Source organism: Homo sapiens, chromosome 16 (genome assembly GCF_000001405.40).
Source record: "Homo sapiens chromosome 16, GRCh38.p14 Primary Assembly".
Classification (NCBI taxonomy): domain Eukaryota; kingdom Metazoa; phylum Chordata; class Mammalia; order Primates; family Hominidae; genus Homo; species Homo sapiens.
The window spans coordinates 26,302,445-26,374,533 of record NC_000016.10 but is presented as its reverse complement, the minus strand read 5'-3'; the positions used below and the strand labels follow the sequence as shown (position 1 = coordinate 26,374,533).

At 41.6% G+C, this 72,089-nt stretch overlaps 1 long non-coding RNA gene across 2 annotated transcripts; it reads right to left on the bottom strand.

Moving 5' to 3' along the window:
- Positions 1–33,788: 33,788 nt before the first annotated feature.
- On the bottom strand, positions 33,789–56,401 carry LOC102723536 (uncharacterized). Of its 2 annotated transcripts, none has more exons than NR_188595.1 (4): positions 56,276–56,401; positions 52,131–52,334; positions 50,271–50,497; positions 33,789–33,943 (listed from the first exon to the last, which is right to left on the bottom strand). It is a non-coding gene; the product is annotated as an uncharacterized LOC102723536 (long non-coding RNA). The 2 variants fall into 2 exon arrangements; NR_188594.1 differs by lacking the exon at positions 33,789–33,943 and adding an exon at positions 40,106–40,242.
- Between the last annotated feature and the right edge of the window lie 15,688 nt (positions 56,402–72,089).

The following is a 72,089-nucleotide window of genomic DNA, read 5'->3' as shown; positions in this document are numbered from 1 at the left end:
ATCCATCTGCCTGCTTACTTACCCATTCCATCCATCCACCCATCCACTCACCCATCATCCATACATTCACCCTTCCATCCATACATACACCCCCACCAGTCCTTTCATTCATTCATCCATTCACTCACCTATCTAAGCATCCACCCATCCATCACCCATTCGTTCATCCACCCATCCACCTGCCCACTCATAAATCCATCCACCCACCCAGCCAATCATCCATCCATCTTATCTATCCACCCATCCACCTATTCACTCATCTACCCCCCCCCCATTCACCCATCTACCCATTCGTCTATCCACCCATTTATTCATCGGTCATCCATTTGTCTACCCACCTATCCACCCACCTACTCACTCATCTGCCTATCCACCCATCCACCCACCCATCCACTCACACTCATCCATCCATCCATCCATCCATCCATCCATTCATCTACCCCTCCACTGATTCTTCCATCCACCCATTCACCCATCCATCCAACTATTCATTCATTCATCCATTCACCCATTCAGTCATCCACCTATCTCTTCATCCACCCATTTACCCACCCATATACCCATTCACTCATACACTCATCCACCCACCTACTCACTCTCCCATCCATCTATCCACCCATCTTCCCATCCATCCATCTACTCAACCATCCACCCATCCATCACCCATATACCTATCCACTCATCCATCTATCGATTCATCTACCCATCTATCCACTCATCCATTCACCCATCTGTTCACCCACTCACTCACCCATCAATCCATTCACACATATACCCATACATCCACATATCTACCAATGCATTCACTTCTTTCCGTCTTTACTTCCGTCATCCTAGTCAAAGCCAGCATCGTTTTTTATCCTTCACTGCTGTAATATTCTTCTAATTGGTTCCCCTGTTTTCATTCTTGCCTGCCCTTCCTGCAATCAGTTTTACCTAAAAGCCAGAATGATCCTTTAAAAATATAAGCCAATTCTTGTCACTTCCTGCCTAAAATCTTTCTATGACTCCCACTCCTCTTAGCTTATATCCCAAATTTCTTATTTAACACAACGTTCGGAGTGATCTGACCCCTTCTTTCCTCTCAGATTCTTTTAGATCACAATCTTTCCATCCCACTCTACTTAACCACTTGAGAATTGTCTCAAGACCTCTATCACACCAAGACCTCTTTTGCCTAAGGTATTTCCCTTGCTGCTTAGATTTCTGCTTCCTTTGAGCAACATGGCCTTGTTAGACACTTATAAAGGCCAACTCCCGACTCACCAAGCCAGCATTGGGCACAGCCTCTTGGGATGTCTTGGTGAGCCATGTCTTAGCTGGGTAACATTCTCAATTCTGATCATGTACAAATCTTCATTTTTTTCTCTTCCCCTTTGCCCAACTTGATGAACTTCTACCCGACACAATTTATTGAGATCACAGCACTACTTGGTGCAAGTTTAAGTTACAATAATACTTTGAGGCTTAGCGCTTAATAGACCAGGTCAATCTATAGGATATGTAAATTGGTAGGAGTTCCCAATATAAATAATAATGTGGTGTCCAAGAAGAGCAGCAGGAGCTTGCTTCTACACCAAGGGCAACTGGATTTTCTTCTAAGGGTAGTACGTTTTGACTTGACCTGTCTGAAGCCAATGTCTTGAATTCTGTCTCCTCAGACAATATTTCTTCCACTTGCTGATTTCAGAATTCCATTGCAAATTCTCAGCTTCATGATCTGCTTTTCATTTTATTGCCTTGAACGTAACAAGTGTTCTCAACTCCTCCTAATCTTATTAAACTGCTGTTTTCGCAAAGTAACTGGGTGATTTTCAGTCTATACACGTTGAGATTTAGCACAGCATGCAAGCAGCTGAGCTGATGTCAACTTCTGAATTGTAAGCAGCCAGATACACCCAACCTCCCCTGCCCCTGGTCAGCCAAAGCTTTCACTTGTCCAGGTTTGATGACTTTGATATCTCCGAAGGCAGAGGGTACACTCTGCCTCTCTGACTCTTGGGAATAAATAGCAAGGTCAGAGGTGACTGATGGGTGACAGAGGAGAAGAGCTCTCTCCTGATTCTATCATGTGATGAAGAGAACTGGGAGTTAGGAAAAACTTGGTCCTACCTACAGCTTTTTTTTTTTTTTTTTTTTTTTTTTTTTTTTTTTTTTTTTGAGACGGAGTCTCACTCTGTCGCCCAGGCTGGAGTGCAGTGGCGGGATCTCGGCTCACTGCAAGCTCCGCCTCCCGGGTTCACGCCATTCTCCTGCCTCAGCCTCCCAAGTAGCTGGGACTACAGGCGCCCGCCACTACGCCCGGCTAATTTTTTGTATTTTTAGTAGAGACGGGGTTTCACCGTTTTAGCCGGGATGGTCTCGATCTCCTGACCTCGTGATCCGCCCGCCTCGGCCTCCCAAAGTGCTGGGATTACAGGCGTGAGCCACCGCGCCCGGCCCTACCTACAGCTTTGACTGCCTTCCCATGAGCGATATTGACCAAGTCACTGTATGTCACTGGGCCTCACCTTGGATCCTAGTTCCTTATTTTTGAAGAGAAGTTGAACCAGTAGTTCTAAGTCATTATTTACACTATGGCCTGCCAATCGCCCAGTAAACCCAGAGGCTATGACAAGTCTTGCAGACTAGCCAAATAGCCTATTTCTCTAATTTTTAAAATAAAACTCAAAGGGACAGAATTGATCTCTCTAAAAAACTGTCTACAAGATGTCAGATTATACAAACAAAAAAAGCTATTTATTTTTTCTCTCTCTCTCCTTTCCTCATCTTTTCCCCTCTTTCCTCTCCTCTCCTCTCTCTCTCCCCACTTCCTGTCTTTTGTCTCCTTCCTCCCTCCCCTCCCCCACTTCTTTCCTTATTTAACTCCTGGCCTTCCTTCCTTTCTTAACTTCCTTCCTTGCTTCCTTCCTTCCTTCCTTTCTTCCTTTCTTCTTTTCTTCCCTCCCTATTTAACTTCCTTCCTTCCTTTGACTCCCTTCCTTCATTTCTCCCTTATTTAACTCACTTCCTTCCCTCCCTCCCTTTCTTCTTCCTTCCTTCCTTCCTGCCTTCCCTCCTTCCTTCCTCCCTCCTTCCCTTCCCTTCCCTTCCCTCCTCATTTTATCTTTCCTTTTTCTGTTATGTGATAACTGCAACCCAGCCTCATCTTTCTCCTGGAGTCTGCTTGTCTTCGATTTCTTATTGTTATTGGGAGGTTGGATAGCATCACTATCCATCAGGGTTCTCCAGAGAAAGAGACCATTTGTCTCTGTGCGTGTGTGTGTGCACCACATGTGTGTATGTCTATATTAAGATATTTATTTTAAGAAATTGGCTCACATGATTGTGGGGGCTGGCAAGTCTGAATTTGTAGGGCAGGCTGGCAGGCTGGAAACTCAGGCAGGAGTTGATATTGAAGTCTTGATGCAGAATTTCTTGTATTGGAAACCTTGAGTTTTGCTCTTAAGGCTTTCAACAGATGAAGTAAAGCCCACCTATATTGTTGAGGGAAATCTCCTTTATTTAAAGCCTATTGATTATAGGTGTTAACCATATCTGCAAAATACCTCCAAAGCAACTCCTAGAATATTGTTTGATTAAATAACTGGGTACTCTAGACTTGCCAAGTTAACACAAAAAAATTACCATCACATCATCCAATCACTTTCACATACACAGTGCTTGAGATCTTCAGGCCTCAATCAAAATTCTGTACATTCACTCTGACCTGGGTCTTCACTGAGTCCTCCTTTCTCTCTGGTACAAGGGACTGGAAGGCAGAGGCTATAACTGTAGCAAGGATTATCCAGCTCAGGGCAGCTCAGGAGCCTTTCTAGGGTTCAGAAAGCTATGGCTGTAAGAGCATTCCTGGAGGGTAGAGTTGGGCTGAGGATGGAAGCACAGCCCAGTCCTGCAGGCTGGGCTCCTGCATCAGCAGGAAAGAGGCTACTCTGGAAGGAGATTTTCCTTCTTAAACCCAATTCATGTTGTCAGCAAGAAGGCAAAGGGATGGCTGGTGCTTATAACTGGAGATAAAGATGACACAGGGAATGATGATGGTATGGGTTTCATCAAGAGGGCACTTACTGTGATGGTTAATACTGAGTGTCAACTTGATTGGATTGAAGGATGCAAAGTATTGATCCTGGGTGTGTCTGTGAGGGTGTTGCCAAAGGAGAATAACATTTGAGTAAGTGGGCTGGGAAAGGCAGACCCACCCTTAATCTGGGTGGGTACCATCTAATCAGTTGCCAGAGTGGCCAGAATATAAAGCAGGTAGAAAAATGTGAAAAGACTAGACTGGCTTAGCCTTCCAGACTGCATCTTTCTCCTGTGCTGGATGATTCCTACCCTCGAACATCGGACTCCAAGTTCTTCAGCTTTGGGACTCTCACTGGCTTCCTTGCTCCTCAGCTTGCAGATGGCCTGTTGTGGGACCTTGTGATCATGTGAGTCAATACTCCTTAATAAACTCCCTTCATATATATATCTATCCTCTTAGTTCTGTCCCTCTAGAGGACCCTGACTAATACACTTACCATAATCATTATAATAAGAGAAAACTTGGATGACCTTAGACTTGAAGCAGGCTGAGACCTCAACAGGGAGAAACAGAGAGAAGAATTGGTTGGAAAAAAGGTTCTATAACTATGAGGCAGCCCAGCTATACTCCACAGTAATGGTGGTAATAGTAGTAGTAACAGTAACAGCTAACAGTTTTGGTTCTATGTTCTAGCACTGTTCTAAGTACTATACAAACATTAATTCATTTGATGCTCACAGCAATGTTATGAGGTAGTTACCATTACCATCACATTTTAAAATGTTAATTAATTTATTATTATTATTATTTTTAAAGACAGGCTCTCAACTCTGTTGCCCAGGTTGGAGTGTAGTGGCACGATCATGGCTCATTGCAGCCTTGAACTCCTGGGCTTCAGCAATTCTCCTGCTTTGACCTCCCAAGTAGCTGGGATACAGGTATGAGTCACCATGCCTGGCTAATTGTTAATTTTAATTTTAATTTTTAGAGACAGCATCTCACTATGTTGCTCAGGCTATTCCAGAACACTTGGCCTCAAGCAATGAACCCTCCTGGGTTCCTCCACATTTTATGTACAGGAAAGCTTAGGCACAGAGATATTAAGTAACTTATTTGAAGTTCCACCGCTAGTAAGTGGCAGAGCTAGGATTCAAACCCAGGAAGTCTGACTTCAGACTCTATGTTTAAAATCACCATGCAACACTGTAAGAACACAAGATCTAAAATGTGGGGCAAATCTGGGCCTGGCTCTGGCCAGAGATTATACTCAATCACAAATATTCATTGAGCAGTAATTACATCTCAAGTGTTTTTCTAGGCAGTAGCAATGTAGTGGTGAACAGGATGTGACAATGGACTCTAGTCATAATGATGGAACTTGGCAACTGGAAGTCCTAGAACAAATGTCAAGTTTATTGATCATTAGTAGCATATAGATCTAAATTAATCTAGAGATCTTGGCATGTCCCCACAATGTGAGGCCTGTGGGACGGTAGGAGTCATTTTCTTTTGTCAAACTCAAGAAAGGTGAGTAATTCAGATTTGTAGATTATTGCTTGGATGTTGATGTTCACAAAGATGATGTCCTAACATGGTTGAGGAATGAACTCTGGAGCCGAAATTTCTGGGTTCAAACCCAGGCTCTGATGCTTATGACACATGTGACAGTGGGCAAGTTGTTCTACCTTTGTGTACCTCACTTCTCTTGACTGCAAAACAAGGGTAATAAGAGAAAACATTCCTCCTATGATTGTATTTAATATGTCAATATTTACGAAGTACTTAGAATTGGACCTGGTCGATTGTAAATGCTGTAAGAGTGCTTGTGAAATAAATTCCTCTAGCTTTTATTCCCATCAAAAATCAAGTTGATTATCTCTTTATGAATAACTATTTCTTTTTTCAGACTCCACTACTTCTGTGAATGGCACTGCTTCGGCCTCCCAAGTAGCTTGGACTATAGGTATGAGCCACCATGCCTGGCTATTTTATTTTTATTTTTAGAGACAGCATCTCGCTACGTTGCCCAGGCTATTCCCAAAGGCCGAACACAATCTTTGCCCAGTTGACCAGATTCACATGGAACTCATGCTGAGCCTCTCCCGGCACTGCCTTGGGGAGACTTTGACAGGCTCTCGAGAGACACCCTCTAGGTTCCCAAGGCTTCTCTCTCTAATGCCATCAATTTCTTTTCACCACTTGCAGCCTGAAACCATTTGATGGTTCCTTATCAATAATCCTTCAGTTTAGAATTTTATTTATTTAAAATTTTAACTTTTATTTTAGATTTTGGGGTACACATGCAGGTTTGTTACATGGGTACATGGCATGACACTGAGGTTTGGGGTATAAATTGTCCCATCACCCAGGTAGTAAACATAGTACCCAATAGGTAGTTTTTCAGCCCTTGCCCCCATCTCTCCCGCCCCTCCTCTAGTAGTCCCCAGTATCTGTTGTTCCCGTCTTTACGTCCAGTGTACTCAATCTTTAGCTCCCACTTGTGAGAGCATGAGGTATTTGGTTTTCTGTTTCTGTGTTAATTCGTTCAGGATTATGGCCTCCAGCTGCATTCATGTTGCTTTAAGGAGATGATTTTGTTCTTTTTTATGGCTGTGTAGTATTCTGTGGTTTATATGTGCCACATTTTCTTTATCCAATCTACCACTGACAGCCACCTGGCTTGATTTTATGCCTTTACTATTATGAATAGTGCTGTAATGAACATATGAGCACAAGTGTCTTTTTGGTAGAATGATTTATTTTCCAATGGGTATATACCCAATGGTGAGATTGCTGGGTTGAATAGTAGCTCTGTTTTAAGTTCTTTGAGAAATCACCAAACTGCTTTCCACAGTGGTCTAGCTACTTCTTCAGACTCTTGTCCCACACTTCTTTGAAAGGTATTCCAAACTCTAGTCTTCCTGAACTGCATAATTTCCCCATTCCCCATCTCTGTGCCTTTGCTGCATTATCATTTATGTCTAGGGTGCATCTTCTCACTATCTGATCAAATGGGGTCCTTCTCCAAGGGCCAGCATGCCATCACTTCCAGCATGAAGTCCTCTCTGATTTGCCACACATCAGCAGGGGTTTGCTCTCTCCTCTGAACCTCCAGGTTGAGATTTGTACACACCATACAATGAGGATCATTTTGCGCCTTTTACTCAAGTTAGCAGGGAGTTGGTGGATCACAGGAATTAATGGCAGAGAGTCTGGACCCAGACCATTCTGGCTTTGGCCTCTAACTTTTTTACTTACCAGGGTTGAAACCAGAGATAACTTTCAGCTTCCAGCCTCAGCTCTTCTTTTCTTTCTCTTTCTTTTCTTTTCTTTTGTTTTCTTTTTTTTTTTTTTTTCATTCTGTTGCCTAGGCTGGAGTGCAGTAGCATGATCTTGGCTCACTGAAACCTCTGCCTCCTGGGTGCAAGCGATTCTCATGCCTCAGCCTCCCCAGTAGCTGAGATTACAAGTGTGTGCCACCATGCCCAGCTAATTTTTTTGTATTTTTAGTAAAGACAAGGTTTCATTATGTTGGCCAGGCTGATCTCAAACTCCTGACCTCAGGTCATCTGCCTGCCTCGGCCTCCCAGCCTCAGCTTTTCTGATGTCCACAATGGAAATAGTTGTGGCTGCCCTTAGAACCTCATGATTGGTCCCCAGCTCTCACCCTTGTTCATTCCTACAGTGTGCTCAGTGATCCTTTGCAAACTTAACTTAATGTTACTCCTTTGCTTTAAAATAATCTGGTAAATTTTCACTGTCCTTAGAATAAAATCCAAAGTTCTTCCCTTGGCTTCTTGACTTCTCTGATCTAATTTCCCACCCTCCTCCCTCTCCCTCTGCTTTGGGCTGCTGGCCTCCACATGCTCAGAGCCTTTTCACTGGCTGTGTTCTCAACCTGGAACACTCTTCTTCAGGCATCCCCATGACTCACTCTCTTATTCCATTCATTCATTGGTGAGGCTTCCCCAGACCTACCTGCTATAAAATGGCTTCCCCATTCCTCTCCGTTTACTTTGCCTTGTAAGTGATCACCTCCAGGTGTATTATAGACTTCTTTCTTTCTTTATTGGTTGTCTTTCTCCTCGCTACCACCCTCAGGGATGATAAACTCCACAAAGGTAGAGGACTGCTGCGTTGTTCCTTATTTGATTCCAGGCACCGAAAAAAAAACATTCTTGACATATTCTGGGCACTTGGTTAATAGTTATTAAATGAATGAGTGAGGTTTAGCACAGTGCCAAGCTCCTGGTGAGTGTTCAATGTGCAATAGCCGTTAGTATTTAACTCTTAGTGCTTGAGCTCATATCTGTCTTCCCCACTGGTGTGTGTGCTCTTCAAGGGCAGTGGCCATGTCTTATTCATCTCTGTATCCCCCATAGAACCCAGCACAGGGTAGGAGCCAACCCATGCATGTTAATGTCAAAGACTTCTGCCGACATCAGAGGGCAAAACTGAAAAAAAAAAAAAAAAAGAATAGAGCAAAAGCAGCCCCTTGCCTCGGTGTGCAGGCATTTGATGGATTCAGAACATTTCATCACCCTGTTATCTCTGGCAGCGAAGACACAGAGCCCTGACAGAGTGGAGAAAGAAGAGCTTCAAGGACTGCTGCTGGGGTCAGGCTGCCATCCTCCTAGGGGCTGTGCATCTCCTAGGAGGAGCAAACTCGGGTCCCTGCCTCTGCCTGCCTCCTCACCTCCCATTCCTTCCTCCAGCAGTTCTATGTTCCCAGCACTCAGCCTCCCCTGCTGTCTCAGTCCCTGGAGGGGCAGAGACACCCTCTCCTTCCTACGTAAGCATTAGTCATTCTCCAGGAGAGCGCTATGACAAGATCCCATCTCCGCAGTGCCCAGGGAATCCGACACCTGTGAGCCATGTGTATTTTCTTCCAACTCTTGGTCATGCTGTGAATGTTATTAAAATGCCCTATTTATCAGAGTGATAAATGCCCTATTTATCAGAGTGATAAAATGCCCTATTTATCAGAGTGATATTGTTTGGCTTAAGCCAAACAATATATAGGATTTAAAATACAGGCTGGGAATTTAATTTTCATGGGAGCAGTGGTGAACAACTAAAGGAGGGTAATTTATGATTCTCCTGAGGGGAAGCAGAAGGCTAGCCAAGTACTTGGAGGCGATTCTTTCCTCTCTCCCTGCCCCTGCCCAGACCCTCCCTCCCAGGCCTCTGTCTGCTCTGGGTCGTCCTTGGAGCAATGCAATTCCCTGAATGGGTGGAGAGCACACAGCTGGTAGTGGTGTCGTTGTGTGTGTGATGGAGAAAGGGGTGATGATCCTGCCAGCACCAAACACCTGGAACATCCCCAGGTGTGTTTACTTAAAGAGAGAGAGAGCATCAGATAATAGGGAAGAGTAGAGGCAGTAGTTTAAAAAGAAAACAGTGGCCAGGTGCAGTGGCTTACACCTGTCATCCTAGCATTTTGGGAGGCAGAGGCAGGAGGATCATTTGAGGCCAAGAGTTCAAGACCAGCCTAGGCAGTATAGCAAGACTTCCTCTCTATAAAAAGTTTTTCATAAATTACCTGACATGGTGGCACATGCGTGTAGTTCAGCTACCTGGGATGCTGAAGTGGGAGGATCACTTGAGCCCAGGAGTTTGAGGTTGCAGTGAGCTATGATCATGCCAGTCTACTCCAGCTTGGGCAGCAGATCCTGTCCCAAAAAGAAATAATAAATAAGTAATTACTATGTATTATGCATCAGGCTTTATTCTAAGTAATTCTTCTGTTACTTTATTTGATTTTCACCACTACCCTGAGGCAGGTGCCAGTATTCTTCTCCTTTTATAGATAAGAAAACTGTGGCTCAGAGAGGTTAAGAATTTACTCCAGGTCACACAGATGTAGGTGGCAGGTGGATCTGACTAAAGGCAGTTTGATCAGCCAAACCTCACACTGGAGAAGAGTGGTTGGATCCTGCAACTGCTGCAAGCATCATCTTGCACTTGAACAGTTGCTTTCTGCAATGTAGTTCCCTGTAATGCCCAGAATAATGATAACAATCACCCATATTTACTGGTACTTAGCAGGCGTTTGCTGAACACTTCTCTGTTGTCTTGTTTATTCCACACAACAGCCTCAGGAGGTAAGTTCTACTATTATCCCCACATTTCAGATACAAAGACTGAGGATGAGAAACAAGAAGGGATGTGCTAAGCATTGCAGTGGAACCAGAAGACAAAGCCAAGGAGTCTGGCTGCACAGAACACGCATCTAACCTTTATATATTCTGTCTCTTACACACACTCAGACACAAGATGCCACTCCAATGCAAGAGGCTGAGCTTGTTCCTTAACACAATTCCATGATTTCTCCAGGAGAAGCACATGTACCGCAGGTGTACACAATGCATTAGGTGACAATGGAGGAACCATCTTAGTTTTCACAAGCATGTATTATTTTTAGTGTGCATTTAGGAAGATGTCAGCTCATTATTGCACTTGCTGTGTGAACATGTGAAAATCATGTGTCTTCTCAAAGCTGCAGCCTCTTCAGTTTCACCTGTGAAATGAGAAAACAGGATGCATCACGTATAGGAAAGTAACTAAATTCCTTGAGGTGTAGGAGGTCCTCTGGGTGTGTGAAAGGCAGAGACTGAGGGAAGAAGAAAGGAAAAATGGATGTGGGAAGGAAGGAAAGCACTTGGGAGGAAGAGAGGAAGGATGGTAGAGGAGGAGAAAGAGAAAGAAGAAGGAAGGAAAGAAGGGACAAGGAAGGGAAAGAAGGAAAGGAGGAGGGAAAAGGGAGAGATAAAGGAAAAAAGGAAGGAAGGAAAGAAGGAAGGAAGGAAGGAAGGAAGGAAGGAAAGAGGAGGGAGAGAAGAAAAGAGAGGCTACAAACTGATGTGAATCAGCATATCTGGACATTTAAAAAATCCCTTTACTCTAACCCCAGCACTTTGGGAGGCCAAGGCAGGCAGATTACAAGGTCAGGAGATCGAGACCATCCTGGCTAGCATGGTGAAACCCTGTCTCTACTAAAAATACAAAAACTTAGCAGGGTGTGGTGGCGTGGGCCTGTAGTCCCAGCTACTCAGGAGGCTGAGGCAGGAGAATCACTTGAATCCGGGAGGTGTAGGTTGCAGTGAGCCGCGATTGCACCACTGCACTCCAACCTGGGCGACAGAGCGAGACTCTGTCTCAAAAAAAAAAAAAAAAATCCCTTTAGCTTGGCAACCCTTTAAATGGCAACTTTCTCTGCACCAGGCACATCACTCAATCCTCACGATGTAGCTAACATTATCTCCACCTTGCAGATGAAGAAACTGAGGCACAGAAAGGTGAGATGCCTGCCAAGGATTGCTTCCCTGGTAGCTTGCACAGCCCAGGCTGTAGCACGGGCAGCGAGGCCCCGGGTCTCTGCCATTAACCAAGAGCTGCCACAGTGAGGGACAAGAGTGGGCAGCTGCAGCAACACTGGAGCTGATTCTATTCCTGCATGGTGGCTGAGCTGCCCCCACACCCCAGATTCAATCAGTGTTGCCTGTGTAAGGACCGTCTTCACATGGGAGGCTGGCATTAAGCAGAAGGTGAAACAGATAAGTACTGGCTATTTCTCATGTGCAGGTGCCCAGCTGTGGTCTTACTCTCTCCATGTAGAGTGTCTGCAATTGCGTTCCACACACCAATGAGGTGGCACATGAAGGAGACAGCTCTGTTTTTTTGTTTGTTTTGTTTTGTGTTTTTTTTTTTTTCTTTTTTGAGTCTCACTCTGTTGCCCAGGCTGGAGTGCAGTGGGGTGAGCTTGGCTCACTGCCACCTCCACCTCCGGGGTTCAAGTGATTCTCCTGCCTCAGCCTCCTGAGTAGCTGGGATTACAGGTGCCCGCCACCATGCCTGGCTAATTTTTGTATTTTAGTAGAGACAGGGTTAAGCCATGTTGGCCAGCCTGGTCTCGAACCCCTGACCTCAAGTGATCTGCCTGTGTTGGCCTCCCAAAGTGCTAGGATTATGGACGTGAGCCACCACGGCTGGCTGAGAGAGCTCTGTTTTTAAAGTTATCTGTTGCTTAATGCGCATTAGGAAAGGACAATGTTATTGTAGTCTGCAGGATGCTATTAATAAAGTTATGGATAAATAATATTCACATTAAAAAAGAAGTGGTTCAATTTAAAGGGGAAAATTAATTAACTAGTAGCCCCAGAAGTACAAGTATATGAAGGCAAGACAAGAATGATGGCAGTTAGGAAATTGCATTGTTTCATCTAATTCTCACTACAACCCTGCATTTGAGTTTATGAATCCCGTTTTATAGGTGAGAAACAGTAAGTTTTAGATCAATCAAAAAGCTTGCCCAAGAATGCAAAATGGTGCAGCCACTAAGAGCAGTATGGATGTTCCTCAAAAAGTTAAACAGAACTATCGTATGATCCAGCAATCCCACTTCCTGGGTATTTATCCAAAAGAACTGAAGTCAGGATCTTGAAGAAATACCTGCACTCCAGTGTCCACTGCAGCATTATTCACAACATCCAAGATGCAGAAACAACCTAAATATTTAGCAGTGCATGAGGGAATAAAGAAAATGTGGTCCTCACATACAGCAGAATCCAATTCAGCTATGAAACAGAAGGAAATTCTGCCTTCCAAGACAACATGGATGAAACTTCAGGAACTGGGACATTATGCTTAGTGACATATGCCAGTCACAGAAGAACAGACACTGCATGAGTTCATATTTAGGATATATCTATATCTAAAACAGTCAATTACATAGAGCCAGAGTAGAATGGTGGCTATCAGAAATGAGGAGGAAGAGAAATGAGTTACTAACCAAGGGACACAGTTCCAGTCAAGCAAGATGAATCAGCTCTAGAAATGCTCCAGATGAATTTCAAAGAGGTTAAGTAACTGGCTAGGAATTATTCAGCCAATAGGCAGTGGTGCTAGAATTCACACCTGGGGCTGTCTGACTTCTGGGATCACAATCCCACCACTCCACAAGGTTATGAGAATGATAGAAATTTATGAAATTGTGATATTTTACAACATTGCACCTATGATCAACAATAACATATTGTACACTTAATTTTGTAAGAGGGTAGATCTCAAGTTAAGTGTTCTTATGACTATATATATATATTTTTTAGTTAGCTTGCCCTAGGTCTAAAATGTAAAATGAGGCTTGGTGTGGTGGCTCACGCCTGTATTCCCAGCACTTTGGGAGGCCGAGGCTGGTGGATCACTTGAGGTCGGGAGTTTGAGACCAGCCTGGCCAACATGGTGAAACCCTGCCTCTACTAAAATACAAAAATTAGCTGGGTGTGGTGGCAGGCAACTGTAATCTCGGCTACTCAGGAGGCTGAGGCAGGAGAATCACTTGAACCCAGGGGCAGGAGGTTGCAGTGAGCTGAGATTGCACCACTGCATTCCAGCTTGGATGGCAGAGCAAGACTCCGTCTGAAAAATAAATAAATAAATAAATAAATAAATAAATAAATAAAATAAAATGTAAAATGAGCAAATTGGAGCTCTCAGTGAAAGTGATTGACCAGTGTGGAGTTCTTTGTTCATCATTTCAATAGTTTATTCCTCTTGCTGCCCTTAACCTTGAGACTCATAGCAAACGCCACCATCACCCACCCATCTCGTTCCATCTCTGCCTTCCCTGTCTGTCAAAGTGCTCACTGAAACTTAGTGGAGTCACTAAAGCTGATGGAAGTGTATTTATTTAAATTGTCAAGATAAATTAACTTTCAGAGCCCCATTGGAGGACTCCTGCAAGCCTGGGCCATGGGTTGGGAGCCATGAATATGCAAATGCACGCAGCCATTGAATTCAGTGGCTGCAAACATATTTGGAGGCAGCTGTTCATTTAATAATCTGGGACAACCACAGGAATAGACAACCGGTCGCTCTGGCCCATTTGCGTGGGTAAAGTGATAATTTTATAACACAACTGCAGCAGTTAGGTTTCCCCAGACAATGCCAGGGGGGCACCATTTGGGAGCAATCTCGGGTGTTGTCAGCCGAAGCCTACTGCAGCCTCACCCAGCTGTCAGACATAACAACCTGTTTCCTATAGATGCAGCCTTGTGAAGTGGTGGGGAGGCTGACCCCAGGAGTCCGACAGACCCAGGTGTGGATTCCAGTATCACTTCCTGCTGTATAAACCCTAGCTCGTTGCTTAACTTCACTGAACCTCATTCATTCATTCATTCTTGAATGAGGAAACTGATGATACCTTCTTTTAACGGGTGGTTGTGAAGATTAAAAGTGATAATATATCTAAAACCTTTAGAACTCTGTCTGGTACCATGGTTTTCAAACTTCTCTGGGTAATAGAATCACTGGGGAACTTCTAAAAAATTACTGATGTCTAGGCTGTACCTCTAGAGATTCTAATTGGAGCATGAATCTTTTAAAACACCCCAGGTGATGGCAATATATAGCCAAGGATGAAAACGACTCTTCAAGCACAAAAGAGATGCTCTATAGACAGAAGTTAGTGTAATCATTTCCTTAGTCTCAGCACTCATGGGGGTAAGTATAAAACTCTTTCTCACTTACAAGGAGGCTTGGAATTCACCTGCAATGCAAATTTAATCCCCATTCCTGATATAGTCAAAGTCTACTCTTCCTAGAAGAGGAGAAAAGTGAGATGTAGTGGGATGCAGGAAGCATTGCTTCCAAGGGAACTGGGTGAGGATGGGTTCAAGAAAAACCATGGAACACATAGACAAAGTGGTCAAAGGGTATTCCCCATATATATGCTCATCCCCTTACCCCACACACACCAAGTAATGGTGTGGACCAGTTACCCTAACAATTTCACCCAATGCTGTAACCCAGCTGTTCTTCCCGGAGGGGCATGGGACAGGAATATGACCCCTGGGCATCTATGTGAGAAGCAGGCTGCAGCTTCCTGATCTAACTACCTGCGGCCTTGGTGCTTGTCCTCTGCACCTTTTATTGCAATTCCCCGACAAGACTGAAATCCATCCCACAACCAAGACCTTCTCACCTGGGTCATTGGCCACATACCCAGTCCCATCTTCTTCTGATTTTGACATCTTCTTTGTCACCTTGGCTAGAACACTCTGTTCTAAGCCATAGGCACACATTGGTGTAACAACCAAGAGCCAATCAGCTCTATTTTGCTGGCAGAAACCACTTTCCATCTTAGAGAACAAAATGCCAGATACTCACTCTCCTAGACTTCCTTGCTGCTAATGGTGGCCCAGTGATGGCCAGTGTGACACAGGCAAAAAAATCTTCTGGAAGGCTTTGGAAAAAGATGCTTCTCTTTGACGGCAAGAGAGAAAGAATGAAGAAAGCCCTGTGATTTCTGCCTTTGGTCCTGACCTTGAATGCTGTTGTGTAAGGACGTGGTGCTTGGAAATTCTGGGGCACACTGCAGTGCTCCCTAATACCTGGGTTTCTTGGTCCAGGCAATACACCTATGCTACATTCACTATCTTCCTTTGTGGTAGATGAAGCTCTCTGACCAAGTTCCAGATCTTCAACAGAAGCAGTGCTCTCCACACCCAGGCCTGGCCCATGAAACCTTCCTGTTGGGAATATTGCCCTTTTTTTAACCTCTCTACTGGGTAGAGAAGACTCCAGACTTAGAATAGGGTAGAAGCAAGATGGAAAAACCTGTATCTCTGAGTGACAGACAGGAAAAGAGCTCCTGCCTCAACTTTCTCCCATCAACTCTTGTTGGACTATGATGAGCAAAAGAGAAATATTGTTTAAAGCACATATTTTACTGCCACTAAAATTTTAGGGTTGTTTGTTAGAGCAACTACATTACCTTAACTGATAGAGCGCCACTATGGTCATTTTGGCATCCAGTGGGAGATAAATCTGACTCACTGAGAATGACAGACTTGAAGACAGAAGGACTTTGTGATCTGATGGATATTCTGAGCTCCTCCACCGATCTGAGAACTCCTACCCCTAGAGGTAATAAGAAATCTCCCTGATTCCAAGCCACATTCCTCTGAGGCTGGGCAAGGGCCAAAGGTGAGCCTGGCCAACTGGATCTGAGAGTTTGAGAGTGAGAGACCATAGGCCAGTTCAAGGGGACTTTATTAAAAAGGAAGTGAGGTGGGCTTTGCAATAGTTTGGGGTGTGTTGGTCAGAGAGGGGAGGCCCTCTTTCTTTAAAATAATGCTATAAAATCAAGGCAACCATGCACTCTCAATCATTCATCCTGGGGCTGGTGACCCTTAGGCTCAGCCTCCACGGGTATTGTGGCTCATCTGGTTGGGAACCAGCACGGGCTCTACCCGAACTTTCCCCTCAACTTGGTTTCCATTTGTCACCTGCCTTGGAGCCCACAGCACAACAGAGGAAGGAGAAAGGTTCAGTTGCTCTCAGAGCCCCAGACCCAGATGATGCTGAAGTCGGGCTTCACTGCTGTGGCCTCAGATCTGACAGTGAGGACACTTCAAGTCCGAATGTCAGTGATGTCCTAGGAAATTATTTGCTGGGGCTTGTGGCTGCACTGGATACACTTGCAATAATGAAAAGTTAATTTGAGGTCCAGAAAGTGGTGAAGTCACTGAGCAATACCGCTTTATTTCACAGAGTCCAACTGCCAAGTATCTCTTTACATTTTTTTAGTGTGAAATAATGGAAGTTTTATTTACTAAGGAAAAAAGAAAATCCAACCATGATAACTCTCTTTTTAAATGTGCAATGAGTTTATTTTTATTATTTTTCTTCTCAATTTTTATTTTAGGCTCAAGGGGTACATGTGCAGGTGTGTTATATGGGTAAATTGTGTTTTGCAAGGGTTTGGTGAACAGATAGTTTTGTCGCCCGGGTAATCGTAATACCCAGTAGGTAGTTTTTCAGTCCTCATCCTCTTCCCACCCTCCACGGTCAAGTAGGCCCTGGTGTCCATTTTTCCCTTTTTTGTGTCCATCTGTACTCAGTGTTTAGCTCATGCTTGTAAGTGAGAAAATGCAATATTTGTTTTTCCGTTCCTGTGTTAATTTAGTTAGGATAATGGCCTCCAGCTCCATCTGTGTTGCTGCAGAGGACACGATCTCATTCTTTTTTATGGCTGTGTAGTATTCTACGGTGTGTACGTACCACCTTTTCTTTCTCCTGTCCACAGTTGAAGGGCATTTAGGTTCATTCCATGTCTTTGCTATTGTGAATAGTGCTGCGATGAATATCCAAGAGCACTTATCTTTAGGGTAAAACAATTTATATTCCTTAGAGTATATACCCAGTAATGAGATTGCTGAGTTGAATTGTACTTCTATTTTAAGTTCTTTCAGAAATCTCTAGACCACTTTCCACAGTGGCTGAACTAATTTACATTTCCGCCAGCAGTGTGTAAGCATTCCCTTTTCTCCACAACCTTGCCAGCATCTGTTATGCTTTTATTTTTTAATAACAGCCATTCTGACTCTTGCAAGATGGTATCTCATTGTGGTTTTGATTTGCGTTTCCTCAATGATTAGTAATATTGAGCATTTTTGTATGAGTTTGTTGAACTGCAAAGTCTTTGAAGCTGTAATAGGGATCCCAGAAAGTCTTCTACCTTACTGTATAATAATAGTGGACCCAAAGCAGGGCATTGGTGATGTGACAGTTAAGAATGATGATAATGAATTATTGCACATGGCTCATGACCTGGCCATGTGACTGCTCCTTGCTTTGAAACACTAAAACCCAAATTCTTTATCCTCTAATCTATAGGCAACAATAGTGCCTAGCAGAAGCTGGCTCTCTGTGGGTGGAATTTGGGATTCTTAGCTAATGCCTAGGGAAGTCTACAAGAAGCTCTTTGGAACCTCTGGAGCAATAATATGGAATTATGAAGTCACATGTGAACATTCAGTTGGACTATTGGGTTAGAAAGCACAGGGGCATGGATACTGGGCTGGATTCCCTCAAAGAATATCTCTTGAAATCTTTTTCTTTGGAGAAAGAGAAGACCTACACATGCTTAATGCTGTTACTGCAGAGGAGTGAACTGTCTGTCCCCTAAATTTATATGTTGAAGCCCTAACCTTAATGTGATTATAATTGGAAGTTGGGCCTTTATGAAAGTAAGTAAGGTCAAATGAGGCCACAGGATGGGGCCCTGATCTGATAGGATTAGTGTCCTTGTAAGACAGGATGCAAGAAAGCTCACTCTCCCTCTCTTTTCACCATGAGAAGACACAGCAGGAAGGTGGCTGCCCAAAACCTAGGAAGAAAGTTCTCACCAGGAGCCAAATTGACTGGCAACTGGATCTGGGACTTCTAGGACCTAGATAAATATATTGAGATGGAGTCTTGCTCTGTCACCTGGGCTGGAGTGCAATGGCACGATCTTGGCTCACTGCAACCTCCACCTCCCGGGTTCAAGCGATTCTCTTGCCTCAGACTCCCCAGTAGCTGGGATAAGTGTGCACCACCACGCCCAGCTAATTTTTTGTATTTTTAGTAGAGACAGGGTTTCACTATGTTGGCCAAGCTGGTCTCAAACTCCTGACCTCAGGTGATCCACCCACCTCTGCTTACCAAAGTGCTGGGATTACAGGTGTGAGCCACCGCACCCAGCCAAATTTCTTTTGTTTAAGCCACCCAGCCTATGAGTATTTTATTGTAGCAACCCAACTAGACTAAGATGGCAACATGTCAGGATATTCAGACTTACTTAACGAAAGATCAGGAGGACTGAAAGAACTATGTCCAGTGGGCAGCTGATAAACTCCTGAGTTGACTGTGCAAAGCTTAATTCCCTGGGCTGAGGTTCTAATAAGGGTTGGCATTTTCCTCCACACTTTTTATTCTGCTGTGTGGAAAAGATGGATAACCCTTCCGAGGAAGTTTAACTGGTGTCTCCAAGTCTCTGATGTTTTCTTCTACCCACTGAGACCAAAGTTAGTGGAATCTTTGTATCTTCTCTATCAGACAGCCAAGAATCCCTTCTACCTTTATGTGGGAATGCAAGTTCTGCAGAACCAACAAACAAAAACCAAAATCCAATGTAGGTCTGCTCTGCTACATTGTGGCAAAAGAAAATCAAAGGAGTACTAGATAGACTTCGGGAGGCTGAGGTGGGAGGATCACTTGAGCTCAGGACTTCAAGGCTGTAGTGAGCTGTGATTGCGCCACTGTACTCCATACACTCCAGCCTGGGCAACAGAGCAAGACCCGTCTAAAAACAAAACAAAACAAAACAAAACAACACAACACACACACACACACACACAAAACTAGATGGTAGATGGAAGTTTCTTTTTCAGGGATATATTCAAATACTTTTATCTGCCATTTACTGAAGAGACTCCAGCTCACAAACCTGGAAAGCAATGCATGTTGGCAATTGAGACTTATATTATCTGTGAACAAACATCTGAGGAAATCATCATGAAAGAGCTCCTCCTTTTCTAAAGAGGGAAGACAAGACCACATGACAAACCTGTGCAAAGGCCTAAATCTCATTAAGTAACAGCTATCACTCCCAGCTACAATTGCAATTGTGTTTCTATTTACTTTTTTTTTTTTTTTTTGAGACAGGGTTTTACTCTGTGGCTCAGGCTGGAGTGTAGTGGCACAATCATAGCTCAATGCAGCCTTGACCTCCTGGGCTCAAGTGATCCTCCTGCCTGAGCCTCCCAAGTACCTGGGACTATAGGTTCAGGCCACCAGGCCCAGCTAAGCAATTGTGTTTCTAATGACAAGAGATACTCCTTGCCATTCAATATTACCTACATGAGACAGACTGAATTATTGCCTTAACTTCATCTGTTGCATCTCCTGCTTCCTCATTTTAAGCCAGATGTCAACTTAGCCCATACTACACCAAAATCCAGTCTGAAGTGGAAGTCAGAGAACAGAAGTCTGCCATCCATGCTGGTGTAGGGTTTTCTGTCTACCTGCACACCCAGCATATAATATGACCTTGCATGTTTTGTTTTGTTTTGTTTTGTTTTGTTTTGTTTTTATTTTTTTTAGATGAAGTTTCGCTCTTGTTACCCAGGCTGGAGTGCAGTAGTGTGATCTTGGCTCACTGCAACCTCTGCCTCCCAGGTTCATGCGATTCTCCTGCCTTAGCCTCCCAAGTAGCTGGGATTACAGGCGCCTACCACCACGCCCAGCTAATTTTTTTGTATTTTTAGTAGAGACACGTTTTCACCATGTTGGCCACGCTGGTCTTGAACTCCTGACCTCAGGTGATCTGACCGCCAAGGCCTAGCAAAGTGCTGGGATTATAGGCATAAGCCACCGTGCCCGGCCACATGTTTTCTTATTTTTAATAAACACCATACTTAAGGAACAGAAATGAATAAGCCTTCTTCTTATCAGTTGGTTTTCCTGTTATATGTAGCCAAATATGATATAACCTCAATTAGTATAAATAATACGGACATTTCCTGTTCCTTCGAATGAGATCCCATGTCCAACTCAACCAATCTCAGCTACTACTAACTTTATCCATCATATTCTAGGCTCTGTAGAATATAAACCTATCTGACTAGAATAAACACTCCATGAGAAAGAGAACCTTGTCTGTCTTCCTAATATCATACCCATGCATTTAGAATAATGCTGGGCATACTGTGGGTGCGTACTGGTGTTTATTGAATGAAAGGTGTTCCTAGCATTCTTCTATCTGAATTGTTATTTCCTTGACTCAGAGTTTCCATTCCTTTATCATCTACCTCACCACCTGCTTCCCTAGTTAGACTCCTGAGAGAAATGGAGAGACTGAGGCAATGGCAGGGAAGAGAGGGCTTACTGACTCAGGAGTCAGAGCAACTGAGGGTCCACCCACCAGCTATGTGGCCTTGGGTCATTTGCTTAATTCTTTTGAGGCTCTTTCATTAAATGACCATGATGATGATGTCAGTGGACAGTGTGGAATTCTGCCCAGATTCCTTCATCAGGACTGACACACTCATCACCCAGGTGCTGAGAATATTGGCTGTTGACCTCTCACCTCCATGTCCCTCACTGAGTACTGTCCTTTGTAGCAGGGAGCTGCCTCGTGCAAGGTTATGTCCCTTCATGGGGTAGCCCCCAGCCAATAAGCAACTGATGTGCCTAGACACAGGAGCAGAACCGTTGTGTCTGTCTGCAAGAACTCAGAAGGTCACCCCACTCTGGATCTCCCTGCAGGAGCTTCATTGTAGCCACTTTGCAGGTCAGCTTCTCTACCTCTCCAGTCCTGCCTCCCTCACTTCCTTACTTTCTTTGATCTCCAGAGACTAATCCTCAGGAATCCTTCTGCATGCAATTCTCCATTTCAGGGTCTGTTTCCTGGAAACGTTATCTAAAACAATACTGGTGATGGGGAGCATAATAGTAAGAGCTTATTCAACAGGGCTGTGTGAAAATGGAATGAGATCGTGAGTGTTGAGAGTGCATGTTGTTGCTGCTGTCTAACATGTGCTAGTTAAATCCAATCTGAAGTGTCCCTCTAGCAGGAAAAAAAGAATGAATCTCCTCCAGAGACATTGGGTATGATTTATATCTTCTTATGATGTTGTCCAAGGGGAGGTTCATTAGTATCTCTGTTCTGATTGTTCTGGTCCTGGACCCCCAGGGGGAAGTACTCGATGGAGTGGGGCTGTTCCCTATATTATGTTCCGAGTCCTTGGCATTCTGTATGCTGTGAAAGTTTCACTCTCTCTGGGCTGTTTCATCAGAATCCATCCCCAGAAGCTATAAACAACCCCATCACCTCCTTTCTCAGCTTCCAAGAGCACTAATCCTCTATCTAGTGCTTTATCAGTCTATTGAGAAATGGCCACAGAAACCTGCCAATCTAAACAGAATATAGTGTGGGAAATCGTATTAGACCTCCCTGTAATTCACCAAACATCACAGGCAGTAAAATTCTAATACCATGCTGATTCTTTTATTGTAATGAGAATACAAATGGATGCAACGTCAATCCACCCTTATTGCAATATTAAAATTCTGCTAAAATACTACACTGAACTCACACTTTGGGGGAAATCCCATGATAACCTACTCAAAACTGTCCTAGAATCAGCTTGAGATTGTTCAGGATTTTTCGCCGGGTGATACTGAAAGAGGATGTGCCCTTTTAAGAAAAATCACTCCCATTGGGATCTTGAAATAGAGGTACTTAGAAAATTCACTAAAGGAAGCGTGCCTGATGGGATAGAATTGCAGATAGAGGGCTTGAGATAAGGCACGTGCCAGGCGATTTTGGTCTATATTTATTATTCTTCCCGGACAGCATCTTCAGGCCTACCTGTCAAGGAGGGCTCAGGCATGGTTCTGGCAAAAAAAACACAATTAGAGACAAACCCTGGGTAGAGGGCAGGCAGATAGTGACAGGAAATTTCGACCACACTTCTAGGAAAAGCAGAGCAGTGGACAGGTGCCCAGGTGAGTGACACTGATGTGATTCCAGGTGAACCTACATTTCATGGAAGAACCTGAGCTAATAATCAGCAGGAGATAAAAGCGTGTGACAGTGCCCACATGAAACCATGCCTATTTCTTACTCTCTCCAGATGCCTGGTTTTGATTAAGAAGCAACGTTCCCGGCCAGGTCTGGTGGCTCACTCCTATAATCCCAGCACTTTGGGAGGCCTAGGCAGGCAGGAGTTTGAGACCAGCCTGACCAACATGGTGAAACCCTGTCTCTACTAAAAATACAAAAATTAGCTGGGTGCGGTTGTGCACACCTGTAATCCCAGCTACTCAGTAGGCTGAGGCAGGAGAATCGCTTGAACCCGGGAGGCGGAGGTTGTAGTGAGCCAAGATGGGACCACTGCACTCCAGCCTGGGTGACAGAGTGAGACTCCATCTCAAAACAAAACAAAACAAAACAACAAACAAAAACAACAACAAAACAAACAAACAAAAAAGAAAGCAACGTTCCCAACCACAGGAAATAAATTATATCTCTAAGCCAATCAAGGTCAAGGCAATCTGTGGCTGTGGCTGGTGGGTTGTTCCAGGGTAAGCTTGTTTCTAGTCTGCTGGGGCCTTCTGGGAAAGACATTCCTTCATGGAAACAGAGAGGTAAATTCTATGACCCTGCCATTCCACTCCTAAGTTATATATTCACCAAAACATACACACCAGGAAGTCACATCAGCACTATTCAGGATCTACAAAACTTAGAAGCAACTCAAATAATTATCAGCAATTGGATAAATAAATCTTGTTAGATATGTGGAAAGGATCACTATATAGCAATGAGAAAGAACAAACTATAGATAGTCTCAGCTATGTGGATAAATCTCAGGAAACAGAAGAAGACAGTTGCCTAAAAGGAAGAGTTGTGTGATTCCATTTATAAAAAGTTAACAACAACAAAAAAGGAAGCCATCGTATCTATGGTGTTTGAAGTTAGGTTAGTGATTTCTCTCGGGGGCAGTGAGATTGGAATGTGGCCAAGGGTGCTTCTGGTGATGTTCTGTATCATGGTTTGTGTGCTTTGTTTCATGCCTCAGTTTACTCTGTGAAAAGTCATCTAATGTGCATTTTTGATGTGTGTACTCTTTGTACATGTGTTATACATCATCGAACATTTATATTTAAAGTTAAAAGTGGATTGAGTAGAGAGCTCTATTGCTTCCTGCTTTGATGCTGTCTGGTAAAGAGGCAATGGCTGGAGCAGTGGCAGCTATTTTATAACCATAAAAAAAAACACATAAGGAGGAAAACTCAATATTCCAAGAAGGGTGGACTGAAGACTATAATAGCTCCTGTCCTTGGCATGTCTGAGCTGTGGAATTCTCCTCAACACTGCCTACCTCTGGACCTTGCTTTAAGAAGAGAGTACATTTACCGATGGCTCAAGCCACATTGTTGCGTCTTCTGTCTCTTGCAGCCCGCAGCAGCCTCATTGACTCTGAGAATGGAAAGTGTATGATATAAACCCTGTGGGGAAAAGGGGACTGGAGGCATCTGAGAAACAGTTGACGTATTTGCTTTGTAGTCTGAGCTCTAAATCCAGTTGGCGCTGAGCTTGGAAGCTTAGTGAAGGGAATGCTGAGACATAGTGTCATATCCATCAGACTGAGTATTTGTTCTCTAGAAGCAACTCTCATTCCAGACCAACCTCCTGGTGGAAGACTATTGCTGGTCTTCTTGTCTTTGTCAGAACTTGCTCAGGGACTGGATAACTGACAAATGGGGAGAGAAGGACATTAGCCAAAATGGTTGCAAGGGACTTAGAGAAATGGACCCCCACACAGGCTGCCTTCCTTCTTGCTTTTGATGTGAGGATTCATTCCTTTTTCCATATTGAAAGCAAGAGTGTGTTTTTGGAAAACACCAGGTCTCTTTGTTCTTCATCTGGATGCCCGGAAAACCCTACCCACCGTTTGTGAGTTCATTGCTTGGCAGAAGTTCCCACATGAAGACCTCATCAGAAAAGCTCGCAAAAATAGGTCACCGTCTCTTCCTAAGCCTTTCAGCAAAGGAAGCTACTTTCTCTGCTGATCTGCCAATGAAGCCTTTGGAGTGTCAGAGAGGAGGAAAACCCTGCAGACATGGCTGAGTCCTGATGTCACAGCCCCAGTGGGCTACAGAGACTTTCTCCCTCCACCTCCCTCATAGAGCGCAGGGCGGACAAGATGTCAGGGAAACTCTCACAGGTTCCTGTTTAAATCCCATGTGACAATGTCCCATGGCCATTGGCCTGGAATTCAGCTCTGACAATAGCCCAGAGGCAGAGGAGAGAAATGCATTTGTAAGAAAGTGTGAGGACCACTGTCCTTGTGAAGATAGTGGCTATACAGTTACCTGATGTCAGGTCCTCTTCACTCTGCTCATCCTTGCCTGGGCATAACCTCCTCTTACCCAGAGCTGGAATCAAAGGAGGCACTGTCACACCAGACTTGGAAACCCTGAGAAGTCAGATGCTCCTTCCTTCCTCCCAGGATGGCCTCACACCCATCAGAAGGCACAGCACTGAGGATCACATGGATGATGACGGTCACCATTTATGGAGCACATAACTATAGGACAGTCATTGTGAGAAGCCTTCTCGTTATGGCATGCATCTCACAATCATCATTTTATAGCCTCCTTTTTATAGATAACATTCAATGTGGTGGCCTAACTTTCCAAAAGCCACATAATAAGTAGCAGAGCTGGCCTAGTGGACTTTTCCTGCCCCTCTGCATCTGCAGGTATAAGGAGAACAAAGATTGTGGCAGCAATAACATTGGGAGTATTGACCTGCTCCCGGGCCTTTATCTATGAAGGATTGGGCAAGTTCCTTCCTCTTTGAAGCACTGTCTCTACCTGGGAGATAAGGGCTCTAAATAAGACTCTTATTTGGATGTTTTGTAGTTCAAACTTCTGGAAACCATTAATGCTGGAATAATGAAAAGTATTCTCAGAGCCACACAGAAGGGAGGGCAGACAGTGTCAATTTAGGGAGGTAGATAAAAAAGTCAATCAGAAGCTTAGGGTCAAGGAAGAAACTTGCATGTATTAGGTGTGTTATGGTCCAAATTGTGTCCCCTCCAAAATTTATATGCTAAGTCCTAAATATGAATATGTGCCTTCATTTGCAGGGAGAGCCATTGAATAGGTAACTAAGGTAAAATGAGGCCACATGAGTGGGTCCTGATCCAGTATGACTGTTGCTCTTTTAAGAAGAGATTAGGGGCCGGGCGCGGTGGCTCACGCCTGTAATCCCAGCCCTTTGGGAGGCCGAGGCGGGCGGATCACAAGGTCAGGAGATCAAGACCATCCTGGCTAACACGGTGAAACCCCGTCTCTACTAAAAATACAAAAAAATTAGCTGGGCGTGGTGGTGGGTGCCTGTAGTCCCAGCTACTCAGGAGGCTGAGGCAGGAGAATGGCGTGAACCCAGGAGGCAGAGCTTGCAGTGAGCCGAGATCTCGCCACTGCACTCCAGTCTGGGCAACAGAGCGAGACTCCGTCTTAAAAAAAAAAAAAAAAAAAGAGAGAGAGATTAGGATGCACAGAACACAGACTAAGGAATGAGCCTGTGAGGACACAGCAAGAAGGTGGCCATCTGCAAGCCAAAGAGAGAGGCCTCAGAAAAACACCAACCCTGCCAACTCCTTGATCTTGGACTTCCGCTTCCAGTACTGTGAGAAAATAAATCTCTGTTGTTTAAGCCAGGGGTCTCCAATTCCCCGGCCATGAACTGGTACTGTCCATAGCCTTTTAGGAACTGGGCGCAGGCAAGTGAGCGAAGCTTCATCTGTATTTACAGCCACTCCCCATTGCTTGAATTACTGCCTGAGCTCCGCCCCCTGTGAGATCAGCGGTGGCATTAGATTCTCATAGGAGTGTGAACCTGGTTGTGAACTGCGCATGCGAGGGATCTAGGTTGCACACTCCTTATGAGAATCTAGTGCCTGATGATCTGTCACTGTCTTCCGTCACCCGCAAATGGGACCATCTAGTCTAGATGCAGGAAAACAAGCTCAGGGCTACCACTGATTCTACATTATGGTCAGTTGTATGTTTCATTGTATATTACAATGTAATAACAATAGAAATAAAGTGCATAATAAATGTAATGTGCTTGATTTATCCCAAAACCATTCACTACCTTCCACCCCAACAGCCTCATCCATGGAAAAAATGTCTTACTCAAAACTGGTCCCTGGCACCAAAAATTTGGAGACCACTGTTTTAAGCCACCCAAACTGCCATATGAGTTACGGCAGCTCTAGCAAATAAACACAAGATACTACTAGATGTCAGGCAATAGTAGACTCCTGAGATCTTGCATCTTGTACCTGCTCAGTATTGGCCACCTTCATCTTGTGTCAAAATCCCCCTGGATATTAACATACATATGTTCAAGTTCTACCCCAAAGAATACTGTTGCAATTGGTCTGGAGGTGATTTCCTGGTGATTCTAATGAGCAGCCAGGATTGAGAATTATCTTTCCAGATCTTTGAGTCATTGGCCTTTCTTTTCCTTCGGGTCTGGGCTCAAAGGTCATGTCCACAGGGAAGCCCCCAGGAACACCCCATCCAAGGTAGCCACTCTTATGACCTCACACTGTTTTGGTTTCCTCAGAGAATTAAACCGCCCTGTCAACTAATCTTTGATTTATGTTTGTTCATTTTTTTCACCTCATTTCTTTTTGTTGTTTGTTTGCTTTTGTTTTTTTTTTTTTTTTTTGTTTAAGAGACAGGGTCTCAGTCTGTCACCCAGGCTAGAGTGCAGTGGTGGCTCAATCATAGCTCACTGGAGCCTCTGACCCCAGCGATCCTCCTACCTCAGCTCCCAAGTGGCTGAGACTACAGGAACATGCCACCACACCTGGCTAATCTTTTTTATTTTTATTTTTTTGTAGGACAGAATCTTGCGATGTTGCTCAGGCTGGACTCAAACTCCTGGCCTCAGGTCATCCTCTTACCTTAAGCTTCCCAGTAGCTGGGACAACAGGCACCAGCCATAAATTTAAAAAAAATTTTTTTGTAGAGACAGGGTCTCTTGCTCTTGCTCAGACTGGACTCAAAGTCCTGGCCTCAAGCGATCCTACTACCTTAAGCTCCCTAGGAGCTGGGACGACAGGCATAAGACACCACATCCAACTAATTAAAATTTAAAAAAATTTTTTTTGTAGAGGCAGGGTCTTGCTATGTTGCTCAGGCTGCTTTTGAACTCCTGGCCTCAAGTAATCCTCTCACCCCAGCTTCCCAAAGCATTGGAATTACAGGTATGAACCACCACACCTGCTCTAATCTTTGATTTATAGGTTTATTTGTTTATTCTTTCTCTATCTAAAACTATAAACTTCACGAGATTGGGGACCTGGGGTTTCCCTTTTAAGGCTGACCATAGTTCTATGGGCTACATATTATAATCTCTATTTGTGGATGAGAAAACTCAGGTGCAGAGAAGATAGTAACTCATCTGCCCCGCTCCAACATGCAGGTCAGAAGTGGTATAATTTGGGTTTGAGCTCAGGTTTAACTGAATTCATAGCCACCCTACCGGCCATTTACACATTAATTATTTCTTTGCCACATTATACTTTATTTACCATTTTTTCGTCACAGGATCTCATTTACTCTCACAATGGAACTCCATTATAAAAACTATCATAAACCCCATTTTAAAGATGAGAAAACTGGAGCCTAGGAGAGTGGGGGGATTCATGCGTGATTACACAGCCCCAAGGGTGCAGTTTCTTCCATCCACAAATTCTATTATTTTCTCCATTCCGATTCTGTTTTGTGTCCCTCCTTCACCTATTTATCAAATGTCCTCTCCTTTCTGCAAAGGAGTAAGGGGACTTGGCCCATCAATGTGACAAAGCAGCAGCTCTCCTAGTCAGACCCGCCAGGAGGAGGATCAACCCACCAAGGACTATCCCAGCGCAACTGTTCCCAGCCGCAAGCTGTGCCTGGCTTCTCCCTGGCAGCTCTGCCAAGCCAAGGCTGCCTGTTGGCACATCAGCACTGAATTAGAAAAATGATAAGGTTAGAACACTCTAGGAGAAGGGAACAGGGATTAGAGTCCCAGCTTTGCATGGCTGTGAAGGAGTCAGTGGGAATCAAGTGGCAAAGAACTGAAGGACACAGGGGGACAAGAACTGGCATTTACTGGGCACCTGCGGTGTGCCAGGCACTAGTCACACATGAGTTCACTTAATCTTTAAGTGGCCTTGTGAGGAATTAGCTGGAAATATAGGAGTCATCATTGACAGCTTTCTCTCCTCTCTGCTCAAATTCAGTTCAATGAATTGCTTAATATCACTTCTCACGGTGTTCTCTGCCCCTGCTATGGACAGGCTTCCATCATTTTTTGCACAAATTGCCTTGTAACCAGTCTGTCAACATCCTCTCTGGTTCCTCTCCAATATAGTGTCCATACTGCAGCCAGAATAGTCTCCTTTTTTTTTTTTTTTTTTGAGATGGGTCTTGCTCTGTCGCCTGGGCTGGCTGGAGTACAGTGGTGCCATCCTAGCTCACTGCATCCTCCAACTCATGGGCTCAAGTGATCCTCTCACCTTAGCCTTCTAAGTAGCTGAGACCACAGGTGTGCACCATGATGCCCACATAATTTTTAAAATTTTGTAGAGTAGGGGTCTCACTGTGTTGTCCAGGCTGGTCTTCAATTCCTGGGCTCAAGTCATCCTCCCTCCTTGGCCCCCTGAAGTGCTGAGATTAGAGGAATGAGCCACCATGCCTGGCCCAGAGCGATCTTTTTGAAATGCCAATAGGATGGAGTCTTCCCTCTGCTTACAACTTTTGACAGCTGTCTATTTTTCTTGAGATGAAGACCAAATCCTTAACAAGGTGTCCTAGTATAAATTACTGGAGGATCCGCATTCTGCCTACCTTTCCATCCCTTCCTTCTCTGCATGCCAGTCCTCCTGGCTCTCTTTCAGCTTCTGCAACACACCATGTTCCCTCCAGTCTCCAGGCCTTTACGCAAGCTGTTCCCTCTGCCTGGTACACTCTCACCACCCTCCTCCAACGTATTTATGCCTGCTCACCCCTCAGCTCTCAGCTCCACTGTCACTCTCTCGGAGTCCTAGACAAGGACATGGCTCTTGCTCACGGTCCTGCTTCTTGTCTTCCCAGCACCTATATCAGCCTGAATCATGCATCCATTAAGGTGATTCAGTATGTTTTTGTTTTTGTCATTGTTCATAAGGATAGAGATGTTGCCTGATTTGGGTCCCTTCCTAGGCTGAAAACTCGCACAGTGCTGAGCACAGAGTAGATCCTCAGTTCATGCCACGTATTATCAGGTGCATGTCTTTATTTTACTGGAGAGAAAACTGGGACTCAGAAAGGTTTGGTTACTTGCCTAAGCTTGTCCAGCAGAGCTGGGACACAAATCCCCTGACTACCTGAGGCAGAGCCTTGCTTGACTTTCAAATATGTCAACTGAGGAGGGGTCTCAGAGAGGAGAAAGGAGTTTCTGGGGAGCATTTCAGCTCCGGGAGAGACAAATAGGTTGTGCTACACTCAGCCCCATCTCCACTCCATCACCTGCTAGTTAAGGAGTCAGGCTCCTCAGAGCTGCCCACAACCGTGGGAGAGAGACAGATGGTCCCTAAAGACCCATCTCATTATCCCAGGAGTCAAATTGGAAACCCATTAAAGAATAACTGGCCCATCAATAAACCCCACATGAATTCTGCAACTGCTCAGGGGAGTGAAACTGACCAAAGCCATGCTAATGCGGCCTCTTAGCACCTTCCCATCCAGGACTAATGGTAATTCTCGGAAAGTAAATACAGCCCTTCCTGAGCCCCCAGAAGCCATTTGCTATAATGTGGTGTAACCATCTTAAGTAAGTGCCTGGTAAATTCATGAACCTGTTAAGCAGAGTTCATTGTGCCTTTCCACTCACAGGTGGAATGCAGTGGTCATCAGTGGGAAGTATTTCAAGGACAGGTGGCAGATAAAACCAGACACAAGCAATCAGCAGCTGCAGTTACCTGCACACCTGCGCATGAATCTGCATCTGCAGAAGGTCTGTGTTCTGTAGACACGTGTCCCTGTGTGTGTGTGTGTGTGTGTGTGTGTGTGTGTGTGCATGTAAGCATTGTGAGAGCAGATGTAGATTCATGGAGCATGCATGCCTGTGAACACTTACTGCTTGTGGATTTGCACACTTTTACAATTATCCTCGGACCCGCAGATCTGCTTGGGCTGGCCAGCATGACAGACTGTTCACATTGTAAGAAATGGCTCATAGTAGTTGCATTAGTTCATTCTCACGCTGTTATGAAGAAATACCCGAGACTGGGTAATTTGTAAAGAAAAGACGTTTAATTGACTCAAAGTTCCACATAGCTGGGGAGGCCTCAGGAAATTTACAATCATGGTGGAATGCACCTTTTCACAGGTCGGCAGGAGAGAGAGTGAATGCCAGCAGGGGAAATACCAGACACTTATAAAACCATCAGATCTCATGAGAACTCACTCACTATCACAAGAACAGCATAGGGGAAACCGCCCCCATGATTCAATTACCTCCAACCAGATCTCTCCCAAGACATGTGGGGATTATGGGGATTACAATTCAAGATGAGATTTGGGTGGGGACACAGCCAAACCATAACAGTAGTCATTCAGCATGTATCTGTTGTTTTAATGGAGAATAAAGCCTATCTAATTATCATAATCGTAACAGTAAGAATAATTATAATAAATAGAGAGAACAAAGCATTTCCAGATGACCTAAAGGAGTAGAGACATTCTCCATTGCAGCCATTAGCTAGCTGTAAGTGGTTGGAGAGGGCGCTATCCTTCTCTAATCCTCGTTTCTCACCTGTCAACAGAGGGCTACCATAGGCAGAGCCAGCAGGAAGTTGAGGTAGTTTATCCCTCCAGGTCTCTCTTTTCTTGAAAAAGGCAAGGCCATTCCTTGAGAAGGATGTGAGCTGGAAGTTCATTATAGAGGGATTTGAGGAAGAGTGGATAAATTTTGGAGGATTTGCCAAGATAAATGAAGAAAAGAGATGGCCAAGTTTAAATAACACAATTACTGAGATGCCGTGGGTGCCTGGGTGAGATTTTACCCTCTGAATTTTAGGGGGTGGCAGAACACTATTCTGCATTCTCCGATGTATTTGTAGGTCTACAAAAGAGACAAGGAGCCTGGGAATCTGAAGATGCTGGTAAGAGGGTGGCTGAGTAATTGACCTTGGAACCTAGACCGAATGCAGTCGGAAGCCAGGTCAGAAGGTAGAAAGGCTGGAAGACAGAGGGGAGGGAGGGGCCTAGAAGTCTTCAACCAGCTGATAAAGCAGATAATTCTTTATTATCTGCTTTAGCATGGAGAAGTGAGAAAGCTATTTGGACCAAAGGTTATGGTCAGGGAAACCAGAGACTACTGCTTCAGGGGTGGGACCAATGCGGACGATGATAGGAAAGTTCATGATGAGATTCAGGTGGAGGCGAATCTTCACTAAAGAAGGGAGGCAGGTAGGGACTGACAGTCTAGGGCAGTGAATGGTTCTTTTTTTTTCAGACGGAGTCTCGCTGTGTCACCCAGGCTGCAGTGCAGTGGCGTGATCTCAGCTCACTTCAACCTCCACCTCCCAGGTTCAAGCGATTCTCCTGCCTCAGCCTCCTGAGCAGTTGGGACTACAGGCATGAGCCACCTTGCCCAGCTAATTTTTTTGTATTTTAAGTAGAGACGGAGTTTCACTGTGTTAGCCAGGATGGTCTTGATTTGATGACCTCGTGATCTGCCCGCCTCAGCCTCCCAAAGTGCTGGGATTACAGGCATGAGCCACTGCACCAGGCCATGAATGTTTCTTTTTTTAGGCGAGGTGGGGATCCCACAACTCTTTGATAATCTTGTAAAAAATATAGACCTGTTCCCTGTGGAAATGCCAGTCACGCTCTTTCACACAAGATGCACCCTGAATCTCCTGGACTCACTGAGTCTCTAATTTGGTGTCTATTGGATGGTTGGTTGGTGCCACCTTGGTGAAGATGTGGCTTGAAGGAGAGAGGAAGGCTGTGAAAGCTGGGGTCGAAGTCAGTGATGAGATTGTGAAGCAACAGGAATGCAGAGGATGCTACAGCCAGGGGTCAGGTCCTCAGGATTCGGAGTGTAACTCTGACAATTTCATTTTCTTGCTAGAATTGCAAAGGACATGAGGCACTCTTGGGCCTGATTCATTTCCCACTGCCAACCTGTGGTCTGTGGGACATGGATGAACAGAGGAAAGACACAAGGATGCTCCCAAGATCCCTTTCCTACAGATGCTGCCTCCTGCTCTGTGAGCCAGCATCATGGTCTCAGTTTTTTGAGCATGACTTATTTCCATTTTTTATTTCTGTTACATCTATTCCAAGATCTGCTTCCAGCTGTCTGTCTGCCACCTCAAAGCGCTTTGGGTGTGTCCTTATACAACTTTGAGCTGCGGGGCTCCTGACCTGCTCCTCTTCCCCAGGGTCTCTGAGCATCTTGTCTTTAGGAGCTCCTTTTTATTCACCTCCACCTGGGGTCCTAGGTGTCTATTTCCCACAGGAACCCTGTGCCTGCACTCACAGCTTCAGATCCTTCTGCCCTTCCCCTGGGTCACTGTTCACTCACCCCTCACCAGAGCATATTCAGACATACCTCAGAATCTAGAGAACCTGATGGTGGCTCATTATTTCTCTCTTTGGTTTCAGCAGTGCCAAGTGGCTGCTCAGTGGGGCCTGACCAGCAGCCTCAGAAAAGGAAGGAGCTTAGCCATTCACCCATGCCTGACAGGAGAAGAACACAGGGCACTAATTTACCCCCTACCTGGCCACAGAAAGCAGGTAAACAAGCCTCTACCACTAAAGGGACAGCATCAGTGTCTGCCACTCATCAGCTGAACTTTCCCTGATGTCCTGATGATAGATGCTCAGTCTGAGAGCTGGGAAGAGCCAAGAAAACAGAAAAGAAAGGAAACCCAGGGAGTCTTATGGGCACCACTGAGCCAGGATGGGGGAGCGTGTTTAGAAGAATCTGAAGAACTTATTAGCCCAAATGCAAAGATGAAGAGTTTCTTGGGTTTCTTGTTCTTGTCCTAAAACGACGTTGAGGATTCAACTTATGGTTCTTACTTTGACCACTCAGGACGGGTTGTTCTGTATGATAATTTCCTATTGATTGGTTTCCTTACGGGAATGCATCTGTTCACTGTTGCATCTCCAGTGTCCAAGTCCAAGCTTGGAGTATAGTGGGTGCTCAGTGAGTGTTTGTTGAGTGAATAATGAATGAAGCAAATGATGAATGCCATAATCCATAATTCACATTTCGATAATACATTCAGGAAGAATTCAATGTTATGGATCACTTTATTTAAAATCTGTAAATGGCTAGAGTTTAGTTGTAAAAGAATAATCAACATTGTTTTCAATTATAACTCATGTATTCAGCATCTATTATATGCCAGGTTCAAGGCATTGAGTTGAACAATGAGTAGAACAAAGTTTGGAGTATAGCAATGCTGTGAAATGCAGAAATAGTGGACCACTCACAAAGTTATCTCAGGAACTTCCTCGGACCTATGGGAAAAGAGCACAGATGTGATGGGCCTTTCTAGAAGGCAAGGTAAATTTTACAGCGGAACTATTTTCAGAGTCGAGTTTACTGGAAAAGATTAATTCTAAAGCCCTGTTCTGTTTCCACAGCCCAGGAGGGTGACATGGAAAAATAGTCAGAACGGTGTGGCCTGTTCTTCCATCCTCAGCAGACCCGAACCTCTGTTTACCCATGTAGTCACAGCCTATAGGGAAATAGACATATATTCTCACACCTGCACAGAAGCATGCACTTTCACAAATGCATTCATTTAGCTCTTCACTCATGCACACACTTGCACAGACCTCAAAGGTGTATATACGCAAGTACTTACACATGCCCAGATATATTCATATACTGGGAAACATGCTCATATAATGATTTTTCTATTTTTCTTCTTCTTTTTTTTTTTTTTTTTTTTGAGACAGAGTCTCGCTCTGTAGCCCAGGCTGGAGTGCGGTGGTGCCATCTCAGCTCACTGCAACCTCCACCTCCTGGATCCTGGTTCAAGCAATTCTCCTGCCTCAGCCTCCCAAGTAGCTGGGATTACAGGAACACGCCACCATGCCTAGCTAATTTTTGTATTTTTAGTAGAGATGGGGTTTCACCATGTTGGCCAGGCTGATCTTGAACTCCTGACTTCGTGATCCGCCCACCTCGGCCTCCCAAAGTGCTGGGATAACAGGTGTGAGCCACTGCACTCAGCCAAAGATGTATTTATTAAGACTCACTTGGACATGCAAAGATGTGTAGGCACCTAGACACTCATCTCTAGGTGAAAATTTCATGATCTTCATACCACGTTTACACACATATATGCTCACATATGGTATACAAACATACACTCTCGTAATTACCCACTTGGTCACATAAACACATACTTCATATATGGATGCATACACTTACTCGTGCTTACTTTCTTATTCACACACAGATATGCTTTACACCTACATAGAGGCTCACATACTGTCAGAGACAGACTTGTGTGACTCCTTGACTTACATTCGTACACATGAAACACCTTCAGCTTAGGCCAGAGGAGTAGTCAAGAGCTTTTGCCGCCTCTCATTTCTAAATTCTGGAGAGAGGATGAGACCAAAAGGATGTCTTTAAGGGACAGATAGAGGGAATGGATGTGATAATCACCCTCCCTGAATTCCCTAGGGAAGTGTGAAGTATTATTCCACGGCACATATCAAAGCAAATGCTGCAACATGGGTCTGATTGAAGTTCACGAATTCTAGAACCCGGTTAGATGAAAAATTATGCCATTGTTTACCATGTTGACTTGAAGTCTTGGGCCTTTTTCTTCCCAGAGGAATGTTTACTTTTATGTTTTTTTCCCACTCTACCTTGAATGCAGAAGTTGACACTAAGTGGAGATAAAAGGCAGCTCTATAAAAAAACACTAGGGCCATTTCTGCCACCTTGCTGGGAAGAACAATTCAGTGAAGGTAGACCCAATCAGGGTGATGAGACCAGGGGAATCACTACCACTCTTTCCATTTCCATAGCAAGACGCAGTGGAAGAATCAATGTGGTATTCTTCCTCGAAAATCCCTTTTGTTGTTCCTTGCTGGGGGTCATCAGGAACTGCTGAGACAGAGGCTGAAATGAGCAGACCTGAGTGGAGGAGTCCGCAGCACACACAGCAGCAAAAGGGGAATTAATTCAAGATCAAGCCTCAAGCTGACACCAGCTAGGAAGACACCAGGGCAAGAGGTTTTAGAAAAATTGACCCAGCACAGGGCCAAGGCACAGTACAGAAATGGGTGACACCAGAGGGGAGGGGAGAGGGCTTGGAATCATAAGAGAGGGACCGAGATTCACAGTCTGGTAGATGTGGAATGAAATCCTTACCCAGGTCATTCTTGCTGTGAAAACCCAGTCAATTTTCTTAACATCACTCATAACATGGATGGAATCACGTTTGCTATGAGAAGTCAATGAAATCCGTATGGGAAAACACCAGATTCATTCATTCATTCAACAGATTAATAATCGTTGATAATAACTCATATTTCTTGGGTGCTTACTATGCACCAGGTGCTATTCAAAAATGGATTATCACATCCATTCCCTCTATCTGTCCCTTAAAGACATCCTTTTGGTCTCATCCTGTCTCCAGAATTTAGAAATGAGAGGCGGCAAAAGCTCGTGACTACTCCTCTGGCCTAAGCTGAAGGTGTTTCATGTGTACGAATGTAAGTCAAGGAGTCACACAAGTCTGTCTCTGACAGTATGTGAGCCTCTATGTAGGTGTAAAGCATATCTGTGTGTGAATAAGAAAGTAAGCACGAGTAAGTGTATGCATCCATATATGAAGTATGTGTTTATGTGACCAAGTGGGTAAGTACGAGAGTGTATGTTTGTATACCATATGTGAGCATATATGTGTGTAAACATGGTATGAAGATCATGAAATTTTCACCTAGAGATGAGTGTCTAGGTGCCTACACATCTTTGCATGTCCAAGTGAGTCTTAATAAATACATCTTTGGCTGAGTGCAGTGGCTCACACCTGTTATCCCAGCACTTTGGGAGGCCGAGGTGGGCGGATCACGAAGTCAGGAGTTCAAGATCAGCCTGGCCAACATGGTGAAACCCCGTCTCTACTAAAAATACAAAAATTAGGTAGGCATGGTGGCGTGTCCCTATAATCCCAGCTACTTGGGAGCTGAGGCAGGAGAATTGCTTGAACCAGGATCCAGGAGGTGGAGGTTGCAGTGAGCTGAGATGGCACCAGCGCACTCCAGCCTGGGCTACAGAGCGAGACTCTGTCTCAAAAAAAAAAAATGCATTCACTCCTTCAATCCTTAGAACAATTGTATGAGATAAGAATTATGATTACTATTACCATTTTATAAGTGAGGGCTTGGAGAGGTTCGGCAACAGGAGAAAGGTCACGTAGCTTAGCCAGGATGTGAACCCAGGTCAACTGGCTACAAAGGCCATATTTTCAGCCACTAGGCTTACTAAGGACCAGAACAGCTCTAGGCACGGGAGATGCTGTGGTGAATCAGATCATCAGAACCCCCTGTTCTGGTGGTGCTTACATTACAGTAGAGAAGAGAGATGGGAAATAAATAAATGAAGACCATAATTTCAGATAATGGAGATGGCCATGAAGAAAATAAAACAGGCTGATGTTGTTAGTGACAAGAAGGGCTAACCTGATAGGGCTTCAGGGCCACCTTCTCCGAGTAAACAAAATTTGAGTTGAGTTGAGATTCAATGACTCCAAGGAGCCAACCAGATGATAATATAAGAACGAAAGGGCCCCAGACCAATGGAACAGCAGGCACCAAGGCCCTGGGGTGAAATGAGCTGGAAGACATCAAGAAACAGAAAGAGGCTGAACTGTATTGAGCAGAGGGAGCTGCTATAAGTTACAAAACAGGTGAGAAAACAGTGATCACATCACGTACGTGAGGATAAAAAATTGGATCTCTCTGAATGCAAAGAAAATACCCCTTGAATAGTTTTTAAAGGAGAATAGAATGATCTAATTTTACTTTTAAAAGATCACTCTGTCAAATGTGTTAAAAATAGATAGAACTCCTGCCTGGCAGAGATTAAGCAGTCAACAAATAGAAGAGCTCCCTCCCTACTCTAAGAGATGCCTGGGGGAAAGACAAGAAAGCTAACGTCCAGAAGAAATGTCCTTTCTCTTCCAAAAATCTTGGATGCTACAGGCTGCTGTAGGGAAAACAGGCTTTGAAACTGTTTTGTTTGACCCTCTGCTACCAGATGGGGTACCTCTCAGAGACAGGAGCTATATTCTATTTGCCAAGTCCCATCCTCTTTTCAGAAGCCTCTTTCCTTGTCCATCCTGGATTTATGTGGTGCTTATCTTATAATGTCACCTGAACCAGGAAGTTTTTTCAAAGCAATATTTGCTAAACATTCAAGTGGACCAAGCAAGTTGGTATGAGGCAAAGATGGTAACCATATATTCCCTGGTCATTAAGGTGTCTCTAATCAAACATTTTTTTTCCTTAGGTTGGCTGCTAAGATATTATTCCCTAGTTCTGATATCTGATTATTGCTTTCTTTCCACTCTGGACTGTGAAGACTGACTCACTCTTTTGGTTGCCAAAGACAATGATGACATAAACACATTTCTTGTCTTTAAAGAAAGAGAGGCATTGGATTGAGCAGGAAACAATGTACTACAGCAGGGATAGAACGCATGCTATCCATGGTCAGCCCCAAAATGCTGGACGTTCTTTTCCATGTGCAGCCGCCTCATCTCATTTCCTTTTCTCTCATTTTTGAGTAGCTTCCCATGGAAGCAGAACCAGACTTGGTAAAGGTCAGAGCTTAACCATGCGCTTGTGAACCTGCACAGAGATCTTGGTTCCCCAAACAAGTGTTGCTCAAAATGTCTTTGGGTCTCTGACTTCATAACGTCAATGCAGTAAGGGCTTAAAAGCCCATCACTAGCTGAAGTCTTGACTGGTAAGGTAGTCCATAGATGGCACAATTGCAAACCTGGATGTTGTCCCAAGCTTCAAAGGGATACATGAAAGTCGAAAAAACAGGGGCAGAAAAGTGAGTGCAGGACTCCTGGTCAATAAGGCAAAACAAAACTTTATGCAAAACCTTCTCTATGCTGTAAAGTGTAAAGTTACTAAATAAACAATTTTAATTCAATAAAATAGAATCTGAGGTCAAAGTTAAAAAGGGTGCCCCTCAGGTAATCTAGAGATGATAAGAGGCTTCCCAGGCTCAGTAAAGAACAGAATTTGACCCTCTGGGGCTGGGGTTGTAATGTTCTTGGAAAGAAACTGTCTTCAAGTCTGTGGCCCCTTATAAGGCTACAAGAAGGAATGAAGATTCCTGGGTAAAGTAAGGCACCAGGAAACACATGCTGAGTCTGTAAACAGGGAGGAGAAACTTCCCTTCCAGCTCTGGGACAGAGCCCAGAAGTGAATGTCTGCCTGAATCGCTGATGGAAAGTAGTGACTCATAAAATATTAGAACCCTGGAACTGCATGAGGTGTATGTAGTAGATGAGCCTGAGTTGTACCTCCTGACACGGGGTAGAAACTTCGAGCCACGGAATTAATGTAAAAGCTAGCCAGGAAGTGAGGAACCTCTGCAGAGACAACCATAAAACCAGACAATAGGAGTCCTCCTAAACCTAGGCACGTGCACGACTGCTGTTAATACCAACTCCTGCTGAAAGCAAGCACACAGGCAAAAATTACCCCAAAAAATTCTATTAAAGACCATGAAAAGACTAGGAGAATTTACTACCAAAGAGATGCTTGCTGAGAGAACCTCTAAAGGCTATAACCCAGCAAGAAGAAAATTGAATCCAGAAGGAAGGAGGAGGATGAAAGAAGCAATAGGGAGAAAAGAAACAGAAAGAAAAAGAAAGTAATAAACACGTTCTCTTCTTGGCCAGACAATGTACAAGTTACTAGGTTGGTGCAAAAGTAATTGTGTTTTTTGCCATTCATTGCACCAGTCTAATAGCAAGTGGACCTTGTTGTGGCTGGTGGAGGCACGTAACTGGATAGGGAAAGACCACTGGAAGCAGGAGGGAACTATGTTTCCTCTCTCACCTCGGTCTTGGTCTTCAGAGCCAGGAATTGATCCTGGTTTTCCTGGCTAAAAAGTCTGTTTACTCACAGAGTCAAAGGGTAAGTGTGTTTGCACAGATTGAGTGCACATAAGAGAAAACCCAGTTTTCTCAACCCACACAGCATTCCAATGCATGCTCTGACCCACCCACCTGCTCCACCAAATAGACCTAAGTATATCATTGTGTTTGGTGCATTAAGAGGCTTAGGGAAATCAAGAGCTTTCTCCTTTTTTTCTCTTCCTTTTCCCTGCAATATCTGCTGACTTAAGCGTGGCCTCCTGTGTAGCATGCATGAGCTGGAGATGGCAATGGTGGAAAAATCACCTGATGTCAGCACTAACCTATGCATTTGGATGTGAACCTGTTGGCAAATTATAGCCTGTCACTCTCAAATGAGTGAGCCGAGATGGAAATGTCAATTTGAGCAGATGCCTTTTCTTCCTCTTTTTTGCACTACAGTTTAGAGAGGTGACACAAATATCACAAAGCACATGCCTAATGCATGAGTTTTAAATTCAATAGTGAAAGGGGGAAGAGAGGAGAAGAACGAGGGTTACAGAAGGATTTCTGTGGTTTATTGAGCAATAAATGTGGGCAATGTAAGGGGAATAACAGGAACTGGAGAGATCAGCTCTTCTTCATTCTGGCAAGATGCAATGAAAAGGACCACGGCTTGGTTACAAATGCAGCCTAGCAAGGATGAGAGAGAGAAAAGAATTTAGCATAAGCCACATGTCGCAGCCCGAGGCAACAGAGTATCAGTGCTTCTGAAGATGTTTTTGGCATGTTGATTGAAGAAGCAACTTTCAAACATGAAGGGAAAGAAACTATTTGGCAACATGTCTGTGGAGGGAACCATGGTCCCATGAAGTTCTTTTGGGTCTCTTTTGAGTCCTATGATATTAAGACTTGAGGGAAAGCAATTTCTGTGCCTTAAGTTCCCCAAAGTGAAGAAACCAGATTATATTATATAAACAGCTTCTAGCAAGCAAAGCATAAGACAGCAATGCTATTTATTTTCTGAACATGTTCCTCTCCCTTTGATGGGCCCCAGGCATGTGGAGCAAAATATAAACACCGAGAGAGAGGGAGAGAGCACAAGAAATAATCAGGGTCTTGACCCTTCGTGATTTCAGGTTCAAGAGGTGGAGGCTCAGGCCAGGGGTCACCGAGAACCTTAGAGGTAAAACCTCAGACTTTATCACTATTTCCTGCCCAGGAGAGCACAAGGTTAGGGTCAAGTTTACAGAAGGGGATTATTAAAGGGATTTGGGGTGAGCTATATTGGATGCCCAGATCAAGGGCAGAGGAGATTTCAAGCTATCCTGACCTGTATTTCTCTCCTTTTTTTTTCCTCTCGGCTGTGTTTCCACAGCTTCTAAGCATCCTATCTTAGTTTTGCTTTTATGCACTTTGATAGTCCAGAAATAATTTGAGCTGGAATCTTTCATCTTTCCCCTATTTGATGTAAGCATTGGGTAAGACTTATATAAATAATAAAAATAACAGCTCACATCTATTGAACACATCTAATGGGAACCAGAGATTAGTTTATTTAATCCTTACAACAATCTTTGAGGTAAATATTAACATTTCCTCTATGCTATTTGTTAAAACTCAGACTCATAGGCTTGTTAAGTCATGGGGCTGAAACTGAACCCAGGAAGACTGACTATAGAAATATAAGCACCACCATACTCCATAAGTTGTTCCATCAAATGTCACACAGACTGCCAAATTGATAGGTAGGAAAATTGCAGCTCTTTGTCACCAGGTGAAAAAAGACACAAAAAGACAGCTAAAGCACCCGTAAAACCTCTGAAAAGAAATATTAATGAATTAGAAGGAAGGTTGCATTTCTAAGATATTTTCACCCCTACCTACCAATGGCATCCCTTATCAGGAATAAGGTATAGATTACTTTGGCAGCTGTGGCAAGCTTTACAAAAAAATTAATAGAATTCCTTTTTCTTGTTCGTGTGTTTTTGAGACGGAGTTTTGCTCTTGTTGCCCAGGCTGGAGTGCAATGGTGGGTTCTGGGCTCACTGCAACTTCTGCCTCCTGGGTTCAAGTGATTTTCCTGCCTCAGCCTCCCAAGTAGCTGAGGTTACAGGTATGCACCACCACGCCCAGCTAATTTTTGTATTTTTGTATTTTTTTTTTTTTGTAGAGACAGGTTTCTCCATGTTGGTCAGGCTGGCCTCGAACTCCTGACCTCTGGTGATCTGCCCACCCCAGCCTCCCAAAGTGCTGGGATTATAAGCATGAGCCACCGTGCCCAGCCCCCCACCTTTGTTTTTTGTTGTTGTTGTTGTTGTTTTAATTTTTTTAACTGCTGTGCTTAAACCATCATTTGCACTCAGCTAATTTTATTTTTTATTTTTTAAATGGGCTTCAGTTTTAGTACAGTTTTAGATGTACAGAAATATTGAGCAGATAATACAGACTTCCATATATGCACCCCACCCCTACTCTCTACCTCTAGCATACCATTTCTCCTATTATTAACATCTTGCATTAGTGTGGCATATTTGTTACAATTTTATACATTACTATTAACTAGAGTCCTTCGTTTACATGATGTTCCTTTCTTTATGTTGTCTGGTTCTATGGGTTTTGACAAATGAATAATGACGTGCATCCACCCTTATGGTATTATGCAGAATAGTTTCACCACGCAGAAAATCTCTAATGCTTCCTCTATTCATCTTTTCCCTCCCTTTGGTAGTAAATTCTCCCAGTATTTATGTAGTCTTTAATATAATTTATTTTGTAATTTTTGCCTGTGAGCCTGCTTTCAGCAGGAGTTGTCACTACAGGAGTCATGCACGTGCCCTTCCACCAAGCCCCCAGCAAGCACTGATTGTTTCCCTGTCTATAGTAATGTCTTTTCCAAAATGTCATCTAATTAGAATCATATGGTGTGTAGGCTTTCCAGACTGGTTTCTTCACTAAGCGAAATACATTTAAGGTTCCTCCATGTCTCTTTGTGGGTTGATAGCTCATTTCATTTTAGCCATTGAATAATAGTCCATTGTATGGATATACTAAAGATTATTCATTCACCTATTGAAGAGCATCTTGGTTGTTTCCAGACTTTGGCCATTACAAATAAAGCTGCCGTAAACGTTCACATTGCAGGTTTTTGTGCATGCATAAATTTCAACTCTTTGTGGTAAATAGCTAGGAGCGTGATTGCTACACTCATATAGTGAGGCTATGCTTAGCTTTGCAAGAAGCTGCAAGCTGTCTTCCAAAATGGCTGCACCATTTAGCATCCCACCAGCAGCAAGTAAGTGTTGTTTCTCTGCACCCTTGCCAGCATTTGGTGTTGTGAGTTTTTTTTTTTTTTTTTTTTTTTTTGGTTTTAGCCATTCTAACAGGTGTGTAGTACTATCACTTTTGTCTTAATTTGTGGTTACCTAATGACATATGGGACTGAGCATCTTTTTGTGTGCTTATTTGCTCTCTGTATATGTTTTTCAGGTGTCTTTCAAATCTTTTGTTCATTTTTAATCAGGTTATTTGTTTTCTTACTGTTGAGTTTTAAGAGTTCTTTGTACATTTTGGATAAAAGTTCTTTAACAGATACATGACTTGTATTGTGTTTCTGTTACTGAGTGTGCTTTTGATGTTGAATCTAAAAACTCACCACCAAACCCAAGGTCACCTCAGGTTTCTCCTACATTACCTTATAGAAGTTTTGTAATTTTGCAATTTATGTGTAACATCTATTTTGAGCTAATTTTTATAAAAGATTCTCTTTTTTTTGCATACCAAAGTCCAGAAGTTTCAGTACCATTTCTTGAAAAGACTATCCTTTCTCCATTGTCTTATTGTTGCTCATTTGTCAAAGATTAGTTGGCTATATTTGTGTGGGTCTACATCTGGGTACTCTATTCTCTTCCATTTATCATTCATCTATTCTTTCACCAATACCTTGTTAACATGATTGTTGTCATTTTGTGGTAAGTCTTAATATCCGATAGCATTAGTTCTCTGACTTTTTTATTCTTCAGTCTTGAGTTATATAGTTGTTTCTTTTGCCTTTCTATATAAACTTTAGAATCAAATTGTCAATATTCACAAAATAACTTGGTGATATTTTGGTAGTAATTGTGCTGAGTCTACAGATTGTAAAGTTGTGAGGAATTGATATCTTAACTATATCAAGTCTTTCTATCAAGGAAAATGAACACCTCTTTATTTAAATGATCTTTGATGTCATCCATCAGAGTTTTATAGTTTTTCTCATATAGATCCTACACACATTTTGTGAGATCTTTTTTTGGTGCTGATGCAAATTATATCTTACTTTTAATTTCAAACTTCAGTTGTTCATTGCTACCATATTGGGGGCAAATTGATGTTTGTATAATGACCTTACATTCTTTGATTTTGCCATAATAATTTATTAGTTCTGGATTTTTTTGTCCAGTTCTTTGGGATTTTCTACATAGGCAATAATATAATCTGCAAACAAAGATAATTTATTTCTTCCTTCCCATCTGTATACCTCTTATTTTCTTTTCTTATGGTATTCCATTAGCTACAAGTTCTGAGATAGTGTTGAGAAGGAATGGCAAGAGGAGACATTATTTCCTTATTTCTGATCTTGAGGTGAAAGTATCAAGTTTCTCACCATTATGTATGAAGTTAGCTGGAGTTTTTTGTAGATAATTTTATCAAGTTGAGGAAGTTTGGAAATGTTCCTGTTTTCCTAGTTTTCTGAGAGTTTGTATTTTGAATGGATGTTAGGTTTTGTCAAATACTTTTTCTACATCTATTAATATAATCATACAATTTTTATTCTTTAACCTGTTGATATGATTGATTACATTAATTGATTTTTAATGTTGAACCAGCCTTGCAAGCCTAGAATAAACCCTACTTGAGGTGTATAATTATTTTTATATATTTATATATATATTTATGTATATTTTATATTTTTTTATATATTTTGTATTCTGTTTTCTAAGATATTGTTGAGGAGTTTTACATCTATGACGTGGGTGTATAGATTTTTTAAAATAATGTCTTTATCTGGTTTTGGTCTTAACATAATGCTGGTTTCATAGAATGAGTTAGAAAGTCTTCCCTCTGCTTCTATCTTCTTGAACACATTGTACAAAATTGGTATCATTTCTTCCCTAGATGTTTGGTAGAATTAAGCAATGGAATTATCTGTGCCTGGATTTTTTCTTTTTAGGAAGATTTTTAACCAAAAAAAATTGTATTTAATAGATATAGACCCCTTTAGATTATCTGTTCCTCTTTGTGTGAGCTTTGGTAGCTTGTGTCTTTCAAGGAATTGATTGATTTTGATATGGACAGAAGGCAGGGAAATTCTAGGTAGAAGAGGGAGGGTCCCCAGCAAGGGCCCCACCCTCAAGCCCAAAAACCTGAAACCACAGCCCAAAGTGAGAACTTACATCCCTGTTTTCCCGCTTGAATATCGCCTTTTCCAAAACCACCCATGGCCCACACTGCTCCCAATCCTGTGCCTATAAAAACCCCAGACCCAGCTGGCAGAGAGAAGCAGTTGGACATTGGAGACTCTGGTTGTACATCAGAGAGAAGCAGCTTGACTTCAGAGGGACAGCTTGATTACATAACTTCAGAGAAGAATCTGGCTGGAGACAGCCGGACTTCAAGAAAGATTACTTTTCCATCACGTCCCCTTTTCAGCTCCCCTTCCCACTGAGAGTCAATTTCATTGGCAATAAAATTCCCCACATTTACTAACCTTCGATTCATTTGTGTGACTTCATTTCTCCTAGATTTCAGACAAGAGCTCAGCTACCACAAGTCTAGATGCAAAAGGCTGTCACACTGACACTTTGCCCTCACTGATGGAAGGCAGCTGCCTCATGAGAAAAGGCAGAGAGTATACTGAGCTGGTAACATTTAAGCCATCTGCAGTCAACAGAGCTAAAAGAGCACTGTAAGACTTTTTCTGGGGTTTCTGGGGATATGGGCACCTCTCTGCCAGATGCTGCTATGGGGCCCTGTGTGGAGTTCACTCCTGCCAGCTCCCAAAAGTGCTTGCTTGCCCTGGCTCCTGCTCCTGCTCACCTGTGTGCTCCTTCCCACAAAGGGGGAAGCCCAGCAGGTCCAAGTGAGTGGAGTTTGCCTCTGCTGGCACCAAAGCAGCCGTCTAGTTCCAGTGACCACACACTCCACTTCCTGCCTCGTTTGCTTGCATGGTCCCTCTCACAAGGAGTTGAGTACTGCAGGCTGAGTCAACAAGGCACCCCTTTGCATGTCCTGTGAAGGGGTCAGGGAAATACCCCACTTCAATTTTATCTAAGTTATCAAATTTGGAGTCATGGAGGTATTCATAATTTTCTTTATTCTCCTTTAAATGCCCATGGGCTCAATCATGGTGTTCCCTCTTTCATTTCTGATGTTAGTAATTTGTGTCTTTTCCATTTTTTCTTGGTTAGCTTGATGAGAGGTTTATGAATTTCATTGATTTTTTCTAAAAAAACTGATTTTGGTTGAACTGATTTTCTCTATTAACATCCAGTTTTCAATCTTACCATTTTCTGTTTTAATTTTTATTATTATTTCCTGCTGTTTGCTTTAGGTTTATTTTGTTCTTCTTTATGTAGTTTCCCAAGGTAGAAGCTTAAATTATTGATTTTGATCCTTTTTTTTCTTTTCTAAAATACATATTCAATGCTCTGTATTTCTTTCTAAGCACTGTTTCACTGTGTCCTAATATTTTAATATTACCATTTTGTTTAGTTTAAAATATTTTTAAAAATTTATCTTGAGACTTCTTCTCTGACCCATGTATAATTTAGAAGTGTGTTATTTAATCTTCAAGTATGTGGGGATTTTTTGAGCTGTCTTTCTGTTAATGATTTCTAATTTAATTCCATTGTTATTTGACAGCACACTCTCAAACTTGTTAAGGTGTATTATACAACCCAGAATGTAGTCTACTTGGTGAATTTTCTATATGAGCTTGAGAAGAATGCATCCTGCTGTACTGGATGGAGTACTCTACATATATTAATTAGATTCAGTTACTGATGGTGTTGTTCAGTTCAGCTGCATCCTCACTGATGTTTGTGTGATAGATTTGTCAATTACTGATAGATGGGTGTTGGAGTCACCGGTTTTAATAGTGGATTTATCTATTTCTCCTTTCAGTTCTATCTATTTTTGCCTCATGTAATTTGATGCTCTGTAGTTAGTTGTATACACCTTAAAGATTGTTATTTCTTCTTGGAGAATTTGTTCCTTTATCATTATGCCATGCTCCTCTTTACTTCTGACAATTTTATTTGCTCTAAAGTCTGCTTTGATTGAAATTAATATAGATCCTCCAGGTTTCTTTTGATTAGTGTTAATGTGTTAGAATAGTATATCTTTTTCCATGCATTTATTTTTAATCTATCTGTGTATTTATATTTAAAATGGGGTTCTTATAGAGAACACATAGATAAATCTTGGCTTTGTTTTAAAAATAATCCAATGTGACAGTCTCTGTCTTTTAACTAGTATATTTAAACTGTTCACATTTAAGTTTATTATTGATATACCTGGATTAATATCTATCATGTTTGTAGCTTTTTCTATTCATTGCACTTGCTCTTTCTCTTTTCATTGCACTTGCTCTTTCTTTCTTATCCTCCCCTCTTTTTCTGCCTTTGCTGGTTTTAATAGAACACTTGATATAACTCCATGTTCCCTCTTCTCTTAGCATATCAATTATATGTGGTGGAGGATGGGGTGTGGGAGGTAAAAAGTTAACAGGTACAAAAATACAATTAGATAGAAGGAATATGTTCTGGTGTTAAATAGTACAGTAGGGAAATTATAGTAAACAATAATTGTATATTTCAAAATAGCTAGAAGAGAAAAAGCTATAATGTTCCCATCACAAAGAAAAGATACATGTTTGAGGTGATGGATAATATAATTACCCTGATTTGTATTAGGGTACATGGTATCAGGGTACATGTTGTACAATGTTACAGGTACCAAAATATCACATCTGCCACCCAAAAATGTACAATTATTATATATTGATAAAAATAGTGGCTGCTTTTGAGTGTAATACACATTTTAAAATAATCTAATTATGCTTTTAAATAATACCTCTCTACTTCATAGGTAGTGAAGGTACCTTATACCACAGTATTTCCAATTCATCCCTCTTATCTCTTATAATACCAGCCTGTTCATTTCATCTGCTATACTCAACCAATATATTGTTGCTATTATTACTTTGAACAGCTATCTTTTTAGATCAATTAGAAATTACAAAAATAAAAGATTTCATTTACCTTTCACTGATTATTTCTCTATTATTCTTCCTTTCTTTATGTAGATCTGAGTTTCCGACCTATATCATTTTTCTTTTCTCTGGAGAACTTTTTTCCTTCCTTCCTTCCTTCTTTTCTTCCTTCCTTCTTTCCTTCCTTCCTTCCTTCCTTTCTTCCCTTCTTCCCTCCTTTCCTCCTTCCCTCCTTCCCTTCTTCCCTCCTTCCTTCCTCCTTTCTTTTGAGACAGGGTCTCACTCTGCTGCCCAGGCTGGATTGCAGTGGCATGATCTCAGCTCACTGCAACCTCTGCCTCCTGGGTTCAGGCAATTCGTGTGCCTCAGCTTCCCAGGTAGCTGGAATTATGGGTGTGCACCACCAAGCCCAGCTGATTTTTGTATTTTTAGTAGAGACAGGGTTTCACCATGTTGGCCAGGCTGATCTGGAACTCTTGACCTCAAGTGATCTCCCTGCCTCATCCTCCCAAAATTCTGGGATTACCGGCATGAGCCACTGCACCTGGCCTTCTTTTAACATTTCTTGTAAGCAAGTCTGCTCACAACAAATTTCCTCAGTTTTTGCTTGTCTGAGAATATCTGCTCCTTTACTTTTGAGAAAAAAATTTGCTTGATGCAAATGTCTATGTTGGTGGAGTTTTATTTTTTTCAACCCTGAAGATCTTATTCCACTCTCTCCTTGCTTGCGTAGTTTCTGATGACAAATCTGTTGCAATTCTTATTCTTGTTTCTCTGTAGAGAAGGTGGTTGATTTTTCCCTCTCGCTTCTTTTAAGCCTGTCTGTTTGTCTTTAGTTTTCTTCAATTTAAATATGGTATGCCTAGATAGATATTTTGATAATGATGGTTGTTGTTCTCTGAGATTACTATGCCTGTGGTTTAGTTTCTGTCATTAATTTTGGAAAATTTCCCATCACTATTACTTCAAACAATTTTTCTGCTACTTTCTTCCTTCTGGTTTTCCAACTTTGTATGCATTATACCTTTTAAAATTGTCTCACAGTTCCTGGATATTCTATTATTGATTGATTGATTGATTGATTGATTGATTCATTGATTTTAGAGTCTCACTCTGCTGTCCAGGTTGGAGTACAGTGGCATGAACTTGGCTCACTGAAGCCTCCACCTCCCAGGTTCAAGTGATTCTCCTGCCTCAGCCTCCCGAGTGGCTGGGACTACAGGCACACACCACAATGCCCAGCTTATTTTTGTATTTATAGTAGAGACGGGGTTTCACCATGTTGGCCAGGCTGGTCTCAAACTCCTGACCTCAAGTGATCTGCCTGTCTCAGCCTCTCAAAGTGGAGCCACCATGCCTGGCCTGTTTATTACAGGTGTGAGCCACTGTGCCCGGCTTGTTTATCTTTTTTTGCATTTCAGTTGAGAAAATTTTTTATTGACAATACATCCAGCTCACTGATTCTTTCTTCAACTAACTGATGAGGCCATCACAATTTATTTCTTTGTGATGTGATTATTTTGATTTCTATCATTTCATTTTAATTCTTTCTTATATTTTTCATCTATTTGCTTACATTATCCATCTAATCCTACATGTTGTCTACTTTTTCCATTACAGCCCCTAGCATATATGTAGTTATTTTAAATACCTGGCTTGATAATTCCCAAATCTCTTCCATATCTAAGTCTGGTCTGGATGCTTGTTTTTTCTTTTCAGACTGTGTTTTTATTTGTCTTTGAGCACGTTTTGTAGTTTTATGTTGGAAACTGAACATGACATATTTGGATAATGACAACAAAGGTGGATATGCATTTACTGAAGTTTTCTGTTTATCAGGCTAGGAGTTAGGTTGTGTTTACCATTTTATACAGCTGTAGGAGTCAGAGGCTCACATTTACTTTAATGACACTTGTTTTTGTCTCCCTGGTTGTCTCTGGGTTTCCCTAGAAACTCCTTCTTAAATAAAACTAAATCTTATAGCTCTTTTAGCTGTAATCCACTATTATTATACAGGAGCTCTATAATGCAGTAAGATGTGGGAAAAGGTGAGGTGTTCTGTAATCCTATGATTAAGCTTTAGTCTTTTAGGGAGTCTGTTACCTCTAAGATGCCTCTAAGCTTTATATCTTCTGTTTAGTGGGACAGGAAGGCTACAGGGAGCTGGAGTTGGGTATTTCTTTTTCTTCATTTGGGAGAAGAAACTAGTAAAGTATTTTCCCTTCCTGGGTAGATCTTTGTTATGGACAAACCTGTGGGCTTACATCAGAATGGCTACTTTCTCTTCCCTTGAACAAACGTGAGGGATTTTTTCACTGTTTTTCTCTGATCTTCATTGTGGGAACCTAGTGGGACTCCTGGAGATAAAACACACAGAAGCGTGGAGACCTCCCTCAAACCAGGCTCTCAATCTGGTCCACACTCAGCTTCCAGTAAGTCATCAAAGGTACGGTTTAAATGTTCCTACCTGTCACAGATTCCAGCGGCCTCTGCTTCAGGTAAGCTGATCTGCTTCCTCTCTGTATTTTTCCTCTCTCCAGTTTTCAGGGTGGTAGTGTGTCCTGCAATCTCAATTCTTTAATGGATCTAAGAAAAGTCATTGATTTTCAGTTCAGCTGTTTTCTTGTTGTGGTGGAAGGAAAGATGGCTTCCAAGCTCTTTACATATTGGAGTTAAAACCAGATGCCACAAACTCTTTAAAAACATAAAGCAGGTCATTTCTCTGGTTCATTCATATGGTATTATGAATGTATTATGATATAATAGAAATGAACTATTGATATGTGTGATAATATAGATAACTCTATAGTTTTTCGTGGAAGAAGCTAAACACAAAGAAGACCCTTTATATGGTTCCATTTATATAAAGTTCAAAAACAGACAAAACTACACCATGGTACTGTATTATAATGGATTATGATGGTACACTGTGAGGAGGAGAAAGTGAATAACGATTGTGAAGAGGAATGCAGGCAATTCTGAAGCACTGAAAATTTTCTATACACTGAATTTCTTAGTTTATTCCCCCCCTCTTTCTTTTGTTATACTTTATAAATTTTTAATTTCTATGGGTACATAGTAGGTATATGTATGTATGGACACATGGAATATTTTGATACAGGCATACAATGTGTAATAAACACATCAGGGTCAATTTGGTATCCATCACCTCAAACATTTATCATTTCTTTGTGTTACAAACTATACTCTTTCAGTTATATTTTTAAAATGTACAATAAATTATTATTGACTGTAATTACCCTGTTGTACTATCAGATACTAAACCTTATTCATTCTGTCTAGCTGTATTTTTGTACTCATTAACTACCCCTCTTCCCCCGCTCCCTGCTGTTTCTCTCATAAGTCCAGTCCTTTGCAGTGGCTTTGCCTCAGTTTCCAGGTTTGGATATCCAGGTCTACAGTAGTTGGAGAAAGGCATGGGGTTTAGGGAAATCACAGCCCCGAGGCTTCTTGGCTGCATTCTAATACTGTCTGATTCTGCCTTTCTCTAATACCAAGATTACAGAAAATTTCAAAAACTTAGAAAATCCACCCATAATCCCATCCTCCTAAAACAAATGCTGTCCAATTTTTAGGTACTTTCATTTTTCATCCTTTGTCATTTTATTTTTTTAAATGTGGTAAATACACATAACATAAAATGTACCATTTTAACCACTTTAATGTGTACAACGTAGTGGCATTATTACATTATTATATTATTACAATGTTGTGCAACCATCACCCATATCTTGTTCTGGAACATTTTTATCACCCCAAAAGGAAACCCATTTTATGCATTAGCAGTCACTCCACATTCTTTTCTTCCTCCAGCCTGTGGCAACCACTATGCCTGTCTTTTGGTCTCTATGAATTTGCCTATTCTGGATATTTCATGCTGTCTGTCATATTTTTTAAAAAGTGCAACTATAGCATATAAGTATATTTAGATTTATTTTAACTTAAGATTATGCTTCAGGTATTTTTCCATGTAAACTTAGTGACTTTCATATTAAGTGCTGCAGAATATCCTACTGGGAAAATGTCATAGCTGACTTAATAATTTTCTATTTGGGAATTCTTGCAAACATTTTCTGTGTTTTTTTTTTTTGTTTTGCTGCTATAGCTAACACCATAATGAACATCTTTATGCATATAGTTTTTTCCAAGTTGTAGTTATTTCTTTGGAATTGGCTCTCATATGTGGGACACCTGGATAGAATCATGAAGCATGGTGGTAATCTTCAGGCTTTCTTTCAACATCTCCAAATTGCTTTTTAAATAAGGTTATATTAATTTTCAACATTACTGGGCATACAAGATGTACCTATTTCACTGTATCCTTGGCAGCAGTGGTCATAATCTTCCATAATTTATTTTTTGGAGTCTCCTTGGTTCGTGACATATGACTTTGAAAAAAGAAGATGTTTTCAGCTCTTCCATTCTGTCACCACTGGCAGAGTGATTTTCTCAGAAAAACTGGCATATCAAGCCAGATAACATTTCCAATTTATCGCTCCTGTGAAAGCGGCTGCAGGATAAGAACAAATACAGTCTGTGTTCAATCTATTCAATTAGAACAGAACAAGGAATTTATTTCAACACAGACAAATCAGCAAATCCCATTCTGTTTGAATCCCACTTAGCATTTATGTAGGCTTAATTAAATCACCGTTGGGGTTTCTTACAAAAAGAACCACCTTCAGGAAATATACTTGCTAAATACTCTTCAACAATGGTTGGGGGGAAATAAATAAGTAATGTGAGTTGGTTCTCAGAGCCACTGACATCTCCTCCAAGTTTCTGATCTCTGCTAGAACTGTGAGCTTATAAGCAATCAAGCAGCTGATGCTGGTGTGTGGGGCAGGGTTAGTGGAGTGGGATATTTTGTGACTCCATTCATAAGCATCATGCCCTCTGCACTGTTCTATCAGCACCTGTCTTTAGCAGCAAGCATGCCTTCTAACACAGGACCAGAATTTTTCTCATATAAACAACCCAGCCCTCAACAAAATGGACAGCCAGCCAGAAGGGAGGGAAGAAGGAGTCATTACCAACAGTTCTTGTGGAAACTGATGGCTCATTTCATTCTTACTGCCTAGCTGGCTTTCCAGCCAAGCACACTGCAAAATCCTCCTTCTCCCACCTCCATTTCTCTCTCTCTCTCTCTCTCTCTCTCTTTCTCTGTCCAGTTAGAAAGTGCTAAATAGGTCGGGCATGGTGGTTCACCTCTGTTACCCAAGCACTTTGGGAGGCCGAGGTGGATGGATCACTTGGAGTCAGGAGTTGGAGACCAGCCTGGCCAAGATGGTGAGACCCCGTTTCTACTAAAAATAGTCAGGCATGATGGTGCACACCTGTAATCCCAGCTACTCAGGGTACTGAGACAGGAGAGTTGCTTGAACCCGGGAGGCAGAGGTTGCAGTGAGCCGAGATGGCACCACCGTACTCCAGGCTGGGGAACAGAGCAAGACTCCATCTCAAAAAAGAAAAAAAATTGCTAAATATTGTTATTAGTAACAGGGCCTCTCTGCAATTAAGACAGCATGTTAATACTGGAATGTGGTAATGAACTATCTAAGTCAGTATGACAATATTCTGAGGAGCTCAGGGACATCTATTACCCTGTAGACTTCATTATTGATCAGTTGAACATCTCATTACCTTTCTGCTATGGGCTAAGCTATACTTACATAAACTGGTTTGACTATACCCAAAGAGGGAAGTACTATAATTATCCTCATAGAAATATCCCCTTAGAAACAGGCTAAGAGAAATTAAGGGATGACAGTTTTACGCAGATCTTTCCTGACTGATGTGTGAATTCAAGCTTTTAACTCCTACCCTGCACCTAGACTCTGGAGAAGAGAAAGCTAAGGATGACTGTTGTCGTAGAAGAATTTCTATTGAATGAAGCCCCAGAAATTCACCAACACAATTACCTATGTGTATTCTCTCCTGATAAAGCTTGGATGTCTTTATTTTTTTTTATTTTATTTTATTTTCTTATTTTATTTTATATTTTAGAGACAGGGTCTAACTCTGTCGCCCAGGCTGGAGTGCATGGTATGATCATAGCTCACTGCAGCCTGGAAATCCTGGGCTCAAGTGATCCTCCTGCCTCAGCCTCCTGAGTAGCTAGGACTACAGGCATGCACCACCATGCACGGCTAATTCCTTATTTTTTAGTAGAGAAGCATCTTGTTATGCTGCCCAGAGTGGTCTCAAACTCTTGGCCTCAAGTGCTCCTCCCACCTCAGCATCCTGAGTAGTTAGGGTTACAGGTGTGTGCCACCTTGCCAGGCTAATTTTATCTTATTAGTAGAAACAGAATCTTGCTTTGTTGCCTAGGCTGGTCTCAAACTCTTGGCCTTAAGTGATCCTCCAGCTTCAGCCTCCCAGTGGGCTCTGAATTTTAAAGCCCTTAGGAGAATCTTGCAGCCAATTACGCCTTAGAGTGTGATCCAGCATATTGATCAGCAAAAGATTGGCAGAGTAAGAGGAATTTAAAAGACTGTGCTTCCGTTAGTCAAACTTTTGTCCCCCTAACTTTTCATTAAACTCCCTGTCTTGAAGAGTTTTGAACTAATAGTTTTAGGGAACTACTGCAAACACATTTCTTCCCACAAAGGCTAAGGGAACCTGGGAACCAGCTCGTCCATCCTTCTCAATCTACCGATGAGGATCTATGAAGGGAAATCATCCTGGCCGGATCACATGGCGCGAGAACCAGCTCTTCAGTGCTTATATTCTGAGCCTCATGTTTTCTCTGGGAGATCAATAGCATTTCTACTCTCTTTGAAAAACAGGGAATGGCATTTCCCTGGGTCCGATGAGTTCCGACTCAGACAATTCGTATTTACAAAGATGCTAACTCCGTTTGCTTTGCTTTGCAGGCCCCAGGTGGTGGTGATGGGGTAGGTTAATAGCGTCTTTGAATATGAAGACGTGGGAATTGGAGAACAGCTGAGTGTAATAGAAAAATAAAATTGAAAGTTGAAGACTAGGGTTGGGATCCCCATTCTACTGCTTGCTACTTGTTCCATCTTGAAGAGCTGTATGACCTCTCTACCTCTGTGCTCTCTACCTCTCTACCTCTGTTCACCACTGTATCCCTGGTGTCTTGGGCAGAGGCTGATACATACTAAGCAACATATACATACATTCACATATAAAGTATTGTTCTTTTAAAAAAAATTTACTGGGCCGGGCGCGGTGGCTCACGCCTGTAATCCCAACACTTTGGGAGGCTGAGGTGGGCGGTTCACGAGGTCAAGAGATCGAGACCATCCTGGCTAACATGTTGAAACCCTGTCTCTACTAAAAATACACACACACACACACACACACAATAGCTGGGCACAGTGGTACGCACCTGTAGTCCCAGCTGCTCGGGAGGCTGAGGCAGGAGACTCACTAGAACCTGGGAGGCAGGGGTTGCAGTGAGCTGAGATCACACCACTGCACTGCAGCCGGGGTGACAGAGTGAGTCTCCATCTCAAAAAAAAAATTTATTGACGCAATAATCATCATTATACTCTCTGTTATCAGGCTGTGGGGCTCAACATCACGCTAAATCTGTGACTGTAGAAAATAATGTAATATTGCTAAGCCTCAGTTTTATTGTAAAGAAAATAAGGATAATAATGGGACATTCTCCAGGGTTGCTGAGAAGACTAAATGAAAGAATGCAGATATAGAACCTGACACTGAGTAAACACTTAAACTTTGTTACTACATCTTTTTTTATTTTTTTTTTTTTTAAGACAGAGTCTCTCTCTGTCACCCAGGCTGGAGTGCTGTGGCATAATCTCAGCTCACTGCAACTTCTGCCTCCAGGTTTAAGAGATTCTCCTGCCTCAGTTTCCTGAGTAGCTAGGATTACAGGTGTGCGCCAGGACACCAGGCTAATTTTTGTAGTTTTAGTAGAGACAGGGTTTCACCATGTTGACCAGGCTGACCTTGATCTCCTGACCTCAAGTGATCTGCGCATCTCAGCCTCCCAAAGTGCTGGGATTACAGGTGTGAGCCACCATGCCTGGCCTGTTACTACATCTTTCTATGTACACATGGAGATGGGGTGCCCAGAGATGGAGAGGGAAAGTTCAGAAGGAATATTTTGAATGGACTTGGGTGCCACCGTGGAATTGAACTTACTCTTATGGACATCAAATTTTAGAAAACTAATTCTTAATTGTGTGAGTCTTGGGAAGCCTATTTCTACCATGCTGGAAATGTGTCCAAGGCAGGCATGTCAGGAAGGGGAATGGTGCTTCTTTTTCTCCTTCCCTCCTTTTGTTCACTCTCCCTCCCTCCTTCTTTCCTTCCTTCTTCTTCCTGAACATCAGATGGTCGATTTATTTTGCAGTTTTTCCTCTTGGTTGCCAAATTCCTGATTAGCTACCTCTCCCTCAAGCAATTGCCTAACTCAGACAAACTAGGTAGTGAACACAGGAAGAAGTTTAAACCCACCTCACTTGGCAGAAAAGCAAGCCCTCCTAATCTTATTAAAATTTCCTGTTCCTTTTCTCCTCCATTCCTTGTCACCAAGGTAGCTGGAGCCTCTGTCTTTAGCCTTATCCTCCTCTCATCCTGTCTGATTCATGTGTTGATGTCTTGACTCTGAGCCAGCTGCTACAATGCATTGTGATATCACAGGCAGGATTTATTAGCAGCAAAAGCAGCTGTCAGGAGAGAGTAGGAGAAGGTAGGAAATGTTCCACAATGAGAGAGATAGGCCAGCTCAGACTAGGACAATGGATGAGACTACTGCTGTACTGTTATTTATTAATACCTTTTAAAAAAACAATAAAAGCTTATGAACTAAGTGATTTTAAACACATTAGCTTCCATTTTATTAATAACACTATGAGGCATGTATTATTATTCCCATGTTAGAGATGAGGAAGCTAAGATTCGGAGGCATTAGTAGCTTGCCCAAGTTTGCATATTTAGTCATTAATAAAGCTAGGGTATAAACTTAGGTCTGAGGAAATATATTAATAAATTATGTGCTTTTAACCTGAACTTTCTCCCATGCAAAGGACCTCCTCCAGTAGAAAAAGAATTGTGTAACTATTTCTTAGACATTCTCAGGAGTGAGAATTGGGATCATGTCTCAAACCAAGTGGAGACAGGTGTGAGGATTGGCATGTAGTTTACATAAGAAGCAGAAAGAGAGAGTGCCTTGGCTGAAATGGGTCAGAGGGCTTACCTTCCAGGTCAGAACTGGGACAGAGAAACTCGATCTGGCTGCAGATACTGACCCCAGAGGTGCAAATAAGCAACTGAGGCCTTGTATTAACGCATAAGCTTAATATCAGCAGCCTGTGGTGTAGCAGACCCTAGTAATATAGAGGTTAAATGAGCAGATAGCATCACAGCACTGGGAGCAGAGAGAGGATCACACTCTAGCCCTGGTAAGGAAGGTTGGCTGGAACCACCAAGGTAAGGTGGCCAGCACCTTGGATAGCGACAGAGGCCTCGTGGCAATACATATTAATCAGGTTAACCGGTCAAAACCTAGGAGCAGGGCTGGAATTCTTTCATGGCTATTCCTGTATTGAACACAAAGGAATCCAAGACAGTGTTCATGTACTTGAGCAGTTAGCCCACAGTCTACTGGCAGAGACAATGGAAAGGAAGCATAAAAGCCTGCTCTCATGGGGAGGCGTAGCGGTTTTATTAGCCCCGGGGAAGGACAGTGAACTCAACTTGAAGTGGTGGAGTCAAAGACGTCTTCATGGAATACATGGCATAGGAGAAGAAGCATCAACCATGAGAACAAAAGGGTGGGAGGTGGAGGGAAGCCTGAGCACAAGAAACAGAAGGTGCAGAGGCTTGGAGGTGAGAAACAGCCGGATGCAGAAGGAAAATCACAGTTAGATCACCATGGCTGGAGGGAGAAATGCAGACCGCGGTGTGGGAGAGAAGAATTTGGAAAGATGGAGAGAGAACTGAAATCTAAAAGAGCTTTAAAAACCCCGATGAGGAGTCTGAGAAGTTATGAAGACCAAAGAAACCTGGATGGCTGCTTTTTATTTTAAAAAGAAAACAAAAGGTCTGGCCACACTGGGCCCACATTGCTGTGTATGTTGGAGCCAAAGAATAGCAGTCCCATTTAAGAGGGTGAGCACGCTTCTGTTTCCTTTATCTCCCTGCTCCACATGCTAGCAGATCTTAGTAAAACATTTGGGTTTTATTTTGAGAAGTTTTAAGCAGAAGAGGAACAGGATCTTGTGTTTACAAACATTACTCTGACTACTCTGTGGAGCAGAGATTAAAGGGAAACCAATTGATTGGCTATCAAGGCTATATAGGTGGAAATAATAGTGACTTGAATCACGATGATGGTGGAGATGGAGGAAAGATTACAAAACAGAGATTTGCAAGGGTATTATTCTCAAGATTCTCCAGAGAGACAGAAGCAATAGTGTTGTGTGTGTGTGTGTGTGTGTGTGTGTGTGTGTGTGTGTGTATTGGGGGTGAGAGAGAGAAAGAGAGAGAGAGATATTTTAAATTTATTTTAAGAAATTGGCTTACATAAATGAAGAGGCTGGCAAGTCCAAAACTCTGCCAGGTAACCAGCAGACTGAAGACCCAGGGGAAAGTTATTGTTTGACCCTGAAGGTAGTCTTCTGGCTAAATTCCCTCCTTGTCCAAGAAAGTCAGTCTTCTTTCTAGAACACTGATTAGATGAGGCCCACCCATATTATAGAGGATAATCTGCTTTACTCAAAGTCAATTGATTTAAATGTGAACCTTACTTAAACATCACCTTCACGGAAACATTTAGATTAAAACTTGACGCAATATCTGGGTACTGTGCCCCAGCCAAGTTGACACATCAAGTTCAGTATCACAGGGAGAAACCTTTCAAACCTGTTAATATCAAAACTCCTATTAGTGATTCAAGAGTGAATATCAAGAGTGAATATCAAGAATGTATATAGACCAGGGATCAATGAACTATAGCCCCTTGTACCAAATCTTGCTTGTCATCTGTTTTGGTAACAAAGTTTTATGGGATACAGCCACATTCTTTCATTTATGTATTGGTGATGGCTGCTTTTATGCACTCAACGCAGTTGAATAGTTGTGACAGAGACCATGTGGCCTGCAAAGGCTAAGGTACTTATTCTCTGGCCTTTTACAGAAAAAGTGTGCTGACCCCTGATACACACAATTACATGTACATGTCTAGAGCTCAACTTTCAAGTCTAAACTGGAGATATAAATGTAGAATAGAATTTGGATCAGAAATGACACAAGCATCTGGATAGGGTTCCATGGCGCTCCCACATGTAGAGGTCAAACAGAGAAGTGTGAGTGCATAAAGAAATATGAAAAGAGGCAGCCAGGGAGATTGGAAATAAAAACAGAAGAATATGGTATCACAGCAGCTCAGAGAAGAAAATGTCTTGAGCAGAAGGTAAGCTGTGTTAAATTATTCTGAAATGCAAAGATGGGGACCCATGTATCCTCCGCATTTTGCAACATCATAGGGGAGGGCAATGATGACATTGAACAGTGTCAATGAAGTTGTAGAAAAGGAAACTAGGTCAATTTGCATTTCCTCAATTATAATATGAAAGAATGTTGAACATTTTTTCATGAACTTATTGGCCATGTGAATGTCTTCTTTTGAGAAGTACCTTTTAAGGTCTTCTTTCCATTTTTAAATTTGGTTATTGGGAAGGTTGTTTTTTGTTTTTTTGCTGTTGGGTTATTTCAGTCCCCTATAATTCTGGATATTAACTTTTTGTCAGATGTACATTTGCAAATATTTTCTGCCAGTCCTTGGGGTGTCTCTTCACTCTGTGAATTGTTTTCTTTGCTGTGCAAAATATTTTCAATTTGATGTAGTCTTATTTGTCTGTTTTTATTTCTGTTACCTGTGCTTTCAAGGTTTTATTTTTAAAATCCATGCTCAGCCCAATATTGTAAGGAGTTTTTTGTATGTTTTCTTCTAGTAGTTTTATAGTTTTAGATTTTACATTTAAGTCTTTAATCCATTTGAGGGTTGATTTTTGTATATGGTGACAGGCATGATTTTACTCATATGTAGAATCTAAGAAAAAAAGAGTTGGTATCATAGAAGCAGAGAATAGGATGGTGAGTACCAGAGACTGGGGAGGAGAGAGGAGGAGGATGGGAAGAGGCTGATCAACAGGTACAAAGTCACAGTCAGATAGGAGGAATAAGTTTTGATGTCCTATTACACTGTAGAATGAGAATAGATAATAGTAAGTTGTTGTGTATTACAAAACAGCTATACGAGAGGCTTGAATATCTTCACCACAAAGAAGTGATAAATATATGGGGTGATGGTCATGCTAAATACTTTGATTTGATAATTACACAACATATATGTATCAAAAATTAAATTATACCCCCAAATATTTACAAACATGTCAATTAAAAAATTACAAAAGAAAAACCTGAAGTTCAATACAATTTTAAAAATGAGACATGAAGAAGTTGATTTATCAACACTAGACAAATGTTTTCAAGAAGTTTTGCTATGAAGTGGAGTAAATAAATAAGATGTTACAGGAAAGGGATTGTGGATTTATAATTAGACAATTTGTTAAAGTGCATAACATATGCAGAAGAGAACATAAATCATAGGTGTACAGATGAAACATTTTACATAAAATGAACACATCTGTGTGACTGCTACTCAGGGTTATAACAGAATATTAGCAGCGACTCAGAAGCCTTACCTTGTATACCCACAGTCATTGGTGCGATCTGCTCTAGAGACAAGCTTTCCATTTCTTTCTTTGATAAAGTCTTTATTTCCCTTTCAATTCTGAAGGATATTTTCATAAGGATTAAAATCGTTTTCTTTTGACACTTTGAAGAAATCATTACATTATCTTCTAAATTCCATTATTTCAATGGAGAATTGGAGCATCAATTTTATTGTTACTTCTTTGAATGTAATCTACTCACCCCCTCACACACCTCTCATTACAGCCGATTTTGTAATTTTATCTTTGTATTTTTTTAGCAGTTTTCTACAATGAGCTTACATGAGTAGTTATTTGTTTTTATTCCACTTGGAGTTTTTAGCATTTTTTAAATATATGGCTTTTATTTATTTTGGAAAAATCTTTACTATCTTTTTAAATAGTTATTCTGCTCTCTCTTTGTCTCTCTGTCTTCTCTCTCCCCTCTCTCTCTCTCTCAGTACATATATATGTACATGTATAGATACATACACATATATATGTGTGTATATATTGGTGTATCTTTATTTAAAAAATAAATATTACATATATTTATTTTTTAAATAAAGATCTCTTTTTCAGTTCAATGACTTTTCCCTCAGTTGGTTCTAATCTGTTATTAAATTCATCTGAATTCTTAAACTTTGTTGTTTTATTTCTCATTTTTCAGTTTTTGATTTGATACTTTTTAATAGATTTCAATTCTCTGGCAAAATTATTCACCCTCTCATCTGTTTAATTAAATATGTTAATCAGAGTTATGTTAGAGTTATTTTCAAGTTCTGTTCCATCTTCAATATCTGCATCATGTGTGAGCCTGTTTCTACTAGAGTTCTTCTTCGTTTCATTTCTTCATATGCTTAGTAATTTCTAACTGAATGCTGGACATTGCATTTGAAAAGATGTTGAGGCCAAGTGCAGTGGCTGACGCCTGTAATCCCAGCATTTTGGGAAGCCGAGGTGGGCAGATCATGAGGTCAAGAGATTGAGACCATCCTGGCTAACATGGTGAAACCTCGTCTCTACTAAAAATACAAAAATTAGCTGGGTGTGGTGGCGGGTGCCTGTAGTCCCAGCTACTCGGGAGGCTGAGGCAGGAGAATCGCTTGAACCAGAGAGGCAGAGGTTGCAGTGAGCCGAGATGGTGCCACTGCACTCCAGCTTGGTAACAGAGCAAGACTCGGTCTCAAAAAAAAAAAAAAGAAAGAAAGAAAAGAAAAGATGTTGAGTCTCTAGATGATGGTATTTTTCTCCAGAGTATATATTTCAGCCACTGGAAGGCAGTTAGATTGTGGTTGATCATGTTAATTCAGTCAGGGGTTAAGCTAATTTAAGACTGAGTTTCAGACAGGTCCTATTTCTAGTTTACTTTTAACCCTAGGATACAGCCCTTCAAGAGTTTCTATGAGAGATTCCTGAGTAGCTTGCAGGACCCTGAACTTCAATTTTGGTTTTGCAGCACTGTGAACTTGTCAAAATATGTGCTTAGATTCTCGGCCTCTTAAAATGTACATATCATTTCCTGATATTGCCCCTGTGACGTTTATAGGTTGGCAAATGCCTCTGGGGGAAGCATGGCCTATAGTTCCATGCCTATTTCTCTGAGCCTTCTTTCTCACTGACATCTTGGTCCCTCAAATGCTAATCACTTTGGTAACTTTGAACCCCACTTTTCATTAATCTCAACCCAAGAGACTGCAAGAGGTCTATTTAGCTGTCACTTTCTGCTCCAGTTCTTGACCTCTTCCTTTGTGCTATTGTAATACTTCAAATACCTCCAGAGATGAGTAAGTGTAGAAAATTTAGCTTCTCTCTAAAGGTTCCCAACTCTCCAGGACCTTGGCTCATTGGGTCTTGGCTGCCTCCATGGCTCTTTTCTACCCTCAAATAAATGAGGTGTTTGTTTTGTATTTTATTCATCTTTTTTGATTGCTTTTAGTGGAGTATCATGTCAGTTGACAGTTAAATATTTTACTTGTTTCATGGAAATTATTAGGACATGTACACATGAGTCTGGGAATGATTCTGTGGATCTGAAGAAAATGATGATGAAAAAGCCTGTAATCCCAGCACTTTGGGATGCTGAGGCAGGTGGATCACAAGGTCAGGAGTTTGAGACCAGCCTGGCCAAGATGGTGAAACCCCATCTCTATTAAAAATACAAAAATTAGCCGGGCACGGTGGCAGGTGCCTGTAATCCCAGCTACTTGGGAGGCTGAGACAGGAGAATCTCTTGAACCCAGGAGGTGGAGGTTGCAGGGAGCCGAGATCACGCCACTGCACTCCAGCCTGGGTGAAAGAGTGAGACTCCATCAAAAACAAAAAGAAAGAAAGAAAATGATGAAGAACAGGGTAAAATATCATTCAGAGTTCTGGTGAGAAGCACTCGGCACACACAAAGGGTAAGTGTAAGGATGACTTAGCAAGGTGAGGGCAGATGAAGCACAAGGGTAGCCATGAAGGAAAGGCACACGCAGGTCTGAAAGAGAGAAGACCAAGGAAACAGTGAAACCCGAAGCCAAAAAAGCAAGGGCTGTTCACTAAAAGCTGTGGCTATAGAGGAAAACTGCTATTGTCAGATGTGTGGTCAGGACACTCAGAATGTGAAATATGGAGACTGCAATCTTCATGACCACACCTCATGCCCTGTGGTCTCCTGGTTGTGCCTCCAGCTGGCCAAACCTAACAAACTTTGATGTATTCCATAGAGGTCAGCCTCCCAGCATGCAGAGAGGGTAAGAGAATGGAACAGAGAACCACCACATTGGAGACTAACTAAAGGAGTAAAGTCTTTGATAAAACAATAGGCAATAAATCCAGACTGTAAAAGATTGGCCTAAAAATGGAGGGAGGATATTTCCTGCACCTGCTGTTTGTTTGTTTGTTTGTTTGTTTGTTTTTGATGGGTTCTCAACTCTAAATTTACTACTTCTTCCTTTGTAATTAAGACCTATTTTTATTGTGGTAAAATATACATAAGAGAAAATGTATCATTTTAAAGTGTAGAGTTCAGTGGTCTCAAGTACATTCACATTGCTGTATCACCAATAGTACTATCCATCTCCAGAAATTCGTCATTATCCCAAACTGAAAGTCTATATCTGTTAAATATTAACTCCCATTCCTCCCATTTCTCTATATCCCTCATCTCAACAAAAGGAAAATCTACAAAAGAGGGAACAGTTATGGGTAGATTTGTGGTGAGGTAATAAAGGACTTCTCATAATGACTTCTATTTTCTCAAAATACATGAATTTACATCATCACTTGAGAGTAAGAATTATGGAGAGCAGGAATGCAAGGTTTGAAGAGAGTAGAGAAATTTTAAAATTTCCATCTGGAGGATAGGAGGTAATCTGCCTGGAGAAGCACTGTCAGATGTCAGAGCAGTATTGAGTATGCACGTGAGGTCTGTGGTCACGAATTTTAAGTGAAACTAGTTGGTCTGCTTGTTTGATTTTTCTTCACTAATGTTTAGCTAGCCATCTGAACAAGATAAAAGAAAAGCGAGGCCTGGGATTTAAGATGTTTTAAAGGTAGTCATTATAAAAATGGGTCATGAAATCTAAGCTGATGAAGGGGGCAAGAGAAGGTAAGAGCAGATTAATGAATAATGAAAAGGTGATACAACCAATGGGCTGGAGGATTATAAAGATGAAAGAATTATTGCACTGAGGGCCCTGGAATGATTGGGAAGGAATATTAAGTGATAATGTAAGAACGAATTGTTTGAAATATATCTTAGAAGTGGAGAAGGGGTAAAGTCACCAGTGAGTAAAGTTCAGGGTGGGAACACCTGGAGGGGGCGGCAGAGGTGGGGGTAAAATAAGGTGGTTGCTCCAGTAAATGACCAGTCACGTGCATGAGCTTGTAAGCCACCCAGAATGATGAAAAGGGAAGACAGGAAGAAAGATTGTGAGCCAGGAGCTAATATGCTCCATCAATAAAGAAACTCGGGGTGTCTCTTCTTCTACTTTCCCACCTACACACACTTACCACCTTCCTGTATCCCACACACTTCAACCCTCTCAGAAGGCTTCCAGTGGCCACCCCTCAAACCTCTTCCAAGCCTCTTACCCCTCAAAATCTCGCTTTGTGTCACCATAAGATAATTCTCAGATCGGAATGTGTCAGCTGTATTTCCACATGTCTCGCTTTGAGAAGAGATTCTCAAAGCCAGCATGGAACTGGTTTCAGAATCTAGCTTGCACATCCCCAAGTTCTCTCCAATTAAAAATAATAACTACTATTAATTCCTTGAGAAAAATAAGTAACTATGTAAGAAATTCTGCTATTCTCCTCAATATCCACTTATCTCATTGAGAAGCAGCTGTGTGGTTTGGGTGGCATTGACTCTACCGTCAGGTTAATTAGCATAAGGTCATTCTCCTTGAACATGACTGACTTAGAGTTAGGCAGGCAAACTAAGTTATACCAATCAGAGTGAAGCTCAGGAATTTTTGTTTTTTAAAGGTTGGGGAAAGAGAAGCTCTCTCAGGCTCTTATAGGGCTCACTCAGATATGAAAGCTAGCCCTGTCTCAACTATGTTCCTACCATGAGGACAAAGTCAGTAGGGCAAGCTAAGAGGGTGACAGCAGTTGAAGAATTATCCTGATTAAAAAAAAAAAACTATGCCTTAAACCTAATGACTGTAGACTTCCCTTTTTTATGAGCCTGTACATTCTGTCCATATTTAATTTAACTTGTTTATGTTTATGGTAAATTACACCTGAAAGCATCCTTACTAATTCAAAAATACTTGGCATGCACCCTTCTGTGCCTAAATCAAATGCAGCCACAGCCAGAGCATCTTCAAGATAGAAGGTGATATTTAACTAGGGCTGAAGCCTGACCAAAGCACACATAGAGAAGCTAATGTTCTGTTCTTACAATGCTTTGGACAAAGTTCTTCACTGGGTGTTCTCCAGTAAAAATAACTGAATGCCGAGTGACCTGTGGATTTAATTTGAATGTAGATGCACCTGTTCTCACAAACATCATTCCGCCAACGGAGGCTCTGGGTTTGGTTTCAGGCAAGGGGTAGATATTGTGCAAACACACTTGCCCTCATCAAAAAGGTTCTTCTCTGCATATACAAGCTTCATCCAACATTTTGTTTTCTTCGGGCCCCTGCTCCTTGAGATTGGAGCTGATTTAAGCTGTTAGATTGTGGAATACAGTTTGCTCTGATGCCCCGAGGGAACTCGGTGGAGAGACTGCTGGCAGCTGATTAGGTCAGAAATGCAGCCATATCAAACATGCCTATTGACAATCTAGCTTGAAAGCCAAAAGCTTTCCTTGCCCATTAGGCTTGCTCTAGTCAGCCTCATTGCTATGTGCACCTAATGAGAAAAAAGACTCAGAAAGGGTTCATGGAAGAACAACACCTCCCTCTAAACTGGCAACCAAATTCACTGTTGCATAAAGCACCATTTGATTTACCTAGGGAGGAAAAAAATGATATTTCAACAGCTGCAGGATCTAGGGAAGGAAACAGCCTAACTCAGCTCTCCTTCTAGAAATCTGGGCTTATTAGATGACGAAGAAAGCAGGAATCAGGAATAGAAAGTGAAAATCTCTTGGCCATTGTTTTACTTAATGAAAATTAATTTTAGCTTCTGATTTCCTCAGCTTTGTTTGGCTGCAGGCGTTTTTGTGTTTATTTTAAACTTCAACATGCAAAACAGTCCTTCCTTGTAAGGAAGACAAGGCAGAATGTGTCAGGAGTTCCATTTGCAAGACTTTTCTAGAAATGGTATTTTAGATATGTGTCTATTTTACAGATTAGGAGGCTAATGGTATGTAGTTATATAACTTATCCAAAGTTGTAAAGCTAATAAACATTGCAGCTGAAATATAACTGGATCCTATTGAGTAGCATACTTTTTCCTATAATGGTGGTTCTTAGTCCTACTTTGCATATTGGAATCACCTGGGAACCTTTTTTAAAGAATTCCTGATAAAAGGCCCAAGGTGCCACCCAATTAATCAGAATATCTTGGAGTGAGGCTTGGAAATTTATATATATATATATATATATATATATATATATATATATATATATATATATTTTTTTTTTTTTTAATTTTACTTTAAGTTCTGGGATACATGTGCAGAATGTGCAGGTTTGTTACATAGGTACACATGTGCCACGGTGGTTTTCTGCACCTATTAACCCATCATCTAGGTTTTAAGCCCTGCATGCATTAGGTATTTGTGCTAACGCTTTCCCTTGATATTCTTAAACATCTCCTCATATGGGCTTAAGTTGTTGTTGGGAGTCAAAGATAGGGCTATAGCAGAGATTCTCAAACCCTAAAATGTTTGCAAACCATTTGGGGAATATTCTTAAAATGCAGATTCTGACTCAGTAGATCTGAGGTGGAGCCTGAGGTGCTGCATTTCTAGGAAGTTCCCATATGATGTCAACACTGCCAGTTGGGGACCACACTGATTAGTAAGGCTCTGAGAAGTGTTCCTCAAACTTTGAAATGTATAAGAATCACCCATAATGCTCATAACCAAAAGGGGAGCTCAGACTTACTGAAGTAGGGTAGGAACTAAGCTCCTGTATTTATTATATCGAGTTCTCCAGAACCACTGCTCTATGACACAAGATGCTTGTTCTCAAACTTGGCTGCATATTGGAATCACCTGAGAATTTAAAAAAGGAGAGGGAAAAAAAAAAAATCCAAGTCCTGTTTCCAGGTGGTTCTGATTTAATTGATCTGAGTTGAGAGACCAGTCATCGTCAGCTCCCCAGGTAATTTTAATATTCACCTGAGGCCGTGAACTGCTGACATATGCATTGTTCCACAAACTAGCTAAATAACAGAATAACAGATTTCTTCACCATACCCCTGGCATTGTAAGTTTTAATCGATGGGAGAGTAACTTGAGAATCTGTTTTTCTTGCAAGCACCACAGGTTGCTTTTTGATCAAGTAAGATTTAAAAATAAACAACAGGTATAAAACAAAATGATCCTAGGAATGTGTAAGAAAATGTTTTCACTTTTCTTTGAGTCCAGTATAAATGTCATCACTCATTGAATATTGGAAATTTGGATTCCGTCATCTAAAACTTGGTAGCTAAATTTTGGTTAGTGTTTGGTCTCTGCTACAAACTATAGTTGTTGCTTCTCTCAAGATCCTTGAGACCTGATGTCTTCATTTATAAAATGTGGCCATCCCATTATTAAGTCTCTAAGAACTTTTTTTATAAATATATTCTAGGTTAGAGAAGCAGGCTTCTGTTGTTTGACCTTCCAAAAATGATTCCACCTTCTTCCAGTACCAGCTCTTGTTTTCATTTGAGGATTTTTCTCCTCTTCTCCTTTCTGAACCAGTTAGAGGAACTGGCACATAAGCCATTGTCTTGAACCCTCGTTCAATAATGGCATGTGCATAAGCTGGTGACCCAAATTCAATGACAAATGAAAGCAAACCAGAGAAACAGAGGGTCTTTTGCTGCTGGGAGACAGCTGAGTCCTCTTTTCTCATTGGGAATGAACCTGATAGCATGGGAAGAGGGGCTGCTGTATTCATCTTGTCTTCTGACAAAGAGGCTGGATTACTGAGTCTGAGAATTAAACCAACATGATAGCAAAAGTAAAAGACAGAGACAAACCCAGTCCTGGTTACATTGCTTAGCCCTGGATCAAGCTGTACCTGAATATATTCCCTATTGCTTTTCTAGTATGTGAGCCAATTTGGATTTTGAACAAGCCAAGTTTGCAGACTTGAATGTCTTTTTCACCTAGAATCAAACGTGACTTCATTGAAGTAGATAGTGCTTTGAAGATGATTCAGGTATCTCCCCATAAGAATAAGGAAACTAACCTAAAACTTAGAAAGAATATACATAAAACTGGTATATTCACAGAAAAATGTACTCCCTTTAGATATTTTTCTCCACTTAGTATGGGATAGGGAGGCAGATAAAAATATGACTACAATGGTAGCTGTCTCACATAATAAGAGACAATTTCCTTTATCCATTATTAATATATATGAAAAATTCAAAACGGTCTCCCTGGAGCTGTGTCTCCTCACCTTATATCATCATCAGACCTCTTTGTGGTCATTCAGTGTCTACAAGTATAAGTTTTTTGTAGTTTTTGAAAAATTCATCACAATTTTTGAAAGGATAAAACCAGCATATAACATTATATTAGTTATTTAATAAGAACAAAAATTTTTATTCTCACTAGAGCAGTGGTTCTCAAACGGAGACTCTTTTTCCTTTAGGGGACATTTAGCAATATCTGGAGACACTTTTTTGGCTGTCACACTGGAGGAGGGACTGCTGCTGTCACCTGGTAGACCAGAATGGCCAAGGGTAATGTTAAGCAGCCTATCTACACAAAAGCCTCCAAACACAGGGCTACTCAGCCTACAATTCTAATGGTGCCAAAGTAGATAAATCCTCAGCTTCAGGTCTGCTTATGTTTGCAATATTTCATCTGGATTAATCATGGCTGAATCGGCATACGTGAGGATTAACATGCAAATTTGTTATCACTTTCTACCATATTAGAGAAACCCAGTGCACTATTAAATTAGAGATCCCTGGAAATAATACAAAATATACAGTAGCTCTACTGGATAGCGGAGAGATTCACAGGTTATAAGTAGACCTAGAAAGCTATTCAGGAACCAAGGCAAATCAGAAGACGACCTCCTCTCTTTCTTATGTCTTTTGTGTGCTATCATTCATGGTGCTTCTCTTTTCTCCATATCTGCTCCATTCCTCTCCTCCCGGTTGGCCATTGTCCTCCATGTCAGGCCAGTTGATGTGGGTAATGGCTACAGCAATTATGCAAGTCACAGAGTCTTCCTTAGCTCTCAAGGGTCTGAAGAACAACTCATTAGGTGACATAACTTAGTAACAACAATTCTTTCCATTTGAATAGTTCTTCAAGATCATCGAAATGTGTTCACAGACATTGTCTCAGCTGGCTTGGGATGTGAGGAAAAGCCATGTAAGGAAGATAAATGAGTGGCATTAGAGCGAATCTACAGACAAAGAGGCAGAGACTCAGAGTGTTTAAATTGCTTTTCTGATGTCACACAGCCCTTAAGAGGAAAAACCAGGAAGAGGGGTTGGTTTCTGTGACTGCTATTCTCATCCTATCAAAAAAAAAAGTTTTACTTTCTTATTTTGTTTTAAATTACAAATGAATTATGTTCTTATTAATTAATGAAACAATGAAATACATAAAACAATACTTGAAACTCTTTGTTTCTAATTTCTGAAGTGATGATTCTCAATGATTCTCAATGGGTTTGAAGCTATTGCTCCTCCTGGGGATAATTAAAATGTTTATTTTATTTTAATTTAATGTACTTAGTTTTAATTGACAAATAATACTTGTGTAAATTATGTATTTGTGTGGTACAATGTTTACATTGTGTTTAAATTGTGCAATATATTTACATTGTGGAATGATTTCATCAATCTAATTGATAAATTTATCATCTTGCATGCATTTTTTGGGATAAAAACATTTACCTTGTATATTTCAAAATTATTAAAACTGTTCAGGCTAGGGACTCACCTTCAAGGATATTTCAGTGATCTGGGTTAGGCTATAGGCATCAGTGTTTTTTTTTAAAGTTCCCCAGAAGTGATATAAACAGAATTTGATCTCGGTGACTTTGGAAAATGGCATTTTGACTGGAAACTGTAAGGTCAAGGACAAAAAGAACTTTATAGAAACATTGAACTTTATTTTATAAATTTGTTTGTCATAGGGGTACCTACAGTTGGTAATTCTCAAAGTATTTTACATCTAATAGAGGGTTAAGCAAGTAAGTAAATAAATGGAGGATAACAACAGCCAAATTTTTTACTATCAGAGACGAAATTACAAACAAGCAAGAAGGAAAGGGGAATGAATCCTTGAGTATTGGTTTAGAGTTGAAGACATCAGTATGAACTTATGTTTAATTTAAACCATGAGAGCAACAACAAATATCTATTTCCCCTTCCCTCTGTGTGTGTGTGTTTATATGTGTATGTGTGTGTATATATGTGCGTGTATGAGTTTATTTATATACACATACATATATATACATATACACATATATGTATTTGTATATATATACGTATGAATGTGTGAGTTTATGTTCTTACTAATGAAGCAACGAAATATCCTTCATTAGTGCTCCGTGTGTGTGTGTGTGTGTTTACAAAGACAGAGAGGTTGAGATTCAACAATAATTCTAGACATGTGTGTACACCTGGATTGTATACACATATATTTCCTACCTCTATCCACAGAGAAGTCTCAGAAGCTGTGACACCCCTATAGCAATGAGAATGCCTCTTCCCAGACCTTGGTTTCTAAATACCATTCTCAGAGATATGTCTGAGTCTAAAGCTGGGGAAGGAAATACAAAATATGAGACTAGAGTATTTTATAGTGCCAGAAAGTAAGAGAGTGGTAATAAAGAAAAAAAAAGGCAAGGGGATACGAAGGGAACCCCAGAGCCAACTGGAAAGAAACTGCAGTGCCAAAGACTGGAACAATTTGAGAAACAAAATAAATAAAGTAGCATTGGAATAAAACCTAAAGTATAAAATAAACATACACAAGTTTTTGCTGATAATAAATAAATGAGAAAAAAGAGCCAAATATTCCTCACAGAACAATTCCAAGTAATAAATGTATGTCTTCCCCTACCTAGGAGTTGTAGTTAAACTCCTCCCCCTAAATGGGGACTGGACTTAGTGGCTCACTTCCAAACAATAGGCTATGGAAAGGGAAAGGAAAAATAGTAACTTTGCAGGTGAGAAACCTGGTAGACACCACCTTAGCCAAGTGATCAAGGTTAATGTCACCAGTGACTGTTGGTAGCAAATCCCTGATAGAATGTGCTAAGAAGGACAAATGACCTGCCCTTGGTACTTCCCAAAACCCATAATGTCAGTCTAATTATGAATCAACATCAGACAAATTCAACTTGAGGAACATTTGACAAAATACCTGGCCAGTACTCCTCAAAACTTTCAAGGTGAGGAAATTAAGAGAAGGCTGAGAAACTGTCACAGACCAGAAGAGACTAAGAAGTCGTGATAGCTAAAAGCAGTGTTGTACCGTTAATTGGATTCTCGAACAGAAAAAAGGACAGTAGTGGAAGAAACTGGTAAAATACAAATTAAAGCCTGGAGTTGGTTAACGATAATATATCAATGTTCGTTCCTTAGTTTCGACAAATATACCATAGGTATGAAGGACATACATGATAATGTATGCTAATCTTGCAAAAATCTTTCCTATAATCTAAAGCTATTTAAAAACAAGAATTTTATTGAAAATATTTAGTTTCGTAGTATTAACCTTTGTGGTAGCTATGAAGGAAATTTTCTAATTTTTATTAGAAATTATTAGAATTACTCTAATATTTAGTCAAGGTTGAGGATCACCTTTCCAACAAGGTCTGAAAAGGTAACTTTTCACACTGTTCTTCATGATTTTATATATATATGCAAACACATAAACATAGACTTGCTTTTCAAGTCGTTAATGTTTGCTTTAAATGGATCAT